This window comes from Dama dama, chromosome 8 (assembly GCF_033118175.1).
Source record: "Dama dama isolate Ldn47 chromosome 8, ASM3311817v1, whole genome shotgun sequence".
In the NCBI taxonomy this organism is placed as follows: Eukaryota; Metazoa; Chordata; class Mammalia; order Artiodactyla; family Cervidae; genus Dama; species Dama dama.
The window spans coordinates 8906163-8975822 of NC_083688.1; the positions used below are offsets into that span (position 1 = coordinate 8906163).

Consider the following 69660-nt stretch of genomic DNA (forward strand, 5'->3'; position numbering starts at 1 on the left):
TGACAAAGCTGGTTCAGAGGGGTACATGCTAATCCACTTCAGTAGTGTTAGACTCTTTGCAACCCCTATGGACTGTAGCCCCCCAGACACCTCTGTCTGAGGGATTCTTCAGTCAGACTACTGGAGTGGGTTGTCATGCCCTCCTGCAGGGGATCTTCCTGACCCAGAAATTGAACCCATGTCTTCTGTGTCTCCTGCATTGGTAGGCGGGTTCTTTACCACTAGCCCCTGGTTCGGAGGGCTCATTGATCAGCAAAGCACAGAGAAGGTTGAAATAAGATCGCTAGTCAGAGTCCCAACTGGCAAATACAGCAGAGGTCCCCAACCTCCAGGCCGAGGATGGCACCTCCTTGTCAGATCAGTGGCAGCATGGGATTGAACACACAGTGCACAATAGGTCTGGGTGGAAGGGGAGTTTGGAGAATGGATACATGTGTGTGTATGGCTGAGTCCCCTCGCTGTTCACCTGAAACTGCCACAACAGTTAATCAGCTATCCACAAATTGTTGTTGTTGTTAACCCAAGGACTGTAGCCCATGAGGCTCCTCTGTCCATGGGATTTCCCAGGCAAGAATACTGGAGTGGGTTGCTGTTTCCTTCTCCAGAGGATCTTCCGGACCCACAGATCAAACCCACGTCTCCTGCATTGGCAGGTGGACTCTTTACCACTGAGTGACCAGGGAAGCCCTTACCCCAACACAAAAGTTTAAAAATAAAGTGCACAATAAATGCAATGCACTTGAATCATCCCAAAACCATGCCCACCGTCCCTGGTCCATGGAAAAATTGTCTTCCATGAAATTGGTCCCTGCCAAAAAGGTTGGGGACTGCCACCCTACAGCACGTGACTGTAACCTTTGAGGTGATCTCTGCTGGTCAGAAATCATTTGTATCACTACTGGACAAAAGTCCTTTCTATCTTATCTGTTTTCTATAAGTTAGTATCTTAGTCTCAGGCTTATAAAACATCTGGACTCTAACACATAGGGAGCCATGTGACCCTCAGGGGCTGTTAGATGATGCCCCAGTGGACAGATGAAGGTCAAGCACTATCCCCATTGCCTCACTTCCAAGTTCGTATACTCTTCCTTAATAAAGTCAAGTGTTGACAGGTCGGGAAAGGGAAGGACTGACCCGCAACTTATATTAGGATTACTTCTGAGTGAGAATTCCAGATCCTGTTGCTCTGGAAAGCCTAGTCCTGCTACCATATTAGGTTGATGGGAAGAAATTGAAGGCCCAGGAAGAAAGGGTGTGACTTGTCCAAGGTCACAAGGCATGCCTGGGAGAGAAGCAAAGGGCAGACCTGCTTTTCCCAACTCCTCTCCCAGAGTCCCTTGGGCTGCTCCCCTGGCCCTCCCCCAGGTGTAAATTATCCGCTGTGGGCCTAGTGGGACAGACACATTTTAGCAGGAGCTGGATCAATACTGCAGGGCCCTATAGCTCTTCACCACGGTTTGGGGTTATCTGTGCTCCAGCAAGTGGAAGCTGAGACCCCAGAGCCTCCCAAAGCCTTCAGCCCCCGCTCCTGTTAATTCTACAGTGAGACACCCAGATGGTTCCAAGCAGGAGGGAAAAACACCAGCAGATAAGAAGCAGCAGATGGGTTTCCACGGTGATAGCTCCAAGTGTCTTTCTTCTGGAACGGAGATGGGCTTGCAGGAGCAAAAACACAGGGGCGGGAAGGAAAACCCAAATCCTGGCCCCAATCTACCCAGATGGACAGCTTGGAAACCTTTTGTGCAAATCATCTTCCTGCCCCAGGACCCAAGGGGGGACAGAGGACTTCATTTGTTGGGTGCCTGAGGGTCAGGCATGGTATTCTGAATGCCAAACATTCATGATCTCATCTAATTCTCTTCCCAGCAAGCCTTTGAGGAAGGAGCTATTAGCAGCATTTTACAGATGAAGAAGCAGAAGCACAGAGAGATGAAGCCACTTGCATAGAAACACAAGCTTGCTAAGTACTCTTGAGCACAGCACTCTACAGGGCACCAAGCCCCTTTCCCCTGGGAGACTAGATATAATCTTTCTGGAAATTTCAGCCCAACCCAGAGAAGGAAGGCCTGGAGGGAGGCAGACTCAGGGTGCAAAGAGGGAACACTTCAGATTAAATATAAAGATGTTAGTGCCCATTTTCTACCTGGGCACCTTGGCCAACATGACCCCTGGCACTTCAGATAAGAAGAAACCCCATGCTTAGGCAGCCCCCAGGCAGTGTGATGCCACTATGGACATGAAACAAACACAGTAGTGCTCAGAGCTCCCAGATGCCAGCGAGAGCACCTCCTTGTCCCCACATCCTAATAAAAGGCCTTTTGCAAACTTACCCTGCAGGAAACAAGACTTCTGCCTCCTCCCAGAAGCTTCCAGGCAGGAGCCAGACCCCAGGCCTTCTGTCTTCCTCTCCTCGCTTGTCTTCCTCCTCCTATTTACTGCTCTCCACTCCTTCCTGCTCTGTCCCACTCCCCTCTCCCCGAAGTGGTGATTTCTCTCCCACTGATCAGAGCCCAGGTATGGGACTGGAACTCCTGGAGGCTTCTATGAACACTGAAGAGCCTGATGGAGGCCCCGGAGCACTTGGCAGAGCCCAGAGGTATATTTTTAGGATAAGCCCAGGGCAGTCCTGCCTGGCAGGATGCCCTGCTTTCTCTTCCTCCATCCAAGCCCTAGAGCAACTGCGTGATTTGCTTCTGGCCAAGTCCAGGCCCCAGCTGGCCTGAGAGCCCCGCTGCAGAGATGGAAGTAGGAGAGGCCTTGTGTACGAATGCAAGTGTGGGTGTGGGCACGAGCCAGCCAGTGTGCCCAGGGCTGGGGCTAGGGGAGCTGGAGCCGTATCCCCACAAACCCCTCACCAGCTGGCCTTGGCCTCCTACCCTTCCAACATCGTCCATCATCCGTTCATTCACTCATTCAGCAAGCATGTGTTGGCCATTTATTATACTAATACTGGGAATGAGAAGGATGAATGGGATATGACTCTCAGCCTCAGAACCGAAATCCTGACCTTCTTCCCCTAACCGGCTCCCCACTCAGTTCATCTCAGTTGACAGCAGCTCCATCCTGCCTGCGGCTCATGCTCAGGCCAAACCTCACATCTGACCCATCAGTACATTCGTTATTTCACCCTGGCTCAAAATAGATCCAGGATCTAACTGCTTCTTACTCCTTTCACCCGTGTCACCCTGGTCCAAACCACCATCACAGCTCACCTGCCTGATTTACCTGTCCCCACGAGACTCCCTGCTTCTGTCTCTGCTGCCAAATCAGCCTCTTGCCTGGAGTCCCAGCGGTGCTGGGAAAACAAGGTCAGACCAAGCACACAGCAGACAGAGTCCCCACCAGAACCTGCGCCCTGGTGGGAATGACCTTCCCCTACAAATACTTTCTGCTTACTCCCTCACCTCAAAGGTCAGCTTTTCCTGCCTTTTTTTTTTTTTTTTTTTTTTAATGTTTATGTATTTATTTGGCTGCACCACGCCTCACTTGCAGCACATGGACTATTTTACTTGCAACATGGGAACACTTTAGTTGCCGCATGTGAAATCTAGTTCCCCGACCAGGGAACGAACCCAGGCCCCCTGCATGGGGAGCTCGTAGTCTTAGCCACTGAACCACCAGGGAAGGCCCCACGGAGGCCTGCCTTTAACATTGAACAGTGCAGGCCCTTCCCTTCTCCAGAACACTATTGCCAACTATCGCGTGGGGTATGTTACTTGTCTGTTTTGTTTATTGCTGATTTTCCCTCTCAGGAAAGCAAACTCCACCAGAGCAAGATTTTGTTTGCTTGGTTCACTCCCTGAGGGCCTGCCTGGCCCAGAGTAGGGGCTCATTAAGTAGCTGTGGAATGAGTGAGTGACTTGTGGGGTGACCCAGAAAAAAAAGTCCCTGCCTCCACTTCTGCTGTTTCCTGTCTGTCCCCACAAAGGCAACCACAGTGATGTCACTGCCTCAGACAGCTTTTCTGGCCCCCTGCATTAGGCAGCCCCTCTGGGCCCTCCCAGAGTCCCCTTCCCTCGTCCTGTAATTGCCTGGTAGCTGACCTCTCTTTCCCTAGAACAGTGAATTTCGGGGGAGGGAGTGCATAATGTTTGTCTCGCTCAGGAACTAGAATGGTCCAGAGGTGAAAGGAATGGACAGCCTGGGTCTAAGTCCAGGCTGAGGTGTGGAAATTGAGTCAAGTTACCTAAGCTGGGGCTTCCCTGGCAGTCCAGTGGTTAAGGTCCTTGCTTCCAACACAGGAGGTGCAGGTTCAGTCCCTGATCTGGGAACTCAGATCCCATATACCAAGGGGCGAGGCCCCCAAAAAAAGTTACCTGTGCTCCCTGGGTCCATTTCCTCACCTGGAAAATGGGGATAATAATAGTATCTCCCTCAAAGCCCCCTCAGGAGAGGATTAAATAAGCAAATGGGCTGACCCGTAGAGCCACAGATGGCCCTAAGTATACTATGAATGTTAGCTATTATTGTTCTTCAGAATTATATCTCTAGAGCCTGGCACAAAACCTAGCCTGTGTTTAGTACTTATTAAGTGTTTGCTGGATGAGGGACTTCCCTGGTAGTCCAGTGGTTAAAAATCCACCTTCCAATGCAGCGGACACAAATTCAATCCCTGATCAGGGAACTAAGATCCCAGATGCCAAGGGGCAACTACTGAGCCCATGATCCTTGGAGACCAAACACCACAAATCCTGTGTGCTGCAACTACGACCCGAAGTAGCCAAAATAAATAAATATAAATATATTTTTTAAAAGTATTTGCTGGATGAATGAATGAATGTGTACAGGCACAGAGAAGGAACGGCATGAGAACCTAAAGGAGGGCCGGAGGAGAGTCAGGGAAGCTTCCTGTAGGAAGGGAGCTTTGGGCTAATCCCTGTAGGAGGAGGAGGAGTTAGTGGAGGATGGTGAAAGGCAGGAGCAGTGAGCGCAAAGTCCCCTTTCTCTTGCTGCAGGAGAGAGCCTGATGCCTGTGGAAAGTCAGCACCTCACTTAGTGACTGACCCTGTAGTGTGAAGAGGCCAGAGTCCCCCTGTGTGGGCCATTTTGAGGACGTTCTTGAGTGTGTGAATGGTGCCCCACCCCAGGCTGGCTGCCCCCTGAGGCCCTAACATCCCCCTGAGGGAGCCTGTGGTGGCTCCCTCATCGCATCAGCAGCCCTCTGAGATCAGGGGAAGGCAAGAAGGCAGGAGACTAGGACTTCCCTGGTCGTCCAGGGGTTTAGAATCCACCTGCCAGTATGGGGGTCACATCAGCAACCCTCTGAGATCAGGAGAAGGCAAGAAGGCAGGAGGCTAGGACTTCCCTGGTCGTCCAGGGGTTTAGAATCCACCTTCCAACGTGAGGGATGCTGGGCCAGTCCCTTGTTGGGGAACTAGGATCCCAGTTGACTTGTGGCAACTAGACCCGCATAGCAACTACTTGGGCCTCATGCCACCCTGCACCACAACGGAGAACCCATGTGCCGCAACGAAGATCTGATGCAGCCAAATAAGTAAGTAAATACTTTTAAATTTAAAAAAAAAAAAAAGAAAGAAGCCAGGAGACTGCTACTTGTTGAGGGACGCCCCCCCAACAGGGTCGGCCTGGGTTTTAACTAGGCTATGGTCTTAAAGTGGATATTATTACTCCCTCCCTAGAGAAGCAGGGACAGAGGCCCAACATTGTCCAGCCAGTAAGAGAGAGAAGCAGAGGCCACTCCAGGTCAGACTGGGGCTCCTGGGAGCCAGTCTGTCTGTCTATCACTTCAGTGACTCCCCAGTGGGTGACATGACCCATTCCTGACTCCCCTCACAGAGCACAGACCCAAGAACTGAGAGGTGCGGGGTGGCTGGGGGGAACCCTCAGTGGGGTGTGGATTAATGGAGAGTCAGGAAATGGAGCCTTCAGGGAAAAGAAGGTGCTGGTCACTTAGTCATGTCAGACTGTTTGCGGCTCCTTTGTCCATGGAATTCTCCAGGCAAGAATCCTGGAGTGGGCTGCCATTTCCTTTCTCCATGGGATCTTCCCAACCCAGGGATCTAACCCAGGTCTCCTGCACTGCAGGCAGATTCTTTACCATCTGAGCCACCAGGGAAACCCTTCACCCTCAGGAAGGTCCCTCAGTCCACATATGGACTGGAACAAGGATCCAGTACTACAGACCCTTCTGACAGAGTTCCAGGTAAGGGCTAACCCATGGGCCTGAGTGTAAGGTGTCAGGAAAGGTGCTGAAAAAGCTGGAGCTAGAGTTGGATTGGCAGAGGGTAAGGGTGGGGGGCTGAAGGAAGAGAGACCAATCCTGGGAATAGTTGGAAGCACCTTATCCAATATCACACACCCACCCCTCAGCAACTTGATGCCTCACTTATCTCATCTGTTGATGGAAGGGGTTAAAACGTGGAGAGCCTGTATCCCAGCCAGAAGCAAGTCCCCCAGCTGCAGTGACCAGTGGGAAGCTCTAAGGACTCTAGTCATGAGCTCAAGGTTCAAATCCCACCCTACCACTCCTTAGCAGGGTCTCCTTAGAAGATACCAACCCCTCTCTGAGTTTCACTTTGCTCATCCATAGGAAATGGCAGTGATTAAACCTTGGCCTCGGAAGGCTGATGTGAGATAGATGTTGGAATAGCTCAAGGCCAACCATGAGTTGTGGGCCCTGCTGGTTATCATTATTAGCAATCCAGAAAATTGGTTTGGAAGGGGTTAAGTGGAAAGCTTGCCTCCCAGACAGGAGCCAATCAGAGCTGGCAGGGGAGGAGTCAGGCTGCCACTGGGAAAGAGATCTAGATTGACCAAACGCTGCCCTGAGAGGGGAGGCGAGACACAGCAGGGCTTGGGAGCCATGGGGCAGGGGCTTGGCAGGGGGTCCCTGGCCTCTGCACCTTGATAGCTCCAAGCCAGAGGGTGCAGGACCAGCTGCTAGAGGTGGAGGGAGGATGGACTGAGCTGCCTGGGCTGGGACAGCGGCAGGGTGGGAGAGGACCAGTACTCAGAGCCCTCCCAGCCCCCCAGGCAGGGGCCACCGGCTGCGCTCAGGCCTTGCCCTCAGCTGACCCTGAGAGCCCACATGGGATGTAGGGTCTAATTTTAGCTCCAGCCACAGGGCCCTCAGCCCAGGAGTGCTTGCCAGTGGACACAGGGTGGCCGGGCTGCTCAGGGGCTGCTCAGAAAGGGAGAGGATTGGGGAAACCAGCCCTGCTTCCATACAACCCTGCACCCTGGCCAAACCGCCTCGTGTGGGAGTCCTGACGGGTCCCCCATGGCCTGGCAGACCGCCCTCATCTCCCTCAAGGCCAAGGTCAGGGGGTGCAGCCAGGAGGGCAGAAGGACACTGGCTTGTAGTCTGGACAGGGGTTGCATCAGCCTGAGCAGCGCCCAGGGGCAGGGGGCCCTGCTGGGAAGGGCAAAAGTTGTCCAAAGGCGGAGGAAGCAGAGTCCGGAGCACAAGAAGGCAGGGCCAGAGAGCGGGGTCCTCCCTGGCCAGTGACTTGTGACTTGCTGTTGGATCTTGCTCTCCATAGGCCTCAGTCTTCCCATCTGTACAATGAGGGCGCTGACCTAGAAGGTGGATCCCCATCCCAGAGGCGCCCCCCCCTCTGAATCCCTGGCTTCCCCTGCTTCCTGCAGCCCTGGCTGTGGGTGGCCACATGCAGTCATGGAGAAGAAAGTCCCTCTGGCTGGCCCTGTCGGCTTCCTGGCTCCTCATCCTGCTAAGACTCTTCCCACTTCTCCGCCTGAAAGAGCCCGCCAGACGCCAGGCAGGGGCCCCCCAAGGCTGGCCCCGCTGGCTGGACACAGAGCTCCTGCAGAGTTTCTCCCAGCCTGGGGAGCTCCTAGAAGATGGCCTTCAACCTCCTCAGGCCCCCCGTGGCAGCAGCTGCACCCGGGGAGCTTGCTTTGATGCCTCGAGGTGCAGAGGTGGTGGCCTCAAGGTGTTCGTGTACCCGGCGGTCGGACCCAGCTCTGAGACTCCACGCAAGGTCCTGACTTCCATCGAGGGCTCCCGCTACCACACAGCCAGCGCTGCGGAGGCCTGCCTCCTCGTCCTCGTCCTCAGCCCCGACACCCCTGCGGGAGAGTGCCACCCGGTGCCCCCGCAGTGGGATGGAGGCAAGAACCATCTGGTCCTCAGTCTCCATCCCGCCCCTTGCCTCCGGATCTTCCAGCTGGGACAGGCGATGGTGGCCGAGGCCAGCCCTACGGTGGACACCTTCCGGCCCGGCTTTGACGTGGCCCTCCCGCTTCTCCCCGAAGCCCACCCTTTGCGAGGGGGGGCCCTTGGCCAGCTGCGGCAGCACAGCCCCCTCCCTGGGGTGGCCCTGATAGCCGTGGCAGAAGAGAGGGGCGGGTGGCGCACGGCGGGCACCAACTTCTCTGCCTGCCCCTGGGATGGGCGCTGTGAGCAGGACCATGGACCCAAGCAGTAAGTGGACCTCTCCCCTCGGGGGCTGGATGGGAGGGGTCTGTGGTGGGAATGAGCCCAGGAGCTGGGGTAGGATTGAGATGGGCAAATTTAGACCTCAGCTGCAGCAGGAGGGAATCGGGTTAGACAACAGAGAACATGACCACCAAGATGGTGATCTGCTGCAAGGGGTGTTCAAGGCAGATTTTGGAATTTTTTCTTGGGGATCTTTAAAAGCATAAAATGTGACTCACTCCTATTTACTCTTCTTTTATGCCAATCCTTCCTTCCCTAACATTTTATTTAACATACAAGTCTATAGTGCTTACTATGTGCTCGTGCTAGTCTCTCAATCGTGTCCAACTCTTTGAGATCCCACGGACTGTAGCCTGCCAGGCTGCTCCGTCCATGGAATTCTCCAGGCAGAAGTACTGGAGTGGGTAGCCATTCCCTTCTCCAGGGGAATCTTCCTGACCCAGGGATTGAACCCGGGTCTCTTGCCTTGCAGGCAGATTCTTTACCATCTGAGCCACTGGGGAAGTCCCACTATGTGCTGAGCACTTTTTATAAATGATTGTCATAAAATAATACTAATGTCTATCTTTTAAGTATTGGTGTACCAGACACTAGAGCCCAGAGAGGTTAGGTAACTTTCCTGAGGCCACTCAGCCAGAAAGAGCACAGCCAGTATTTTAATCTAGGATTGCCTGGCTCCAAAGCCTTCAGCGTTAGAGTTCTGGGTTTTAAGCAGGAGTTTATGATCAATTCTGTCACATGCCTCTGGGCCATGATCACACATGGAAGCTGCTCCTATGTCTCATTTTGGGGATTAACCTCTAGCCTTTGGCTATAGCAAATATGGATCAAGTCAGACCTGCAAAAGAATTCCGACCAGTGAGAGTGTCTGAATACATACAAGGGACATGGGGACCCATGGGGACATGGAGAACTCATTCAAAAATGTCTCTACTTGGGCTAGTTGGGGTGATACATCTCAGGTGGTAAAGCAGTAAACCCCTAAGCACCCTAACCCCTCCTGGCACCCCCAGGAAGCCAGCAATATCCACAGGCTGGCTGGACAGACTGGAGTTGGAACCTGTCACTCTAGAATCCTTCTCTTGTCCCCTGTGTCAGATATCTCCCTCTTCTTTGCTAGAACATGGCTTATTCTGAGCTCCACTTCCCTCCCAGGAATTCTTCACGTGGCCAAGCTCCATTTTTGCCTCTGCCTGGAGCTTCTGGGGCTTCTCTCAGCCACAGCGCTCTTGTGGGAATGGAATCTCTCTACCTCCCAAAGGCACGTGGTCTCCAGGGAGCCCCGCAGCCAGGTTAGGAATAGCAGACCTGCCCTTCAGTCCCCATGGCCCTTCTGCCAGGACCCATCCTTAGCAGGCATCTTCTGAACCTCACCTGAAATGCTGGGGATCCCCCCAGGCACCTCAAGACCCAAATTCAGACAGAGCTGACCTTTGGTGACAATGTTCTCCACTCACTTGCCCGGCCTTACTTCTGATTAGACACTTAGCCATTCTTAATTACAGGAAGTTCTTCTTTCAGCTGACTTTAGTGACTGCTAAATGCTGTCAATTACTGGTGAATCTGAAAGGTATTTTAGCCTGAACTTTGAGAAACTGAAACTTGGGGAGTGCACACTGTAGGTAGGAGCTCACTAAATGTTTACTGATTGAATCCAAACTGGCCAGAACCGGCCAAGGTTTTCTAATAGCTGTGGGTCACCGTCTGAGTTGCCTTTTTGATGAGTTTATTTCCAAGATGTCATGCCTGGCAGCCGCTAACTGTCCCCCAAACTTCAAGCAGTTCTGTCTTTGGCCTCCACCCACTTGCAGGCGTCAGGACTTGTAATCTCTGGAGTAGCTGGAGCCTCAGTTTCCCTGAAGTGCCAGGCAGCTGTCTGAACAGCCAGTCAAGTATACGGACAGAGAGAAGGAGGCCCACAGCCATGGGCCAGCCCCCAGAAGGTGCCCTGAATAAACAAGTGCTGGCCAGAGAAAGAGGCAATTCACGTCCCTGCCACTGGCCCACATTCACTCTGCTGGGGGTGGGGGGAAGGGAGGAAAGGAGCATCTGGGGAGAGCCCGCTCTTCAGGGCCAGGTGCTGGGCCAGCCATGGCTAATCCTCTCAAGCACCTTTCAAGGGAGGTATTACTATCCCCATTTCAGGGAACAGGAAACTGAGGCTCAGAGAGGTGGAGGGAGCCAGCTAAGGGCCTTTAGTGACAAGCTCCTTGGTTCACCAGGGCCTCCCTCACCAGGGCTGACCTGGCACTTATGAGCTGCAGAGCTTGAGATTAAACCGCACATTTCTGGCTCCAAAGCCCATATTTTTCCACCTTCGTTGAACAGTCTCCTGTTGCTTTGGAATAAGCCTCTAACAGTTTAAATTGCTATTTATTTACTTTTATGAATAGGGGATTCATTCACACAGTACAAAATTCCAAACGCACAAAAGGGCATACAGTAATAACTCCCTGCCATTCGTGTCTTGGGCCACCCAGTTTTCCTTCCTGGAGCCAAACACCGTTGGTAGTCTCTCTTGTGTCTTTTCTGAAGTACTCTGTGTGGATATAAATGTGCATAGGTTCTTTCCTGCTTTGGTGTTTTTTTTTTTAACATAAATTTAATGCATGTTTTAAGATCCCCTGGCCTGTCGCCACTGCGCCCAGAAGGTGCAGTGCCTAAGGCCCATGATATTGTAGGAGCCCATGAAACTGTTTTCATTTCTTTGAAAATCAGAAGGAAAAAAGAATTGAACTTTTGAATAGAAGAAAATGATTTAATATATAATATTAGTATGTTCATTTCTATACCAACACAGTTGTCGAATATAATTTTTATAATATTTTTATGGTCGAGGGACTGCAAAGGCCAGAGCCTAGGGCATTGCAAATTGCAATGCGGCCCTGCCTGGGGCGTGGGTGGAGTCACCTCGTCAGCAGCCTTGGGCACTGAGGCCCCAAGTCCATGGCAAACACTTTACAGAGTCACAGATGATCAGCAGTCACCATGACATCCCTTCTACAACACACATGCATGTGCGCACGCGCGCGCACACACACACACATGCAGCGCTCAACCAGCATCTGATAGGGAACTCAAGCCCTCCCACGGCCACCCACTGACTACTCTCAGCCAGCTCCATTCCTAGAATTTGTGCCCAAACTGACCTTTCAGACATCTGGTCCATTGGTCCTGAGTCTCTCCTCTGTCGCACACTGAGCTTTCGTTTGTCTAGCCCCACTGAGTGCCCATTCTCTGCCAGGCACTCTGCTTGGCCCTGGGGATACTGGCTGAGGGAGGCACAGCCCTGTCTCTCAAGCAGCTCGGTCTTTTTAGAGAGACAGACAAGTCCCTGGTTATGACAGACATTGTTAAGCAGAGAGAGGCTGGGCAAGCTGCCTGCCTGGCTCCTCTACTTCAGAGCTGCGGAACCTCTTTAGGCCTCAGTTTCCTCACCTGTAAAATGGAGCATACACATCCCTCTCATCTAATAGGGTTGCTGTGAGAATGAAGTGAGTCTAAGTACTTAAAGCACTTAGAACAAAGAACATGCTCAGTGAAGGTGAGCTTGGTTCATTTCTACTTCAGGGCACAGAGAGGCTAAGGGAGCAGAGGAAGGCACCATCTCTAGAGAGACCATGGAGGGCTTCCCAGAGGAGGTGATCTTTGAACTTTAGACATTAAGACGGAGTAGGGGGAGCTCTTCAGGCTGCAAGGCAGGGAAGGGTGCTTCAGGCTGAGGAAGAAGGATGAGCAAACACACAGAGGGGACAGTGGAGGTTGACGAGGACTGACTGGCACAGTTTATTCAGTAAGTCCTCTGGTTCTGGCTTCTCTGTAGCCTTACACTTAGGAGTTTTCAGTCCTTTAGGGGTTTACTGAGGGAGGAAGAGAGGACTGTGACCAGCTGGCGCTGTGGCTTTTAGTAAGATGGAAGGTGTCCTGTTTTTAACTTGTAGCTTCTTCCAGGAGAAGCCTGGTGGACACCTGAGCGTCAGACCAAGAAAGCAGGGTCCGCTGGGAGACCCCTGGGTAGTAGCTCCGGGGTGGTTCAGATAACCCAGGGTCAGGGGTCAGCATACTGTGGCTCTAGTTCCAGCTCAGCCCCCACGCTCTCTGAGACCCTGAGCCAGTCCTCGGGCTCTCTGAGACTCAGTCTCCCCATCTGTTCAAGGAAGGTTGGTCCAGAGGCTAAGTACTCCTAGGATTGCTTCCTGAAGGTTCAGACTCAGGACCAGACAGGCTGTAGCTGAGAAGGGTCCTGGGATTCTCTCGGCCCTACTCCTCAGTCCCACTCAGGGCAGGTCTATGGGCCCCAGAGTCCTGTGCACACCCATGCGTGCACCTACACACACACCACACCACACACACAGACACACACACACACACAACACCACACCACACACACATACACACCACACCACACACACACACACACACACGCAGCATGGAGTCCTGTGCACACCCATGCGTCCGTCCACACACACACATGCACACACACCCACACACACACATGCACACACACACACCCGTAGCCAGGTCATGGCACTCCTTCCCTGGCCAGGCAGTCCCAGGGTAGTGGCTCTGCGGAGGCTGTGACTCCTACCCCACCCCCCACAGACACACGCAGCCTGAGGGTGGCCCTGGGCCTGGGAGAAGGAGAGGGGGAGGAACAGAGGAGGCCTGTCCTCTGGGCGAGGGGGCCTCTCTGGGCAGCCGCTTCCTGTGTGGTTCCAGGCTGGGGGCCCGGCCCACCTTTGGACAGAAGAGCCTTTCATGGGCCTGGGCTCTGAGGATGGGGGGAGGGCAGGGCGTGGAGGCCACTCAGGTGAGGGGTGCCCAGAAGTCTGCATGTGGCAAGCAGTGGGAGGGCAAACACGTGCGTGCCCAAGTCAGTGGAAATAGCAGCTCGGCTGCCTCCCATTTTGCAAATGAGCGAACCGTGGTCCAGAGAAGAGAAGGGAGGTGCCTAATCCTGAGGGCAGCAGGGGAGCTTGAGCTCGGGGTTCCTGCCTGCTGCCTCTGCAGTGGGACAGGGACAGTGTGCAGCTGTGCATGTGCAAGAATGTTAACATATGAGAACATGATGGTGGGCTTGCACACTGTGAATTTGGGAGTGTTAGTGTGGAGGGCTGGTGGGGGGGGCCATCAAGGGAGCTGGGGTGTGGGGCAGCTGTCTTAGGCTTTCTATGTGCAGGACCCCTTCCTGTGCCTCCTTAGGACCCACCCAGGGACGACGCTACCCAACGCCACCTTCTGCCTCATCCCTGGTCGCAGTCCTGATGCCTTGCACTTCCTTCAAGCCCTGCAGGTACAACCCCAATGGGGGTGCCCCCCAGCCCTGTCCCCCCACACTCTTGAACTGGAAAGGTAGTCTGAGCCCAGACCAATGGGAAGGGGCAGTGAGCTGCCCACTCCTTTACTCTGAGACTCAGGTGTGTCTCCGGCCATATTCACTGCACCTTGTGTAGACCAACACCCCATCCCCACTTTTCTCTCCTCTTTACCCCTTGCCCCCAGTGCAGCAGAGAGGAGGGGTGAGTGTGTGCAGGGTGGAACTGGGCTCCCCAGTGACCCCCCTACCCCCCAGGCTGGCTGCATTCCTGTGCTTCTCAGCCCTCGCTGGGAGCTGCCCTTCTCAGAGGTCATCGATTGGACCAAGGCGGCTGTTGTAGCTGATGAGAGGCTCCCACTTCAGGTAGCTCAGGGCCCTGCCCGTGGGGTGGGGACTGGACTCAGGATGTGGGCGGACCCTGGGATCCCAGCCCTAATGCCTATCCTCCATCTATGTATACTGATGACTTTACCCCCAGCCCCAAGCCTCTGGGGTTCTGAGAGCAAGTCCTCAGCCTCTTTCAGCCTCAGTTTTCCCATCTGTACAGTGGGATAAATTAGACTAGATTAACTCCTTGGGCCTAATCCCACGGGTCCATGAACTGATTGAATACCTAGTTTAAGGAAACGTCACAAAAAATCAAAAAATCTGAGTGTCTCTACATGGAGCTTGGAGTGGGAAAGCAAAACACCCAGTGATTTTCCCATCTGATTAAACTAACTTTGCCTATCTCTGAAAAGTATAAACATAAGCCTTGAATCTCCTGAGAAGTAGAGAACAGGGTAAGAAGCTAACAGGAATAGTTTCCTTTCACTGAGCCTCTACAATGTGCTAAACACTTAATATATATCAACTAATTTAATCCTTGCAACCACCCTATGAGGCCAGTACTATCTGTCCACTTTACAGATGAGGAAACAGACTCAGAGAGGTTAAGCGCTTCGTCCACAGTCATACAGTTACTAAGTGGCGTTTAAACCCAGCTCTGTGTGACCCTTGAACACTTGATTGCTAAATTACCTGGGATTTTGCCAAGGATGACAGCTGCCAACCCATGTAGAGAACTGTGGGGAGCCGGCTTCTGGTTCCAGACCCCCACCCTATGCTGTCCCCACGCCAGGTAAGCCAGAGCCTGCCAGGGCCCCATGCCGCCTCCTTTTCTCCCTCTGGCCCCAGGTCCTGGCTGCCCTCCAGGAGATGCCCCTCACACGGGTCCTTGCCCTGCGTCAGCAGGCCCAGTTTCTGTGGGATGCGTACTTCTCCTCCATGGAGAAAGTCATCCACACCACTCTGGAGGTGAGGGGGACTCACCCAAGGGGGGCTTGGATGCTTGGCTCCACCCCATCCCCGTCCCCTCGCCATGCCCCTCTCTTCAAACACCTCCTCTACCCTGGTGCCTAGGCGTCCCCCTTGAAGATGCTTCTGGGAGGAATCAGACTTGGCTCCGAGCTCTTGAATGAGCTCCTTCTCTAGTCTTGGCCCAGTTTCCCCCTCTCTAGAGCGACATCTGTAGCAAACAGATTTCCATGCGTGGGCCAGCTCCAGCTGATGGGCGCTGGTTGCCTGGGGCTGGTGTTAGGAGGGATTCTGGGTCCGGAAAGAATATCATGGCCTGTTCGTGGTGTCTGCCATGAGTGCAGACAGCATCAGGCAGTGACCCCTACTCTGGACTCTGAACCCTGCTGTCCCCAGCCATCTGGTGATACAGATGCTGCCCTCCCCGGATTCCTGGAGGGGGTGGTGTGGGGCTGCACCAGGTCCTCGCTTCCTCAGGCCCCGCCCACCGCCACACTGGCCACGCCCTCTGCCCAGCCTTCTCTCCTTTCGCAGATTATTCAGGACCGGATCTCTGGAGCATCTGCTCACCCCTCGCTCCTGTGGAACAGCCCCCCAGGGGCACTCCTGGCCCTGTCCACTTTCTCCACAAGCCCCTCGGACTTTCCCTTCTACCACCTACAACAGGGTGAGTGCCCTAGGGGTGGGACAACTTGAAGTCCTCTCGTCAACTCACCCCGAGTCTGCCCCAGCCTCAACCCTAGAGTCCCACCACGCCCCTCTCCAAATCTCCCACCTCTCCCGGCTCCCCAGGTTCCCATTCTCCAGGGGGTTCTGTTCCTTCCTCCCCTAACAGCCTGTGTCTCATTCCTCCAGGCTCTCGTCCTCTGGGCACGTTCAGTGCCCTGATTTGGGTGGGGGCTCCAGACCAGCCCCCGCTGAAGCTCATCCAGGCGGTGGCAGGCGCCCAGCACTGTGCCCAGGTCTGCCCCCTTGCAGCTGGGGTGCTTGGATCCAGGGTGGGGGCAAGGAACAGGGCGGGGCCCTTGAAGACGTCTGGACACCAAGGATAACCACACATTGTGGGAGAGCCATGGGAAGGATTTTCAAGTACCATTGCTGCCTTCCTCTTTCAGTTCCAAGTTCCTCCCTAGGTCCTTTCCCTCACCTCTGTCCCCTCTTCCCTCACGGAAACTGATGAAGCCCTCTGAAAAACAGGCACCTCTGGGAGGTTGAAATAAACGTACATGCATTCATTTGCTCATCCGGCATTTTCTGAGCACCCTGGGCTTGATGCTGAGGATGCAGAGAAAAAGCAGGAAAGGATTCTGCCCCAGATTCATATTTAGTTAGCATCTCCCAGCACACAGACTGTCAAATGTCACTTCCAGAGAAACCAGATAGGCTCTTGAGAGTACTTGAAAAGCAAACAAGCAGTTTGTTCAGCCAGAGCACAGATGGAGCAACTTCAAAGATGGGACACTTGAGCTGGGCTGGGAATGATAAAAGAGCAAGAGGAAGAGAATGAAAATCTTTGAGAAAAGATGGGGGTGAGGGATGGGGTCAGGGTCCAGGCTAGGAACTGAGCTCTAACCTGTGTGTCGCTGGGATTCATGCCTTCCAGAAGCCCAGAGGCAAAAACAGGGCAGCCATGAAAGCACCTTGGCTCCAACTAAACTCCTTCCAAACTCACATACAACAGTGGCTCCCCTAAACTTCTTCCACCCTGAGAAAGAGTACTCCTGGGACACCCCCACCACCACCTTCTGCCCCAGACTTCAGGACACCCTCCCCCCTCTTTCCTTCTAGATCTTGGTTCTCTGGAGCAGTAAGAAGCCACCCCCACCCAGGTGGCCTGAGACAGCAGTGCCCTTGACAGTCCTTGATGGGCACAGGAAGGTGAGGATGGGGAGGGGCGCGGGAAGGGTAGAGGCCGGGATCTGGGGAACACACACGCGGCAGGATTGACTTGGGCCTGAGCCACAGCTGGACAAGTTGGGCCTGGAGAAATCAGACCGTGGGTTTCAGCTGCAGGCCTAATAGAAATGATTCTCTTCCATCCTTGTGAATTGTACTGCCAGAGAACCAGGGTTTCGTGCGATGAGGGAAGGCAAAGGGACTACCTTGCTGTCTCAGGTAAGGGAGAGAGGGGAAACTTGGACAGGTAGCAGCATTTAGCATGGGGGTGGGGATGGGGCAGGTGGCTTCTGAGAATCTGGGTTGGTATGACCCAACCGCTTGCTGTGCCATCCTGGGCAAGTCCATCTTTCCGAACCTGTCTCTTTGAAACAAAGGATGTTTAACAAGCCTTTCCAGGGCTGAGGTGAGCATCTGATGTGACACTAGAGGAATCCTGAAATGTCAAACCTGGAAGGGTCCTAGACACCAATGGCCCCATTTTACCAAAGGGGAAGCGAGGTCCTAGGGTCCGAGTCCCTTGCAGACTTGTTTTCATGGCTCTTCCTTTTATACCATGCCTGTGGGGGTGGGGTAGTGGTGGTGGTTCATGCTTAGCGGATATTCATATTCTCACCATGGGAGCCTGGGGAGGGGTCCCACAGCTGAGCTGCCCTCCACCCCCTCCCCCTGCAGGCCAGTGACCGCTTCATCCCATACAGCGCCATCAGCACCGATGCCATCCTGAGCCTGGACGCCCACAGCAGTATCTCCACAAGTGAGGTGAGGACCCCCAAGAGAAGCCCTGTGTGGGTCCTGGCAGCCCCTCAGATTCCAGGAGCTGGGATGATCAAGGATCAAGAGGTCCAGCCTCCTGCTTTAGACATCACCCGGGGGAGCCATCAGCCTCCTCCTTAGAAGTCTAATAGAAGCTTTCCACAGATTCTTTGGGCTTCCCTGGTGGCTCAGATGGTGAATCTGCCTGCAATGCAGGAGACCTCAGTTCAATCCCTGGGTCAAGAAGATCCCCTGGAGAAGGGAATGGCTACGCACTCCAGTATTTTTGCCTGGAGAATTCCATGGACAGAGGAGCCTGGCAGGCTACAGTCCATGGGGTTGCAAAGGATCGGACACAACTGAGCAACTTTCACTTCACAGACTCTTTGAAAACATTTTCAGTTCCCTAGCTGCAAAAGCACTGTTTCTGTTTCCCAGTTGGGAAGTTCTTAAGCAACCCCTGGACATTTTCAGGCTCCCATCTCCTCTCCTCTGAGTCCCCTCAGCCGGGCTGGCCTTGACTCCATGTCTCCGATGTTCCTGGCTGGGCAGAAAGTCCTTCTTCACACCTCACTTCAATATCTCCCCAGGTGGACTTCGCTTTCATGGTATGGCAGAGCTTCCCGGAGCGGATGGTCGGCTTTCTCACCTGGAGCCACTTCTGGGATGAGGCCCAGGGGGGCTGGGGCTACACTAGCGAGAGGGCCAATGAATTCTCCATGGTTCTCACCTCAGCTGCCTTCTACCACAGGTACTGATGGTAACCCCGGCGCTGGACTCAGAGGGTCACAGAGACCCCCCTCTTTGAACCAGGAGCAGGGTGGTATTGGAGTGAACACATACAGCTAGCATATAGCCCAGAGATCCAGGTTCAAGGCCACTTCCCAGTGCTGTGATGGGCAAGTCTCCCCACCTCTCCTGAGGTTCAGTTTCCTCATTTGTAAAGTGTATTCACCGCACAGGGCTGGAGTGATAAGCCATCAGATAAGAAAAGTACATGAAGTCCTTCACACACAGACAGTCAAGCAAAGGCAGCAAGTGGTATTTTAAGCAGAGCCATGCAGAGGGCATGGACACGGTTTGGATTTGGGGGAGGCGTGGTTAACCCACAGCCTCCCTGAAGCTACTCTTTGGGCTGCCATCTTTGAAGGCCTGGGAACCAGCTGATCCTTTCCTCCTTCTGACTCTGCCTGAATTCAGACTCAGAGCCCAGGGGAGGGGCCCCAAGGAGCCTGAGGGAGAGGAGAGTTCAGTTCAGCCGCTTTAATCCTGTCCAACTCTCTGGGACCCCATGGACTGCAGCACGCCAGGCTTCTCTGTCCATCACCATCTCCCAGAGCTTGCTCAAACTCATGTCCATTGAGTCAGTGATGCCATCCAACCATCTCATCCTCTGTCATCCCCTTCTGCTACTGCCTTCAATCTTTCCCAGCATCAGGGTCTTTTCCAATCAGGCAGTTCTTCACATCAGGTGGCCAAAGTATTGGAGTTTCAACTTCAGCATCAGTCCTTCCAATGAGCACCCAGGACTGATCTCCTTTAGGATGGACTGGTTGGATCTCCTTGCAGTCCAAGGGACTCTCAAGAGTCTTCTCCAACACCACAGCTCAAAAGCATCAGTTCTTTGGCGCTCCACCTTCTTTATAGTCCAACTCTCACATCCATACATGACCACTGGAAAAACCATAGCCTTGTCTAGACGGACCTTTGTTGACAAAGTAATGTCTCTGCTTTTTACTTATTTATTTATTTTGTGGGTTTTTTTTTTTTTTTTTTTTTTTGTCTCTGCTTTTTAATATGCTGTCTAGGTTGGTAATAACTTTCCTTCGAAGGAATACACGTCTTTTAATTTCATGGCTGCAGTCAACATCTGCAGTGATTTTGGAGCCCAGAAAAATAAAGTCAGCCACTGTTTCCACTGTTTCCCCATCTATTTGCCATGAAGTGATGGGACTGGATGCCATGATCTTAGTGTTCTGCATCCTGAGTTTTAAGCCAGCTTTTTCACTCTCCTCTTTCACTTTCATCAAGAGGCTCTTTAGTTCTTCTTTGCTTTCTGCCATAAGGGTGATGTCATCTGCATATCTGAGGTTATTGATATTTCTCCTGGCAATCTTGATTCCAGCTTGTGCTTCATCCAGCCCGGCATTTTGCATGAAGTACTCTGCATGTAAGTTATATAAGCAGGGTAACAATATACAGCCCTGACATACTCCTTTCCCAATTTGGAACCAATCCATTGTTCCATGTCCGGTTCTAACTGTTGCTTCTTGACCTGGAAACCTCCTGAGGTTTCTCAGGAGACAGATAAGGTGGTCTGGTATTCCCATCTCTTTAAGAATTTTACACAGTTTGTGGTGATCCACACAGCCAAAGGCTTTAGCATAGTCAATAAAGCAGAAGTAGATATTTTTCTGGAACTCTCTTGCTTTTTCTATGATCCAATGGATGTTGGCAATTTGATCTCTAGTTCCTCTGCCTTTTCTAAATCCAGCTTGAACATCTGGAAATTCTCGGTTCATATACTGTTGGAAGACTGGCTTGGAGAATTTTGAGCATTACTTTGCTAGTGTATGAGATGAGTGCAATTGTGTGGTAGTTTGAACATTCTTTGGCATTGCTTTTCTTTGGGATTGGAATAAAAACTGACTTTTTCCAGTCCTGTAGCCACTGCTGAGTTTTCCAAATTTGCTGACATATTGAGTGCAGCACTTTCACAGCATCATCTTTTAGGATTTGAAATAGCTCAACTGGAATTCCATCACCTCCACTAGCTTTGTTCATAGTGATGCTTCCTAAGGCCGTCTTCACTTTGGACCCCAGGATGTCTGGCTCTAGGTGAGTGATCACACCATCATGGTTATCTGGGTCGTTAAAATCTTTTTTGTATAGTTCTGCTGTGTATTCTTGTCACCTTTTCTTAATACCTTCTATTTCTGTTAGGTCCATACCATTTCTGTCCTTTATTGTGCCCATCTTTGCATGAAATGTTCCCTTGGTATCTCTAATTTTCTGGAAGAGATCTCTACCCTTTCCCATTCTATTGTTTTCCTCTATTTCTTTGCATTGATTGCTGAGGAAGGCTTTCTTATCTCTCCTTGCCATTCTTTGGAACTCTGCATTTAGATGGGTATATCTTTCCTTTGCTCCTTTGCCTTTAGCTTCTCTTCTTTTCTCAGTTATTTGGAAGGCCGCCTCAGACAACCATTTTGCCTTTTTGCATTTCTTTTTCTTTTGCATTTCATTTCTCTTGGCTGCAGAGAAGCCACAGGGTGCAGGTAGTAGAGAGCAGAGCATACTTGGGATGGGAGCTCTCCGAGGTGGCCAGGGCTCAGAAGGGGGTGCAGGACTTTCACAAGAAGCTTAGGAATTGAGGTCAATGGGAGAGTGAGGCCAGGAGGGCGAAGAATGGGGCCTTGGGGGAGAATCGGGCTGCAGACTTTCCTGCTCCTCTCCTCTCCCCCAGGTATTACCACACCCTCTTCACCCACTCCCTGCCCAAGGCTCTGAGGACCCTGGCAGATGAGTCACCCCGCTGTGTGGATGTCCTGATGAACTTTCTAGTAGCAGCTGTCACCAAGTTGCCGCCTATCAAGGTGCCCTATGGGCCGTGGCATCAGGAGGCCAGGCCTCCTCCACTGGTGAGGACCCAGGGGTGGCACTGGGGGCCCTGGCTAGGGAAGCCCTGCTCTAACCCAAATCCTTTGTGCTGCCCGGTACCGGCGGGGTGGGACTGCAGGGCGGGGTTCCAAGTAAGAGAATCCCCCTCAACACATTCCTCGGCCCCGCTCTTAGGTGCCTGGGAGTCCGTGGCTCAGAGTGGAGCCTCAGCCGGCCGCCCAGGACTGCATCAACCGGATGGCGGCAGGGTTCGGCCACATGCCCCTGGTGTCCTCCCGCCTCCGTCTAGACCCAGTGCTCTTCAAGGACCCGGTGTCCGTGCTGCGTAAGAAGTATCGCAGCCTGGAGAAGCCATAGAAGGAACCAACCAGCTGAGACCCTGGCCCCGCTCCCAGGGGGCGCTGTAACCTGCCCGGGGTTGGGGATGGGCATTGGAGCTGCAGCCCCATCCCCTGGGATATTTGGAGACCCAATCCAGGCTGCCAGTGAGCCCAACACGGCAGATCCCTATTGGCCAGCGACAGCATCGCCCCACTCTCCCGCCCAGGGGCAGTTCCCACGTGCTTGGCGCTACCTCTGTCGCCTGGCCTCTGCCTTCGCAGACCGTTTACCTGCAATGCCTTTCTCGGCTTTTCTGCCGAGCTAACAGCTGCTTCTCTTTCAGGTCCTCGCCTCCTCCACGAACCTGCCTGACCCCCACCCCCGCCCCGATCCTCAGCGCTTCCGCAGCTGGTGTGTCCCTAGTCCCCTTATTCGTGCTGCCTTGAAAAGGTACACTGTCAGGCTCCCAGGCCTGACCCGGGAGCCCCGGGAGGGCAGGGCCATGGCCTCTTCTCTCTGGCCTGGCAGGTACGCCACAAATATTTGACGATCAGATGGACATCAGCTACGTGCCTGGGCCCTGTGCCCAGTGGGCGGGGGCGTGGACAAGGTGTGTGGAGTGAACTCCACGCCTACAGCCTGGAAGGCATCTTTGCCGCAGGTTCCTGGCTTGCCGGGCGCAATCCTCGAGCCCCAGGGATGAAGCAAAGACGCGCCGGGGAGCCAGTTTCAGGGCTTCCTTCGCGACCGGGCGGAGCAAAATTGGGAGGGGAGGGGATGGGAACGCCGGTGGCCCCTCGGCTCAGGCACTGCTGTCGTCCCGCACTACCAGCCTCGTCCATTAGAGGTCAGCACCGAGCCGCACTCCCTCCTCTGGGACCGAGAATGAAAGTCGCTCAGTCGTGTCCGACTCTTTGCGACCGCATGGACTACAGTCCATGGAATTCTCCAGGCCAGAATACTGGAGTGGGTAGCCTTTCCCTTCTCCAGGGGAATCTTCCCAACCCAGGGATCGAACCCAGGTCTCCTGCATTGCAGGCGGATCCAAGACCGAGAAGGGAGTTCTAAACGCCCACAGGGTGGGATTAGCGGGCTCGGGGTCTTGGGGGTTGGTGGTGCCCAGTTTGACGTCTGAAAACTGGTTTGGCCCACACACTTGGAACTAAGAAGGGGGCCGTTTTTAGGTGGGCTGAGGGGGTAGCAGGGGCGGTCCCCAGGGCCCTGGTAGTAAGAGTAGAGCGGGGGAGGGGACGCTGGGTCCTCCTGGGCTCACCCACCTGGAACTGGAATTATCACTTCCGAAATAAAAGCGCGTGTCCTTGCCGCCTCACGCTCAGGCTATAAATACCACCACAGCAGCTGCGCGGGGGAGGGGGACTCAGGTCTCGCCTGGGATCTGGGGCCACTCCGACAGAGAGGGACGGGGATGGTGGGTCCAAACCAGGTCCAGGGTATCGGGTGTTTTTCTGCTTTGATGGCCTCGCAGCTCTGGAAACTCCCGTGACTAGTGACTAGCTCGCTGGCCAGAACATGCTGTCCCCAAGGCCACTCCAAGGCCTCCCACCTCCTTCCTCCAGTTTGACCTCTGGCCCCTGGATGACTGGAGTCATCCCTGGAGACGCTTACAGCGTGGGGTGCCGAGAAGGCTCTCTCTCTGGGGAGGCATGGGGCTGCTAGATTGTTGAGGTGGAGGGGGGACAGTCTGGCCCTGAGTCAAGGACAGTGGGTGAGGAAGCACACAGCTGCAGCCCAGGCAGCCTTCCCAGGGTGGGGAGGACTCCAAGTGCCAGGCCCAGATGGGGAAAGAGGCACCTTTTCCCTCCCAACTCCTAGCTGCTGCACCCAGAACACTGAACTGCCTTGGCCAGGCCTCGCCTGTGGGCTGCCAAGCCAAAAGGCTCATACTGTACCAACACGCAGCCCAGAGCAGGTCCCCAGCCCCTGCTGTAGGGGGAGGCCTAGGGGAACGAAGCAGAAATCCCAGACCTGCCTCACACCGGCTGTGTGACTTTGGGCACGTGACTCAACCTCTCTGAGCCTCGGTTTTCTCATCTGTAAAAAGGGAGGACAGCAATGGCTGTCTCTTGAGATGGGTGTACAGACTTGGCATACAGCACAGCCTAGGATCTGGGTTCTTGTGGCCTGTGATGGCTGGGGGGAGGAAGACTGGGGTGGAATGGAGCTCCATCAATCAGAAGTCTCTCTCACACACACACATCCAAGCCAACACAACTTCCCACTGGTTTTAAGGGGCTGAAGAACCTGCAGATAGACTGAGATCACAGGCAACCCCAGATGGGAGTGCCGAAAAGGCACAAAGAAGTCATTTCCCAGGTGGGAAGAGAGAGGCTCAGAGGGGCAGGCGAGAGTGACCAGCCCCTCCTGCTCCCACCGTAGGTCATGACAGGGTCAGGACAAACCCAGTGCTGCCCCAGGAGGCTGGAAGCCCAGCTGACTTCTCCGGCCATCCTTCCAGAATGATGAGAAAAGGAACCACTCTTCCACAACCACCATGTGCTCAGCCCACTTTGGCTCCAAGCCTCACAACAACCCTGTGAGGTGGGTGTCCACATTCTCAGTCCACAGATGAGACAGGCCCTGACCCTCCTGAGGGCACAGACCATTAGATCAGGGCCACCTGCCAACTGTGCGCGCTGCCTCCTCTGCGACACAGACTGGGGACAGGTCCCTTCACTTCATTGCAGAGGTGCAAGCCACCTCCTAGTTCAGGAAGCCAGGGGTTTCTATTTAGGTTGTACCCACTTTGTCGTCCTGGACAACACGCAGGCCAGGACACGCAGGCAATGGAGCCAGCCCAACCATATCTGATGTCAGGCTCCTTGACCCCAGGACACAGTCAGAGCAAAAGGAGTGGCCAGCGAGCTCTTGAGCTGCTGGGGGCAGAACCCAAGCTGAAATCTCCACCCACCTCCACCTCTCCTGCCAGGGCACCTTTGCATTGGCACAGCTTCCTGGGGGAGGGAGGGATAAGGAAAGAAGAATCCAGCAGGTCCTTACCTAGTCAGAAGCCCCCTCCCTCCAGGAAAAGGAAACGTGAAATAAAATCATAGTGAAATGATTCAGGCACAGATCAGCCTCAGGTGCCCCCCCGGATCCTGATTTCTGGGGCCCATGGCCTCCTTAAAGCGTATTGTCGGAGGCAGAGGAAGGGGACTGGGTTTGTAGAGCTGCTTCGCAGATGCATGAGGCAGAGGCCAGACAGACCGAAGATGGGGAATGAGGCAGGCAGGTGAGGAGACAACGAGGCCGGCCTCCCCCCTGCCACCCATCTCTGTGCCTCACTGCCTTTCCAGAGGCTGGTGGTGGGGCGGCATTAGCTGAGGACTAGGCCTGAACTCTGCCCCGCCAGGAGCCGGAGGAACATGGTCACACCAGCTCCATACCTGCCAGGTTCCCCTCCTGGGGCTGGGGGTAGTCAGATGAGGGAGGCGAGGGAAGAGCCCGTTCCCGGAGGTGGACAATGCCCCTTGACACTGAACATGGAGCGGCGGTTAGGAGAAGGACCTGGTTCTCCAGGGCAGGCAGAGACCTGGCTGAGCCTGGCAGTGGTGGTGGGGGGCGACACTCAGTCCAGCCATCGGCAGGCCTATCCCCGCCCCGTTGGTGCCTGGCCGGGTGGTCAGTCCGAGGGGCCCCGGCATGACTGACAGTCCTTCATGTCCTCAGAGTAGTCCTCGATCTGGATGGTCATGGTGTGGAACTGGAACGTCCCCTGCAGGCGGTTGCTGGCTGCCTTCAGCACAGCCTGGGCATCTGCGTTCTCAGCTGGGGGACAAGAAGACACGTGGGGGGGAGAGGGGAGGCACCAGAGAACCAATTACTCACTCTTGGGCCCTTAGGAGTGAGTAGGAGGCAAGTCTCAAATCCTATCCCCAGCAGAACAAGATAGGGGGCTGTGAACATCAAGAAACCCCCAGACTCATTCTTGTACCAGGCAACCCTCTGGTTCCCCCACCTGGCACATACAACCCTGAAAGAGTCGGAAAAGCTCTGGCTTTAAGGCTCGGAGTCTTTCCTCTGCCACTTACTAGCTGTAAAAGCCAGGGCGAGTGCCTTTACCACCTCCCACCCCGCCTCAGTTTCTTCATCTATAAATGGGACCTGATGATCAAATAAATAACAAGTGCCCAGTACTCAGCATGGGGTCAGATCCAAAGCACTGGCACTGTGAGTACCTGGCATCATCCAGACCCATTGGGCGGGGATGGCCCCGGGTCCCCGGCTGCCTCTCCCGCACCCACCCTGAGTGCTCCCGCCACTCACCGATGGCGATGTGGACAGACAGGATAGGCTGGGCCGTGGTCAGCGCCCAGATGTGCAGGCTGTGCAAGGCTTCCACGCCCTCTATGGACAGCAGCAGATTCCGCACGGCTGTGAAGTCCACCCCCTTGGGGGTCCCTGAGGACGACAGGGACAGGGGCTGAAGGACAGGGCTCCCTCCCACCCACGCTGCTTCCTGCTCCTCACACGGCGCCTCACGCAGACCTCCTTGGCCGGCAGAGCTGAGGTTGCCCCTGCCCCCGAAACGAGCCCCATAGTGTCACCCTGTTGTATTTTCCTCCTCACACTTGACACTGTCAGAAATGATCTTATTTGTTAGTTTCTTGCTATCTCCCTGTCTCAGATGGAAACTCTACATGCGAGCAGGACAACTGTTTGGTTTATCACCCTATTCTCAGTGCCTCTTCCCCTAGTATATGCTTGTTATAAAATTTTTTTAAGATAAAGAAGGCAACCCGGGGCTCCCTGCACCCCCATGTAGCATCCTTGTCATCACTTTTATCTGGGTCCATCACATTCTTGGAGAAAATGCTCTGACCTGCAGCTGAACACTCAGGCTGACCCCAAACCAGGACCCAGACTGATTCCAACCACAGAGACGTATGGCTCCAGACCCGGAGCTCCAGAAAGCCAGGTAAGTAGGTGTTGTAACTTGGGGTAGACCATTCGCTACCACTAAGCACCCCTCAAAGCCCTGCCATGTCTTCCCGAGGCGGGCGCACCTCAGGAAAGAAGGCCTGAGCTGGAGTGGATTCAGTAGTCTTTTTTGTCCAGTTCCAACTATCTTTTTCTCATCCTCAGTCTGGCCCCACAGCACTGTGCAATGAGAAGCATAATCCTCACCCCGAAAGGGAAGGCAAGTGGAGACTCAGGACGCATATGAGGAAGGGCAGGAGGGCCAGGTGCTAAAGACACACTTGGAAGCCCCCAGACTTGGCAGGGAGGACACATCCCAGAAGGAAGGAGGCACCCTTGGGGTAGGGGGACAGAAAGGACGATCCAGGGGACATTTCCGGAATAACCACACCTGAGGACCCTGCTCAATAAGATTAGTCTGGGCCCCAGGAGGTTCTCCAGACCTTGCCCCCCGCCCCCCACCATGTGCTGTGATGCACCCCCACACCCAACACACACACACACACACACACACACACACACACACACACACACTGCATGGTCAGTCATGTCCGACTCTTTGTGACCCCATTGACTGTAGCCCACCAGCCTCCTCTATCCGTGGGATTTCCCAGGCAAGAATACTGGAGTGGGTTGCCAGCTCCTCCTCCAGGGGAACCTTCACAACCCAGGGATCGAACTGGTGTCTGCTCAATTGGCAGGCAGATTCTTTGCCCCTGAGCCACCTGGGAAACTCACATATACACAGACTCGAGCTTATCTTAGCACTAGAAAGTAAAGAGCAAAAAGGGAGCCCCAAGCTCAGGTTACCTTCCATCAGCACCAGGATCACATCTCTCAGGACGGTCAAGGTTGTCCCCAGGACGAGGATGGAGAACAGGAAGGTGCAGATGGGGTCTATAAACTTGTACTCTGGCTACAAGGAAAGAGAGGCAGAGCTGGGGGTCACCAGCCAACACTTCAGCCTTCCTTCTCCCCTCCCACCCAGTAGTGAGTCAGAGAGAAGGGCTTTTTCTGCAGGGTGGGCACCAGCTTCACCCCGACCCTGCCGCCCAGTTCTCTACCTTTAATTCTGTGTCCAGAAGGACAGGCAGGACGTACCACAGTTCAGGATAAGACACCATGCCTCCCCACCCCTCCCTGCCCAAGGGGCTAAGCCATAGACAGAGCTAAATGGAATCTTAGGCACCATCTGGCCCAACATCCCAGCTTTATAGGTGGGGTAACAGAGGCTCAATTAGAGCAAGGGACTCCTCTACATCATGCAGCTAGCAAGGGATGATCTAAAGCTTCAAACCCAACGCTGGGCTCTTTCCATTACACCCCACTGCCTCTATGTAATGGGCAATGCCCAGGCTTCAGCAGCCTACAGTCCTGGATTTGAATCTGACTCTACAACTTACCAGCTAAGTGATGCTGTGCAAGTCATTGAGCCTTTCTGGGCGGCAGAAAACACCACCACCTCCCTTCAGGGTTCTCATCAAGATCAGAAGCGCTAATGCTTTGTGGGTATTGGGTAAATGTTTCTTCCCTCTCCCACCCTTCTGCCTGGAGCTGGGAGGGAGCTAGAACTGGAAAGGGTCCTGTGCAGAGAGAAGCCCCCAGGTGACCTACACTCCCTCCCCTACTTCCCCCTGTCCCCAGCTCTAACCTTGAAGTATAAAATAAAGGCTGCCACCAAAACGCCCAAGCTCTGCAGAAAGTCTCCAATGACGTGGATAAAGGCAGCTCGGACACTGGGGCTTCCCTGCTCCTGGCTGGCGTTGTGGCCGTGCTCGGGGTTGTGGCTGTGTCCATGGCCAGACTGGTGAAGAATCAACCCCATTCTATGGGAGTGGAGACAAGGCCCAGGGGCTTGCAGAGGGAGCAGATGGAAGCTTCAAATTCGGCTAGGCAGAGGCCCCCATCAGGACTAACTAGGCAGGTCAAAATCCCAGCCCCCACCCAAGACTGCATGATCCCTTTGGCCACAGAAGGAGCCCGACGAATGTGGCCTTGGTTCAGAGTTTTGCCAATGGGAGGAGGGGCTCAGCTCCATCCAATGCCAGGCTGAACCTGGGCACAAAGCTGCCCCAGTGCCAAACCTCAGAGCAGAAGGGTGCTACAGAGGAGATCGAGTTCCCCCCAGCATGTCACAGAAGGTGAAGCTGAGGCCCAGAGAGGGAAGTGGCTTGCCCAAGGCCACTGGGCAAGGGGGAGAGAACCCAAAATAGACACCCCCGCTCTACACAACTTACGTCTCAATGAGACCAACTTCAGGCACATCAGATGGAAAATGGCTTTGAGATTCCGTCCCTAGGGACCCCTGCTCCAGTAAGCACTAGACTCACCCCTCCCCACAACAGGTAGGAAGCCTGTCTCTGGTTATTCACTACACGTCTAGGGTGGGGACTTGATGTCGCCCCAGGTTTACAGTTCTTGATGGCCTGGCCCTAGGCCTCAGGCAGGACCCAGGTGTTCCAGGTGCCAGAGCTCAGAGCACAAGGGAGATTCTGATCCTGCAGCCATCCTGGTGTGAGGCATGGCCCCCTCCTAAAAAGAGCAGGCCTGTAGGTATGACTGTGAGGATGGGGAGGGTTCCCAGGGACCCCAGGCCACACTCACATGATGTTCATGACCACAGCACAGCCCGACGTGATCAGCATGGTCTGCTTCTCAATCTCATAGTCTCCAGAGATCAGCCGTTCCACCGCCAAGTACACCAGCACCCCCGTCATGACCCAGATGGACAGCATAGAGAGCAGGGCACCCAGGATCTCTGAGGAAGAACCCAGCCCCCAATACCAATCTTAGCATGGGGCCCTGAGGCTAAGGAGCCCCCTCTCCCTTCCCACAAAATCTGAGCCTGGGTCTGATTGGAGGTATGGCTCTGCCGGAGGTACTATGGCTGGCACCTCACCCCACCACTCATACATCTGAAAAGGTCAGAGCTAGAAGAAACTCAAGACATCATCTGGGGCAATTTTTTCTGTTGAAGCTGACTCATTAAATATATACCCATTGCTCATCTGGCAAACTGAGTCTCTGAGGAACAGAGGCTGGGCCATCTCCCACCAAGAAGAGAATGACAATGCAGCCCAGAGATGAACTTCAGAAAGCTTTCCTGACCTCTCCCTCCCCGCTAAAGCCAATCCATGGCGTTATGTGCAAAGTGAACACCACTGTCATTTATTCTTAAATAAATAAAACTTATCCTCTTAGGAAGGTGGACTTTCCTTCCCTGCAGGGTGGGAACTCCCAGAGGACAGGGGACCAGGGTTCCCCCATCAGACTGGAAGCTCTCAAAGGACAAAAGTCATGGTTGACATCCTCTTCCCCCACCCAAGTCACCCTCCTGGTTTTACGCAGGGACCCAATGCACTCACCTAAGAACTTTCATCTTAACCCACCCCCTCCTCCCCCAACTCCACCCCGCATCCCAACCAGGGCCCTCACCAGCTCGATGCCAACCAAAGTTCATGGTCTTGGTGGCTGGCCGGGAAGACATCCACAGGGAGAAGAGGCTGATAAGCATGGTGGCAAAGTCAGTGAGCATGTGGGCTGCATCTGTCATGATCGCCAAGCTATGTGCCAGGTACCCACCTGCAGGGCCAAGAGGAGGGAGGGTTCTTATCGGCTCCCCAAGGAGCCAGTTTCCCAGAGTGTGTGTGCAGCAGGGAAACCATGAGCTCTAGAGAAAGACAAAGGATTCCAGACCTCTCCACCATTAGCTGTGTAACCATGATCAAGTGACTTCCTTTCTCCGAGCCTCAACTAGCATCTGTGAAATGGGATTAGCAAAATCTACTTAGAGGATGAACATGAAAATTGAGTTCAAATTGGGCCTGGAGGGGAATACCGCTGCGGTCCAGTGGTTCGGACTCCCCACTTTCATGGCACCCTTGGCTCGGGTTCAATCCCTGGTCAGGGATCTAAGATTCCACAAGCCATGCAGCGTGGCCAAAACAACCAAAAACAAACAAACAAACAAAAAAAAAAATGGGCTTGGAAAGCATCGTAGGCACTCAATTAATGCTCTTTTCTTTTAGCATTCAGGTCTTTCCTGACCTACTAGTTGTACGCCATCTCAGGCAAGTCATTTAACCTTGTGATGCCTCAGTTGCATCATAAAAATGAGCCTATCAGGACCCATGAGGCTGTCGTGAGGATTGCGTGAGATAGTGTGCGTGTAAGAGATTCAGCATGGTGTGAGTGTGCGACAGCTGCTCAGTCATGTCTGACTCTTTGCAATCCCAAGGACTGTAGTCTGCCAGGCTCCTCTGTCCATGGGATTCTCAGGCAAGAATACTGGAGTGGGTTGCCATTTCCTTCTCCAGGGGATCTTCCCGACCCAGGGATGGAACCCTGGTCTCCCGCACTGCAGGCAGCCTCTTTACTGTCTGAGCCACCAAGGGAGGCCTACTATTAGCATGGCAAGCATACAGTAAATGGGGCTGTTGGTATTAATACTACAGGAACATTCAGGAGAAAAGCCTTATGGATCATCCAGACTACCCATGTGCCAATTTCATGCAATTAGCCCAGAGTCCTTACCAATGACTTCCCCAATCATGAACAACAGGCAGAAGGCAGAAGCCACACAGAGCTGCCGCCAGGCCCTCTTCTTGGGGTCGCAGTGACTGCCAGGACCCTTCTGGGAATGGCAGTAATGGCTGCTCTGCGGAGCCGGCTCAGTGGGCTGCAAGGCCAGGCCAGGTGAAGACGCCGGAGGGCTGCTGCTGGTCCCATCCTCCCACAGAGTTGTGTAAGTCCTGTCCAGAGAGAAAGGGTGAGGGATGAGATGGGAGCAAAGAGGGCTGACTCTAGTTTTACCTCTCTGTGGGGCCTGCGCGTTCCCCTGTGCCCGTTTGGAAAAAGAGTTAAGGATATACTCCAAGCTCGACAGACTCTAAGGTGTGACCAGAAGCCCCTCCTTGCAGGAGGGTGCTGGAGAATGACCAGTCCTGGAGTCTTGGCTCCGTGTGTTTTCTCCTCCTTCATTCCTCCCAGGGCTTGGAGGAGGTAAAGACCTTGGGAACAAGCCGGGGGGCTGGACTGGACCGGTTCAGTGGAGCGCGGATAAGGATCAGAGCTCATGCTCAGGGAAGACAGCAGCTCGCCCCTTCGCAAGGACTCGGAGACACCGGGCTTACCAGGGCGGGGCGGTCCCTGGGCTAAGAGCCAGCCCCGGGGGAGAGCTCCAGGCACGCCCTCCCCCGCGAACCCGCAGGGGTCAGGATCTGTGCTCTGCGGCGAGGAAGGACTGGTCCCTGTGCTCAGCCTCAATTTCCCCTTTCCTCCACCTCCCTCCCACCCCTCCTGTCGGGGCGGGGGCGGGGGTCCCAGGTTGAGCCGTCGCCAAAACCAACCACTACCAGGATGGCAGACGGGGAGGTGGGGCTGAGGTCACTGAAATTCCCGCCCCTCCCCAGGTTCTCCTTACCCGACTGCAAGCCTGGAGTCCAACAGATGCATCCTCTCGCCGGCTTTCATGCGGCCTCGCGCGCCCTGCTACGTGCTCCCTGGAGTCGCGCACTGGGCTTTCCCGCGGCGAGCGCTCACCTGCCACCAGCGCCTTGCGCGCAGCCCCCGCCTGGACCGCGCCGGGGCCGCTGAGGGGTTGTCCCGCTGTAGCTACCGCTGCTGCCCCCACGACGCCGGCGGCTGCGCGCCGCCCTGGCTGGCTTTATCAAGTCCCCGCTTCTCCGTGTGAAGCGGCGCGTCGTGCGCAAAAGCCCGCAGGGAAGGGGGAGGGTGTAGCTGGCTGCAAAGGGCCCCGGCGCTGACCCCAGCACCGGGTCCCCGGAGCCCGAGGAGCCCACCTGGCCTGCGTCGGAAAGCCTAACCGCCTCCGCCCAGCCCTGCTGCTGCTTGCTGTTTCTGCCTCCACTGCGCCCACTTGCCCCCCGCGCGGGGCTGGCTGCCTCCTGCCGGGAAGTTCTCGGGACACCGGCTTGTTGAAATCGGCTTTGAGTCGCCTAAGAGCAGGAATGTGGCTCCTAGACTCAGAATCAAGGGCTCCTGAGGCTGGGGTTGTTGTCTTCCTCCTCGGGAAACCCGTGATCGGTTTCCACCCTCCGGCTGCAGACGTCCGAGCCCTCCCAGGTTCTTCTGCGCAGGCTAGGGGGCTCCCGGGGGCGGGGTGTGCCTGCACTCAGTCTGGGACGGTAGCCTTCCTGACCGACCCGTCCTCGTCGCTCTAGCAGCACCAGTTCCTCCCCTTCTAGGGCTCTGATTAAAATCTGGGGTGACCGGCTGTATTTCCACCGCTACATGGAGCAGGGTCGCGCTTCAGCCCGGTCGCCATCTGGACTGAGCTGACACCGCCACCAGCACACCATCTATTCTCCACTGCCCCGCGGCAGCTCCCAGGAGCCAAGCGTGGTGTTCGGCCGAGAGAAGCCAGCTAGCTCTTCCTGCCGGGGTCCAGTGGGGTTGGATGTGCGTTTTGTGCGGGTCTCAGCTTATCGATGGAGTTGAAGTTTCAAACTGCCCCAGGCTCAGCTCAGATTAATCTTCTAATTTACTTGAGGGCAAAATGTGTATGCTTTAAAAAAAAAAAAAGTGTTTTATATTGTCCCTCTTGTTCCCTTAAATGGAAAGTACATGGTAAATATATGAAGATTTACAAATTGGATCCAGACACGTTTATTCATTTTACAAAAACTTTTATGCCAGAACTCCCTTAAATTAATACTTTCCTAGTACTCATTTTAATTGATTTGGAAGAGTTTAATTAGTTAAGACTGTGATATACTGAAAAGCAGCTCCATTTGTATTCTATACCTGTCTCCTTCAGAGATCCCCAAAGGTCCTATGCAAATGACCTAGCAGTTCAGACACCTCAGCAATTTTATTCTAAAAATGTAGATATCCCTACAAAGAAGGCTTCCCAGGTGGCGCTAGAGGTAAACCACCCGCCTGTCAATGAAGGAGAGAGAGGAGATTTAGGTTTGATCCCTGGGTGGGGAAGAGCCCCTGGAGGGGGTCATGGCAACCTACTCCAATATTCTTGCCTGGAGAATCTCATGGAGAGAGAAGTCTGGTGGGCTATAGTCCATGGGATTGCAAAGAGTAAAACACGACTAAAGCGACTTGGCACAGCACAGGTGGTTAAAATACACATGTAATGAAAATTTATTAATGGCCTCAGATTCTTGGGGTCTTGTTTTTTCCAGCAAAAAAATAGCTCATATATATTCTGGCTCCTCCCTCACCTCTTTGGAGCTGTTCCTTTGTAAGGTCACCAAATAAAACTTAACTCAAACCTTTTCTGTCATGCTTTTTTTTCCTGTCAACACCTATGTGTGTGTGTGTTAGTCACATAGTCATGTCCAACTCTTTGTGACCCCATGGACTGTAGTCCACCAGGCTCCTCTGTCCTCAGAATTCTCCAGGCAAGCATACTGGAATGAGTTGCCATTTCCTTCTCCAGGGGATCTTACCAACCCAGGGATCGAACCTGGGTTTCCTGCATTTCAGGAAAGCATCCTGCAGATGCTTTACCATCTAAGCCACCAGGGAAGCCCATCAACATTCCACAAGGAATCTGGTTCTGTAGGTCTGGGAAGGGGGTCTGGGAACCTATATATTTTTTAAACTCTTGTGTTCAATTCTATCATGAAATTATTGTTCTTTTTAATGGTATGTTCTTGTTGTTCAGTCGCCCAGTCATGTCTGACTCTCTGTGACCCCATGGACTGCAGCACACCAGGCCTCCTCGTCCCTCACCATCTCCCGAAGTTTGCCCAAGTTCATGTCCATTGCATCAGTGATGCCGTCCAGCCTTATCATCCTCTGATGCTCTCTTCTTCTTCAGCCCTCAATCTCTCCCAGCATAAGGGACTTTTCCAACGAGTCAGCTGTTCGCATAAGATGACCAGAACACTGGAGCTTCAGCTTCAGTTCTTCCAACGAATGTTCAGGGTTGATTTCCCTTAAGGTTGACTGATTTGATCTTCTTGCTGTCCAGGGGATTTTCAGGAGCCTTGGGGCTTCCCTGGTGGCTTAGAGGGTAAAGCTCCGCCTGCAACGCAGGAGACCCGGGTTCAATCCCTGAGTCGGAAAGATTCCCCTGGAGAAAGAAATGGCAACCCACTCTAGTACTCTTGCCTGGAAAATCCCATGGACGGAGGAGCCTGGGAGGCTGCAGTCCATGGGGTTCCAAAGAGTCGGAGACGACAGAACGACTTCACTTTCTCCAACACCACAGTTCAAAGGCATCAATTCTTTGGCACTCTGCCTTCTTTACAGTCCAGCGCTCACAACTATACATGACCACTGGGAAGACCATAGCCTTGATTATACAGACCTTTGTCGGCAGAGTAATGTCTCTGCTTTTCAGCACAGTCTAAGTTTGTCATAGCTTTCCTGCCAACAAGCAATCATCTAATTTCATGGCTACAGTCACGATCCTCAGTGATCTTAGAGACCAAGAACAGGAAATTTGTCACTACTTCCACCTTTTCCTCTTCTCTTTGCCATGAAGTAATGTGGCCAGATACCATGATCTTAGTTTTTTTTTTTTTAATATTTAATTTTAAGCCCGTTCTTTCACTCTCCTTCACCCTCATCAAGAGGCTCTTTAGTTCCTCTGCGCTTTCTGCCATTAGAGTGGTATTGTGCACATATCTGAGGTTGTTGATGTTTCTCTCACTTATCTTGACTCCAGCTTGTAACTCATCCATCCTGGCATTTCTCATGATGTGCTCAGTGTACAGATTAAACAAACAGGGTGACAGCAGACAGCCCTGTCATACTCCTTTCTCATTCTTGAACCAATCAGTTGTTCCATACAGGATTCTAACTGTTGCTTCTTGACCCGCATACAGGTTTCTTGAGAAACAGGTGAGATGGTCTGGTAGTCTCATTACTCGAACAGCTTTCCCCAGTTTATTATGATATGCACAGTCAAAGGCTTTAGTGTAACTGATGAAACAGAGGTAGATGTTTTCCTGGAATTCCCTAGCTTTCTCTGTGATCCAGTGAATGTTGGCAATTTGACCTCTGGTTCCTCTTCCTTTTCTAAAACCAGCTTGGACATCTGGAAGTTGTTGGTTCACATAATGCTGAAGCCTAGCATGCAAGATTTTAAGTGTGACCTTACTTATGGCAGAAAGTGAAGAGGAACTAAAAAGCCTCTTGATGAAAGTGAAAGAGGAGAGTGAAAAAGTTGGCTTAAAGCTTAACATTCAGAAAACTAAGATCATGGCATCTGGTCCCATCACCTCATGGGAAATAGATGGGGAGACAGTGGAAACAGTGTCAGACTCTATTTTTTTGGGCTCTAAAATCACTACAGACGGTGACTGCAGCCATGGAATTAAAAGATGCTTACTCCAAAAAAAAAAAAAAAAAAAGATGCTTACTCCTTGGAAGGAAAGTTATGACCAACCTAGATAGCATATTAAAAAGCAGAGACATTACTTTGCCAACAAAGGTCCGCCTAGTCAAGGCTATGGTTTTTCCAGTGGTCATGTGTGGATGTGAGAGTTGGACTGTGAAGAAAGCTGAGTGCCGAAAAATTGATGCTTTTGAACTGTGGTGTTGGAGAAGACTCTTGAGAGTCCCTTGAACTGCAAGCAGATCCAGCCAGTCCATCCTGAAGGAGATCAGTCCTGGGTGTTCATTAGAAGGACTGATGCTGAAGCTGAGACTCTAATACTTTGGCCACCTCATGCAAAGAGTTGACTCATTGGAAAAGACCCTGATGCTGGGAAGGATTGGGGGCAGGAGGAGAAGGGGACGACAGAGGAGGAGATGGCTGGATGGCATCACCGACTCAATGGGCATGGGTTTGAGTAAACTCCGGGAGTTTGTGATGGACAGGGAGGCCTGGCATGCTGCGATTCATGGGGTTGCAAAGAGTCGGACACGACTGAGTGACTGAACTGAACTGAACTGAACTGAACTGAACTACTAGCATGGGAGATGAGTATGATTGTCTGATGGCTAGCACATTCTTTTGTACTGCCCTTCTTGGGAATTGGGGTGAGGTTTGACCTTTTCCAGTCCTGTGGCCACTGCTGGGTCTTCCAGATGTGCAGACATATTGGATGTAACACCTTGATGACCTTATCCTTTAGGCTTTTGAATAGTTCTCCTGGAATTCTGTTGCATCACTAGCTTTATTAACAGCAGTGTTTCCTAAGGCCCACTTGACTTTGCTATCCAGAATGTCTGGCTCTGGATGACTGACCACACCATCATAGAAATCCGGTTCATTAAGATCTATTTTGCACAGTTCTTCTGCATATTCTTTCCATCTCTTCTTGATCTCGTTAGCGTCTACTAGGTCTCTATCGTTTCTGTTCTTTATTGTGTCCATCTTGAGCGAAATATTCCTTGATATCTCCAATTTTCCTGAAGAGATCTCTAGTCTTTCCCCTTCTGTTGTTTTCTTCTAGTTTTATACACTCTTCATCAAAGAAGGCCTTCTTGTCTGTCCGTGCTGTTCTTTGGAACTCTGTGTTTAGTTGACTATACCTTTCCCTTTCTCCCTTGCTTCTTGCTTCACTTCTTTCTTTAGCTATTTGTATGGTATATTTTTAATGGTATAATGGTTATGATTTTGAAAAGAACCTTTATCTAACAGGTTACATGATACCTGGAATTTGCCTTAAAATAATCACAGTGAGGAGGAGTAATGATAGAGAAGAAACAAGTGTGTCAGTAACTACTGAAATGGAGCAGTGAGTAAGGAGGGTATGTTATACTGTTCACTGTACTTTTCTGTACATTTGAAATTTCCCGGAATTAAAGGTTTAGGGGGAAATAAACCTCTGGTGATTCTAATGCAGCCGCCAAAACTGTATTCAAGATTTATGGAGTAACCCCTCTGAAGCCAATTTCTTTGCAGCATGATCTTAAAAGAAACTTATTGATCAGGAAGACTTCATACCACCTTTGAGTGTTCCGGTTTGCAAGTGCCCTTTGTGTGGCAACTACAGATTCCCTTATTTGCAGTATCAGATATCTCCCTGGAATTCACATTTCTGATTACAGAGCCTTGACTGCCCTCCCCACTCCCTCTGATAAGTGACAAGGTAGTGGATAGATATACTTATCTCACACATGATCTGTGTGAGAACTCTGGGGAACTCTGGAGGTAGAATGTGGACTGGTTGTAACACTGATTTTTGTGATTTCAAGGAGGTGAAAACTTCTCTCCTTTTGGCCTCAAATTCCTTCAGGCTTCTATAAGAGGATATTTTAGGACTATTAAAAAAAAGCGTGGGGTTGTCAAAAAAGGGTAGTAGCTACATCCACACAGGAGGAGGCAGACACATGAAGAGTCCCTAGGGGTTCATAATGTGGTTTTTTTTCTTTTATTCTATTTTTCTTTCTTTAATTGAAGTGCAGTTGATTTACAGTGTTTCAGACATATAGCCAAGTGATTCAATTAAACATATAATACTCTTTTTCCGGATCGGCTAAGTAGCAACATCAGATTTCAGTATATAGTATATAACTCTAAAATTAGTTCTGTGCACTTGTATGTGGTTTTTGTTGTTGTTAAGTATTTTATTTATTTATTTGACAGCACTGGGTCTTAGCTGTGGAACACGGGATCTTCAGTAGAGTGTGGGATATAGTTCCCCGACCACGGATTGAACCGTGGTCCCTTGCATTGGGAACGTAGAGTCTTAGCCACTGGACCACCAGGGAATCCCTTTTGTATGTAATATGTTACACTTTTTTTTTTTTTTAACTCTTGCTTCAAAACTTGAAAAAGGACTGGAAATGAAAGCAAAATTTGATTCCCTGAAATTCACAGGTATCAAGTTAGCCTTGGAAAAAGTCCCAGAAGTGAAAATGGGCGGAGGTGTGAGGGTTGAAAGCATTTTCATAAGGTTGAATTACACAGACGGGCTAGTTCTGGAGGATGTCACATGAATGAGTAAGTTGGGAAATGCTGGGTTCAATGTTCAATCCACCAAAAAACATTCAGATCAGTTCAGTTCAGTTCAGTTCAGTCATTCAGTCGTGTCTGACTCTTTGCGACCCTATGGACTGCAGCATGCCAGACCTCCCTGTTCATCACCAACTCCCGGAGTTTACTCAAACTAATGTCCATCGAGTTGGTGATGCCATCCAACCATCTCCTCCTCTGTCGTCCCCTTCTCCTCCTGCCCTCAATCTTTCCCAGCATCAGGGTCTTTTCAAATGAGTCAGTTCTTCAAATTAGGTGGCCAAAGTATTGGAGCTTCAGCTTCAACATCAGTCCTTACAATGAATATTCAGGACTGATTTCTTTTAGGATGGAATATCCTAAAACATAAGAGCTTTAAAGATCAGGTGGTATTCCAAACACCATGAACTTTATGGCAGGACTGCACAGAGCCCTTAAGTTGCTACTGAGTTCTGAATGTCAAAAAGGGTGGGACGGACTCTGCAGCATTCCTCAAATTCCTAAATCTTAAGGGTCTCAGACCCAGTTGATGCACCTCCATCAGACTGACTCAGCCTCACCTCTCTCCCAGCCCCTTGTTCCTGGAGAGCCTGATGTTTCAGCCATGGTCATCATCTCATGACCTAGCACAGGTGGCTGGCTTGGCCTTCCCTGGAGTAAATCTGGGCCCCAGCAGAGCCTCTATGGTGACCACCATGGTGGGGGCAGCAGCAGCTCTAGCCCTCTAACCATAAGCCTTGACAGATTTTGTTTTATTTGCTTTTTTGTAAAGCAAGTACCTGACTTAAGCTCTGATTATCATTCATTTTAAAAGAGGCAACCACTTTAAGGGGCGTATGTCTAGCAAACACCTTGGGTGCCTCTACCCACTGAGATTCCTCTGTTTTCGCAATCTTAGTTGATTTGGCTAACTGACAATTTGGGTCACTCGATTTTTTTTTTTCTCTTCTCACACTTTAAAATCCCACGCTTATGCTTTAAATTCATCAATAAAGAGTGAGCCTTTAAAACTGTAGGCCCCCACCCTCAACCCCAATAGAAACAGAAGACAGGCCCATGCTTTATTCCTCCCTCTCTCCACCTGTGAATTCACTGCGTGGTATGCTGTGTAACGTCCAGATCTTGTAAGTAATAAACCTTTATTTTTTAAACTTTCCTGTTGCTTAGCACTTAAAAACATCTTGAAATTAACAAGAATTACGAGTGCCGGTCTAACCACATTAGTCATTACTAAGCTGAGACCAGCACAAAACCTACGCCCAACCCCACAAGACCTGGAGGCTCCTCTCACCACCTGCAGAGTCAGCTGACAGCCCTTGAGCGTCCCCCACAGCTGCCCAAAGGGTCAAGTGACATAAGGGACGCTCAGGGCGTTGACACTCTGGGAGGCAAACTCCAATCCTAAGAGATGGGAGGTGAAAGAAGCCAGTAGACAAGTCTCCCCCTTCTTCCTACTGATGAACTGTTCAAGGCACACTGTTCTTTTTGCCCTGCTAGAAGCATCTCCCATGCTTGAGCAAGCAGCCAGCTCTCTTGGTGAAGCTGTGGCCAGCTCGGTAACGTGATACTTAATATATTTGCTTTCCTCGCTGGTGGCTCAGCGGGTAAAGAATCTGCCTGCAGTGTGGGAGACCTGGGTTCAGTCCCTGGGTTGGGAAGATCCCCTGGAGAAGGGAAAAGCTATCCACTCCAGTATTCTGGCCTGGAGAATTCCATGGACTGTATAGTCCATGGGGTCACAAAGAGTCGGACACGTCTGAGCGACTTTCTCTTCACTTCACTTTCCTACCTGGCTTCCACTTCCCTTCACTCTGGCTGTCCTAGGAATGTAGCTGAACTATTCACTCTTTGCCTCAGGTTGTGTTTTCTAGAGAACCAGAAAACAAGGCACTGAATGAAACCTTTTCTGAAGGGTCCTGTCAAGGCCAGTTTTCCAAGGAGCTCTCATTGGGAAATGCAAGGTTGAAGGATAACTTGTTTGGTGGGATAGAAACCTGGGTTTTTGCCATTACTGTCTATTTCCTGCCCTACACTTCCTAGCAGGCCTTCTGTCTGTCTGCCCTGAACTCTCCTCACTGGAAAAAAAAAGGCTGAATGAACCCTCAGCTCTTTTGGTAATAATTGGAAGAAAGCGCTGTGCGTTTATTAAAACAACATATAACACAAACTCGGTCACCGTCCCTTATGTGGGGTATAGACGCTGAAATACAGTACATTATCCTTTCCTGGACCTGTGAGTACTACGAAGTCCTCCCACCGAGGAGAGGAAGTGGGCAGCTGTATCAACCTGGCTTCCTTCCCTTCTTTATAACAATCGCCAGTCACACAATGACCAGGCATTATCATACAAAAGTTCCTTTACAAAAAGCACCAAATTGGCATACATATACAAGTATACAAAAATCACATTTAAAAAATGTACAAAATATTCCATTTTGCACCAACGTAGAAAAGAATCCAGTGTGGTTGTTTCAAGCACATTTCCAATTCTGGTTCGCAACGCTGGACACAGCGGTGGGGTCCTACTCCTAGTTCCTGCTCTCTGAGCAGAGAGAAGACACACCTCCCCGTTGCCCCTCCAGGGACCCTGACCCCTCCCACCCCGGGGCCTGTCACTAAGGCAGATGGGCCCATCCCCACCCTCCCCGTCTCTCTGCATCTAGAGGGTCTCTCCCTCATCATCTCCTTACTGGTGTCCTGAAAGAAAAAGACAAAGAAAAACAAGGTGAGATGGGAACTCAGAAGGATCCAGGACTTGCCAAGCTGTGGGGAAAAAATTATCAAACCCCAATTCCTGCCTGACCTCTTCCTTTTAAAATCAAAATAGAATTTAACTGTGTGAATGCTATGGATTGCAGATCCAATGCAAAAAAACTACAGACGGCTGAAAAATTAAAGTGTTAGTTGCTCAGTTATGTCCAACTCTTTTGTGACCTCATGGACTATAGCCCACCAGGCTGTGCTGTCCATGGGATTATCCAGGCAAGAATACTGGAGTGGGTTGCCATATCCTTCTCCAGGGGCTCTTCCTGACCCGGGGATCGAACCCATGTCTCCTGCATTGCAGGCGGATTCTTTACCGCTGAGCCACCAGGGAAGCCCCAGCGTAGTTCGCTCTTTCCAAATTTTCACAAGATGAAAATCCAAATTCTTTAATTGAAACCTTCTTTTAAAAAACAAAAGCTCCTTTTTAAAAAAAATTCTACTAATTTAAAAAATGCTGACAACTAGTTTTAAAAATTTTGAATATTGACCCAAGCCTGCTTCATGAGTGCTCTATATGACTTCTGTTATACTGTGTCACTTTCTGTTTAGGAAGGTCATTTAGAGGTAAAGTGAGAAGTCTTTATTATGAATAGTTGGGGGGACTTCTCTAAGAGAAAAGGGAACGGGTTTTACCTTAAAATCTCTTTTTAATTTTACCTTAAAAACTCTTAAAAAGGGTTTAAAACCCATACTGGGGACTGGAAACACCATCCCAGTGTCACTCAGTAGGGATCTCAAGTTGTCACTGAATGAATGAATAAGTGGAGGTAGATGGATATCTCACCTTCTTCCTTCCCCTCTGTGGACTCTTCCTCTTCATGATCTTCTTCTTCTTCAATGAACTCCTCCTCTTCCTCATCTGTGTGTGACAAAGAACAATTGCCTTAGGTTGGGGCTGGTGTCTCAGAGGAGAGGTTCAAGAGAGATCCAGGCTGGAGACACCCAGTTCAGTTCAGTCGCTCAGTCGCATCCAACTCTTTGCAACCTCATGGACTGCAGCACACCAGGCTTCCCTGTCCGTCACCAACTCCCGGAATTTACTCAAACTCATGCCTATCAAGTCTGTGATGCCATCCAACCATCTCCCCCTCTGTCGGCCCCTTCTCCTCCTGCCTTCAATCTTTCCCAGCATCAGGGTCTTTTCCAATGAGTCAGTTCTTCGTATCAGGTGGCCAGAGTATTGGAGTTTCAGCTTCAGCATCAGTCCTTTCAATGAATATTCAGGGTGGATTTCCCTTAGGATTGACTGGTTGGATCTCCTTGCAGTCCAAGGGACTCTCAAGAGTTTTCTTCAACACCACAGTTCAAAAGCATCAATTCTTTGGTGCTTAGCTTTCTTTAGAGTCCAACTCTCACATCCATACATGACTACTGGAAAAACCATAGCTTTGACTAGATGGACCTGTGTCGGCAAAGTAATATCTCTGCTTTTTAATATGCTGTTGGTCATAGCTTTTCTTCCAAGGAACAAGCATCTTTTAATTTCATGGCTGCAATCACCATCTGCAGTGATTTTGGAGTCCCCCAAAATAAAGTATCTCACTGTCCAGTCAGGATCAAAGGGCCATGTGGTGACCTCAGGGGCCCAGGAGGTGATGGGTTTGTTCCTCCTTCCCCGCCCTCCTCCCTCCCCTGACACGCTCCAAGGCAGGGAAGCTCAAGACCTCCTTTGTTCCAATAGCAGCAGCATCTCTTCCTTGATCTGCCTGTGACCAGAGGGGACCCTGGGAATGCATACCCAGACTGTGTACCTCTGCACACTGAGCATCATTACCTGGGAAAATATGGGGAAATGCCTTGGTCCTCAGGAATCAGAGTCCTTATCCTGAAGGAATTTGCTCAGTCTTTGAAATCTGCTTGCCTCACACTCCTTGTCCAGTTTTCCCGCATTCCTTAGCCTACAGGGCCATGGATACAGGGTGGGGAGCCCTTCAGGGGCCATCTACTCCTTAGTTGTCTGAAACTGAGCCCCAGATGGTGACTATGGTGCAAGTTGTGTGCTCACTTTCCCATCCTGGGGTCTTGCCTTCAAGCTCTACTCACAGGGAACAGGCCCCTTCCCTGCCCCCTCTCTCAAGCCCCTTCTTTAAGCCTTTGGGTGCCCTGAAGGGGTCAGTACAGACACAGAGTATTTGTCAAGGGTATCTGGGGAAAGGCTTGAAAAAGTTAATTCCTCCAAACTGACAACTGGGATCTGTGCATAACCCAAGGAAATTTTTTGTGTGTGGTAATTTAAACCATTATTACAATTAACTACTTAATAGCAGCATTTGCTGAGAACTTACTATGTGCCAAGGGCTAACTTGTGCTAAGGACTGTACATGCATCGCCTCATACAACCCCCAGACAACCCTTGGTGGAACCTATACTTACTGCCCATGTGGACTCTGCATGCTCCTCACCTTTCCTTGGTTTTATTTTTTTAACTTTTATTTGATGTTGGAATTCAGCCAGTTAACAGTGCTGTGCTAGTTTCAGGGAGGCAGCAAAGGGACTCAGTCGTACGTGGTCATGGACCCATTCTCCCACCTGTCCTTGGTTTTATTGCCTTGACTACAAAACAGAGATGACAAAAGAGCTACCTCTTAAAGTTGGTGTATTAAACAACAGACTTCACGTCCAGGGCTCAGTGGCCAGGACACAGAAAGTTCTCAATGAATGGTAGCCATGGGTACTCTCCCCATTTACCTGTGGGGACATGGAGAGGCTCAGGGAAATTACTGAAGGCAGTGCAGGGGTTCACAGTGTTAGACCGCTCACAAGTGTGATCCACTCTTTTTTTTTTTTCTGTTTCCCTTAAAGTTATTTTTTTTCATTTTTTATTTATTTATTTTTCCCAATTATTTTTATTAGTTGGAGGCCTAATTACTTTACAATATGTAGTGGTTTTTGCCATACATTGACATGAATCAGCCATGGATTTACAGTGTTCCCCATCCTGAAGCCCCCTCCCACCACCCTCCCCATGATCCACTCTTGAATACCTTAGTTTAGGGAGGGTGACTCCAGGGGATCTTCCCAACCCAGGGATCGAACCGGCATCTCTTACATCTCCTATATTAGCAGCCGAGTTCTTTACCACTAACACCACCTGGGAAGCCCAGATGATCTACGGCCATGCATTTACCCAAGTCCATTGACATCTCCCTGGTGACTGGCAACTTCCCTGGTGGCTGAGACAGTAGAGAATCTGTCTGCAATGCCAGAGACCCAGGTTCGATCCCTGAGTCGGGAAGATCCCCTGGAGAAGGAAATGGCAACTCATTCCAGTATTCTTGCGGGATAATCCCATGGACAGCAGAGCCTGGTGGGCTACAGTTCATGGGGTCACAAAGAGTCGGACATAACTGAGCAACTAACCCTTTCATTGACACCTCAGCTTTGGGACGTATGTCATCCTTACCCAAGAACAGAGTATATTTGGGCTTCTGAGAATGGATTTAACACTCCAGATTCTGAAAGCTTGCAGGCAAGCAGACGCAGGAGGTGTCAAGAAGCTTTTCTTTCTCTTGCAAGCCCATTCACAGCTCTTCCCTGCCCCTACACAACCCCTACCTCTCTTTCTTACTCTCAGCAGACCACTGGAGCATCACGTCTCACACAAAGGCACATTCAACAGAACTGGAACTGCCCTCCTTCTCTTTGTTGCTAACTAGCTACCTTTCAACTGTGAAACCTTGAGCGAACTATTAACATCTTTGTTCTCCATCTGGTTCCTCATGCTTTCTTATTATTCTTCCTTTATTATTGTTATGGCTATATTGTTACAATTATTATAGGTATTCTGTGGAAAAGTAATCACAAACAGAAACAAGGACAGAAAATAGATAAATTAAGGTGCCTGAGTATCCAAGGTTATAGCAGTAGGGAGCTGAAGTTAAGACTAGATTTAGGCAATAACTAGTATATGTCTAGTACCTTACAGAGGCCTCTGAATCAATGTCTTATTTGTTGCACAGCATCTTTAGGTGGTCATTATCAGTAGGCCCGTTTGTAACCTAAGTTTAAAGTAAGGAAATGAAGCTCAGAGAGGTGGAGGGAACCATCAAAATGCCACACAAGATAAGAAGTGGCAGAACTGAGTGGTTAAGAATCTCCCTGCCAATGCATGGAACACTGCTTCCATTCCTGGTCTGGAAAGAGTCCACCTGCGGGAGGATAACTAAGCCTGTGCACCTCAACTGCTGAAGCCAGCATGCCCTAGAGCCTGTGCTCCAAAACAAGAAAAGTCCATGCACTATAACTAGAGAAAACCCACCACAGCAACGAAGGTCCCGTGCAGTCAAAAATAAATTTAAAAAAACAATGTAAGTAGCAGAACCAGATTTGATCTTAGGTCTGCCTGATTTTACGAAGTTAAAAGACTCTTGCTCCTTGGAAGAAAAGCTATGACAAACCTAGACAGCATATTAAAAAGCAGAGACATTACTTTACCAACAAAGGTCTGTCTAATCAAAGCTATGGTTTTTCTAGTAGTCATGTATGGATGTGAGAGTTGGACTCTAAAGAAGGTTGAATGCCGAAGAATTGATGCTTTTGAACTGTGGTGTTGGAGAAAACTCTTGAGAGTCCCTTGGACTGCAAGAAGATCCAACCAGTCAATCCTAAAGGAAATTCACCCTGAATATTCATTGGAAGGACTGATGCTGAAGCTGAAACTCCAATACTTTGGCCACCTGTCGCGAAGAACTGACTCACTGGAAAAGACCCTGATGCTGGGAAAGACTGAAGATAGGAGGAGAAGGGGCTGACAAAAGATGAGATGGTTGGATGGTATCACCAACTTGATGGATGTGAGTTTGAGCAAGCTCCGGGATTTGGTGATGGTCAGGGAAGACTGGCGGCTGCAGTCCATGGGGTTGCAAAGAGTCGGACACGACTGAGTGACTGAACTGAACTGAACTGCCTGATTCCAAGTTGCCTTGCTATTTCTATCACCCCAAGTTCCTCCCTATAGCAGATCCATATATAATTTATTGAGCTGGGCTCATCCAGAAGTTAACTGTACAAGTTTGACTGATATCTGGGCATGTTTGGCAGTGTATCTGCCTCCACGTGGGGCTCAGTGGGAGGGAGGCTGACTTCCAGGGGAAATAACCCCTTACCTGTCCCAAAGTCGATGGTCCTCAGGGTGTCAGCTATGTGCTCTAAGTCCAAAGTAAAGTAGTCCATGTTTTCAAAGCCCTGCTCTATCTTCCCCAGCTGGCAACCCTTGGAAGCTTCCACAATGCTGTGGGGCAGAGAGAAGCAAGGAGGGGCACAGTGAGATCTCTGGTCCCAGAGAAGGAAGAAGGCATTTTAGCTCCAACTTACACCAGGGCACATGCTTGTGTCCACACCCAGACCTTGTACCCAGAGGCTTCCCTGGAGCATGGAGTGTTTTCCCTCGGGTCACAAGCAGAATAGATATCTAAGACAGCAGGGATGCAAAGGCTAGGAACGCTAGCCCAGGGGAAGACCCTCCCAGCAGAACTAATGCAAAGAAAGGAGGAGGTCTTCTAACCACGTCAGAGGCCCTGAGGGGAACTGGAGCCTTGACTCATAGCCCTGGGGAGACACTGACCTTCTGATGAGCTGCTTGGCACTCTGTGTGGGGAGAGAAAGAGCAAAGGGTTAGAACTGCAGAAAGGGGAGCCCCAGGAAATCAGCAAAACCGGGGACCCGGCACTGCGGATGCGCACTTGGTGCCATCGCCTTGCCCAGCTTTGACCTGGTCATCAGGTTCAGCCAAACAGAACTTGGATTTTCCCTCTGTCCATGGTCTGTGCCAGCCTTGGTCATTATCCTAGGACCCTCCCATTGTGGCAGGAAGCTTGGATTCTAGGAGTACTCATCTAAGCACTCAAACATGGAAATCCCCAAGATGAGAATCATATTCTAAGCACAAAGCCCGGCCCACAGTATGTGCTTAGGAAATTTTTATTGAACTTAACTCTTCCTTACAAAATCTTACAGCTGATCCCTTCATGTTTCCCCCGACAAGCTCTTCTAGGGTAGGGCTGTCTCTTTCACCTGTCTCTCCATCTCAGTGACTGGCCTACAGCAGGGGCTCAGTTAATAGTCTCCACACGGGCACTGTATTTTGCAACTTGCAAAGCCATTTCACAAGCATCCTTTTATTTGATCCCCATAAAATCAGTTGAGAGGAAAGGAGGGAGGAATTGTTACATGCTCACTACGCAGATAGGGTCTTCCTGGGTAGCTCAGCTGGTAAAGAATCTGCCTGCAACGCAGGAGACTCTAGCTCAATTCCTGAGTCGGGAAGTTCCCCTGGAGAAAGGATAGGCTACCCACTCCAATATTCTTGGGTCTCCCTGGTGGCTCAGAAAGTGAAAAAGAAAGAAAGTGAAGTCGCTCAGTCGTGTCTGACTCTTTGCGATCCCATGGACTATAAGCCTACTAAGCTTCTCCATCCATGGGATTTTACTGGCAAGAATACCAGAGTGGGTTGCCATTTCCTTCTCCAGGGGATCTTCCTGACCCAGGAATGGAACCTGGGTCTCCTGCATTGCAGGCAGACACTTTACCCTCTGAGCCACCAGGGAACTCAGATGGTAAAGAATCCACCTGCAAAGCAGGAGGCCTGGATTCAATCCTTGGGTTGTGAAAATCCCCTGGAGGAGGGCATGGCAATCCACTCCAGTATTCTCGCCTGGAGAACCCCCATGGACAGAAGAGCCTGGCGGGCTGCAGTCCATGGGGTCGCAAAGAGTTGGACACGACTGAGAAACTAACCACAGCACAGCACATAGAGATGAGGAGATTGAGTCATTAAATACGAAGGAGCTTGACATAACTTCCCCAAAGGCATAGCCTTTGGTGATCAGTGATGGAGCCCAACTTGCGCCTTGGAGCTGCTAAGTTGAAGTGCCCACACCCTCCCAGGACTGCTCACCAAGAGGAAGATGGCGCCACCAGGCTCGTCCAGAGACTGGATGGCTGTCTCCACCAGCTTGGTGGACTTGTCCAGTTGCTCCCGGTACTGCTGGATGAGGGCCTCGAGGAAGCCGAGCTTCTCCTCCTGCTCCCGCGTGATCCGCTGCAGCAGCTCGCTCTTCTTCTCGTCCAGGATGGCGTACAGCGCATCAAACTTCTGGCTCAGTTCTTCTTTCACCTGGTGACTGTTCTCCTGGGCACAGAGATCTCCGAGTCACGTCCTGCGGGTCCTCCTTCCTATCCCCACCCTTCCTTCCTGGGATGGGTGTGCTAGGAATGAAGAGTCTAGAGCTGGGAGAGATTTACCGCACTCCCATTTTGCAGAACATCAAACAAAGCCTTAGCCAAAAGAAAGCATTTGCTAGGGTTTTGCTTCAATGTTTGGAGGCTGGTGTCATAGAGAAAGCTATACCTTTAAGGTCCTCAAAAGTGGAGACTGTAGGGTCAGGCAGGATGACATATGTGGGCCTCCTGTGTGCCCCCCAGTCACACCCTTTCTCCACTTTAGAACCAAGACCAGATTTGAGAAATTCTGCATCATTTGATCCTCAGAGACATGGAGAAGCAGCTCCCCCACTAGTGGTCTCCACATTGATGCTCCCCGCTGTCCAACACTGACGCTACATTTTAGTTTCCTTACCTGTAAACTGAGTATAATAGTAGCATATCACTAGACTGGAGGCCCCTCATGGATAATAACAACAACATCCTTCTTCCTTCTCTGAACCTATACTCACACAACTCTATCCATCAGAAATACAGTGATCACTCCCACCCCCCACCATGTCATTCCCAGGTCCCCACCTCAAGGGGAGATGAAAAATCATGGATGCTTTTGCAGGAATAGAAAAGAGTCCTCTGCCTCTCCAGTCTTGCTCCTCAGAGGGTGGCCCATGGAAAAGCAACTTGGGCAATCCCGGGAGCTTGTTAGAAAAGCACAATCTCATACCTCCTTCTAGACCTACTGAATCAGAACTTGAATTCTAACAAAACCTCAGGGTGATTTAAAGTTTCCCATTAAAGTCTGAGAAGATTTAGTCTACAGCACACTGGAGAACAATGCTCTTAGAACTACTAGTTCCCTGAATAAATGCTGGGAATGGTTGAGGGGGACACTGCCTGAAGTCAGGGACCTGGTCTGGCTTCCTCGCCACCCCATCCTCAGCATCTTTGGCAGAACTAGGTACCCAGCTGTCCTCAAGAAGCATTTGTGAGTGAATGGCTAAATGGATTAGTCATCCACTCCCCAGCCATCCCTGTGTGAACACTCTAGGCTCCAGGCTCCACGGGGAAGCCACCCCAGAGACCAGGTTTCCCTGGGAGGCTTTGAACCCCTAGGCCCAGCTATGCTTCTCCTCACCTTGGTCACTCGACAGGAATCCTCCAACTGAGTGATGATGGTCTGCACACGGTCGTTCCCTGCCACCAGCATGGAGATACAGTTACTCAGCTCAGTCTAGATGGGAGGGAGGGTGGGGGAGCAGGAGAGGAGAGACAAAAATAATCTCAGGGCCTACCCCCTTGGGAGTGGCAGCAACACGGCACCCTCACTTCCCTCTCTGCTAGAAAGAGCCTCTTTCTGGGGTGCAGCTCAGGTTCAGAGCAGAGAACACCAGAGAGACACTGCACCACCTCATATCAGTGGAGGCGCAGAGAGAAGTGAGCTGCCCCAAATACACAGCAATGTGCTGGCCAAGGAGAGGCTTGTTTCTAATGAAGGGATCCAGAAAAAAAAAAAAATAGGTTGGAGAATTCTAGAAGAGAAAGATCAAGAGAAGAGAGGAACGAGGGGAGGAAGTCACTAAGTCATGTCCGACTCTTCTGCGATCCTAAGGACTGTAACCCAAAAGGCTCCTCTGTCCATGGTATTTCCCAAGCAAGAATCCTGGAGTGGGTTGCTATTCCCTTCTCCAGGGGATCTTCCCAGCCCAGAGATTGAATCTGTGTCTCCTGCACTGGTAGGTGAATTCTTTACCACTGAGTCACCTGGGAAGCCCTTTAGGATGGGAAGCCACAGCTTATTGCACAGACAGGGTGGTGGGGCTCTCACAGGCCCAGGGACCCAGGGAGAAGCCTGCCTCTTGCTGCAGGGGGATCTGGGGAGGGGTGACCAACACAGGAAGAGGCAGCAGGGGCCCAAACTACACTGGGTTATAGAAGTCATGGCCTGAGAGGACCCGGGTGACCTGGCCCTGGGATCTGGTCTCTCCCTTGGGGCCGCACCCAGGTGCCCTCAAGTGGCTCTAAGTATAACTCATGAGCTCAGCCATCTCCCCAAGGAAGGCAAGAGCGGTTCTCCCTGCGGCCCGGGACGTCCCTCCAGGGGGACTATTCCTGAAAGGCCGGCTCAGCAGATCTACGGGGATCAAATCCACATCCTGAATCATCTGTCCAGCGGGCTCGGGCTGGGAGTGGGAGTCGCTCAGGCCAGTACCTTCTGTCCCTGGAAGACACTCTGCAGCGGGGCCACCTCGCAGGCCTTGTGGGCTCCGAACACCTTGCACATGGAGCACGTGGGCACCTCGCACGTGAGGCAGTAGATGTTGATTTTCTCATCTTCATGCTCCTTGCACATGGGGTGGCTGCCCTTCTGCAGCGGCCGACTGAAGTGGAGAAGAATCATCAGTCACATTGTGGGGTCTCAAGTCCCTGTCTTCCCCTGCAGCCCCAGGAGCCCCCCACCCCACCCCGTATCTATGACCCGAGCTCTCAGAGGTTGGCTGTCCTGAATCCTTTTCTTTTCATTCTCTGAGGACACAGAACCAGGGAAGCCAATGACACCAAGACTAGGATTCAAACTCCAGTGATGGAGTCGGCCCAGGCCTGGCCAGTGCAGGACCTAGAAAAAGTTGTAGGATCCCAGAGTCATTTTGAGACGTTCTGGAAGACAGGAAACTGGGTCCCAGAAAGGTGAATGGACTTGCCCAAGGTCGCCCAGCAAGTCAGGGCAGGGGAGGTTAGGTTCATTTGTTCTAATTATAGTCCCCAGGCTCTTGGTTACAGCAGGTTGGGCTTCCAACAAAGCAATTTATATTCATGGCCTCACTGAATTCTATATTTAATCCACCAGACTGTAATCTCTGTCGAAGCAGGGAAACTTGCCTATTGTCTTCAGCCCTAAATCTGCAGTGTACAGTGCCTGACATGGAGAAGGTGGTAATTAAATACAGGTGGAAAGAATACATCAGTAAGCATGCCATGAAGGTGGACCAAGGCTCTGAGAAGGAGGTGGTATGTGTGCCCCAAGTCACTCAGCTAAAGCAGAGGCAGCCCAGGGCCATCCAATGGTCCAGCACAAGCCTTAATTTCCAACCTGAGAGTCTTTCCAGGATCCAGAGTTGCTTCTTTCTCTTTTTTCCCAAACACACACTCTGAGGATGACTTTCTCCCTTTGTCTCTCTCCTATTAGGGGCTCTGGCATTTATCTATGGTTCCCTCAGGGTCACTTCCTCCCCGAGATTCAATTTTTTGAGTCTAGGTTTTACCGCCCCAGCTAACTCGACACTCATCTAGAGTCAACAGTGTGTCTACACCACGTCTGACTTGCCAGCCCCTAACACAGCAGTGCGTGTGTGCTTAGTCACTTAGTCATCTCCGACTCTTGGCAACCCCATGGACTGTAGCCCACCAGGCTCCGCTGTCCGTGGATTTCTCCAGTCAAGGATACTCAAGTGGGTTGCCATTTCCTTCTCCAGGGGACCCTCCCAACACAGGGATTGAACCCATATCCCCTGTGTCTTCAACATTGACAAGCGAACTCTTTACTACTGAGCCATGGTGGGCAGGTCATAAATGGTGACCATCCGCTGTCATGTCACTGTCTCACCTCCAAACGGCCCCGCGTGACTGAGCACACCCTGGGCATTACTGTCCCCTCCAGATCTTAAATAAGCTCCTTTTCAGACTTGTCTTTTTGCATGATTTAGCCCAGGGTCGCCCATGCTGGCAGGGCTCTCCCTTTGCCACCTGTCTCTGCCCCCTGGGAAGGGAGCTCTGGGGTGACAGCAGGTGCAGAGGTGAGGCAAGATCCTGCGGGCTGGTGCCTGTGTTCCTCATCATCCCAGATGCCCATCCTCCCAACCCCAGGCGCCCGCATCAGGGTTCAAGTCCCCACTGTTCTGCCGCTTACTCATGGTGACCTTGGACAAGTGATTTCACCTCTCTGAGCCCTGGTTTCACCCCTGAGCTACTGGGATCATGGCAGGAGTTCTCTGTGATGAATGAACAGTGCCTGGCATGGAGAAGACCCTCAATAACTATCATCATCGTTCAGTTCTGGGGAAAGGCCTGGAAGGGTTCAAACACAACTTCCTCTTCCTAGGTCGACTCTGGGTGGGCTATTATTTTGGTGCAATATTGATTTTATTATGATCATAATCATGATCAACAACATAATTGCATTTTTGTAGTGTTGAACTCCAGCAACATGAGAGGCAATAGCAGTTAAGAATGTTCACCATGGAGTCAGTCAGACAGGCCCCCCCTCAGCTTCACCACTTCCTAGCTTAGTGGCCTCGGACAAACCTCTGAGTCTCCATTTTCTCATCAGAAAATGAGGGTAAAAATGGCTTATAGGATTACTGTGAGAATTAAAATGGGGATAATGCATGGAAAATACTTAGTGCAGCACTGCACACAGTGGATGCTCAATAAATACTTGCCATCTTTAACACTTCCCATCAACATCCTATTTGATAGTCACAATAACAAATCTTACTGTCCGTTTCTGGAGACAGAGGACATAGAGGCCCAGAGACTCACCCAAGACCCTACAGTGCTTGAGTAACAGAGTCAGAGTAGCAGACACAGTTCTCTGGTTAGAGCTTTCTCAAACAAGGACTAGTCTATCGACTTTTTGGGGCACAGGACACTGCCTGCAAGCATGCATTCAGTGAGGGTTTGGGACTGCAAGGGCCATGAGGTCAGCAGCCTCTTGTCAGGACATGCAGATCAGTAAAGATCTCCTTTGTAGCTGTATCTCTCCCCAACACGGCACAACCTCCACCAGGCACAAATTCTGCCCAGGAATGAGTGGCTATTTCACAAACAAGGAGACTTAGAGCTAGATGGGCTGGGCTCAGTTCAGTTCAGTTCAGGCGCTGGGCTGGGTCCCAGCAATTCTCCTTCTCAGCTGTGAAACTCTGGGTAAGTGATTTTACCTCTTTGAGCCTCAACTTCCTCCTCCATGAAACAGGGATGATGAAAGCCATGCTAATCCATAGAACCGCTGTGAAGCAACAGCAGGAAGCATTCCTGGTGTTTAGCACTGTTGTTATCATTATAGAGAAACTGGCCTTGTTCTCACTGGGTGCTTTCTCTGCTCATCAGGGCCACTTAACTGGCCCCAGTGGCTCCCTCTCCCTCACGCTCCCTCTCACATCTCATCTGTTCTCTGATTTTGGTCTCAGTATCTTTCAGGAGGACAGCCTGATGTCTGGGTCCTCTGCCATTCACTGGATGATGCCGAGAGCCAGGGCTGGGGGATAAGATGAGCCTCTGTTCATGCCTAAAGGAGATAGCTCTCTGGACTAACTGGCATAGCTCTTCCAGCTAGGGGACTGGATCCAGAGCAGGTGAAGGAGGATGGGGCCCTGAAGCGCTGGACTCCGAGGATGGGCCGAGGCAGGGGGATGGCCTCCCCGTGGAGGGAGCACTGACCTGGAGCACTCCTGTTTGTAGATGTCAATGATGTTCTCCACTAGCAGATTCCGCTGCAGGCCGTACACTCCGTGGCGGTCCATGATCACCTCGTGGCGGCAGGAGGGGCAGCGGAAACGGCCTCCAGACATGGCCGCGGAGCCAACCCGGCCGGTCCAGTAGGGATTGGCAGCCTGCTGGCGACAGGGGCGGAGGTGAGGCCTGGGCTCCCTCCTCGGCTCCTTCCCTTTCTGACCTCTGACTGTCTTCCCCCTTGATCACCACCACCATTCTCATCAAACCACATGACTTAAAGCTTCCCCTTGGCTCAGACGGTAAAGAGTCCGCCTGCAGTGTGGAAGACACAGGTTCGACCCCCGGGTCGGGAAGATTCCCCTGGAGAAGGAAATGGCAACCCACTCCAGTATTCTTGCCTGGAAAATCCCATTGATGGAGGAGCCTGGCAGGCTACCGTCCACGGCATTGCAAAGAGTTGGACACAACTGAGCGACTTCACTTTCTTTCCTAATATGAGAGAGCCAGCCCACTTATACAGGGAGAACCTGAGAAGAAACTAAGGAATCATCAGGTTTGGAGGTCAGCAGACCAAGGCTCAAGTCACAGTAATTCTCGGAATGACTTTGGGTGAGCAACCTTTTCTCACCAAGCCTCGGTTTGTCCATTCATGAAATGGGCATGTAATTAGAGCCAGCTCCTAGAGTTGCTACTTTAAAGAAAAAATAGAGAACATTCTGTAAAGTGCTTCTGGGGAACATTGAGGCCTGTCTCCCAGCCAGAATGGACACCCACTCCCATTCTTTTCTTAAGGAGATGAAGCCCCTCCTGCCCCCCATGATAGGAAACAGTTTCAAGGGGAAGATGCCTGTACTGTCCAGTGCCTCTCAGGCACCCTCCTCCTAAAGATCTGGGCCCCCTGCCACTGCGGAGCTGGCTCCAGCCCCTGGGGTCTGGTTTCTCTCTCCTTTCTGCCTGCCTCTCCCACTTATCACTTGAGGCATTTGACTCCTGATTGGAGAGTCAACTGCGGTGCTTAGGACAGGGGTGGGGTAGCTGCAGGCAGGGTGGGGAGGGGACAAGTGCGTCATGGAGAAGGAATGGGTCAGCCAGAGCCACCTCCCCAGCCCCATCGACCCCTTCCAGAGACTTCGGCAAGGGTTCATTTCAAAGGGGGAAAAAAACAAGCCCAGTTTGGAAGGGTTCCGGACTAAGAGAGGAGTTTTCTTTTAGCTTTCATCACAGGAAGACTGAGTAGCTGCCCGGGGCCCCAGTTCTATGCCAGGCCCAGCACTGACCTGGAAGATGTCGTTGGCACACTTCCGGCAGAGGTTGTGCTGGCACGGCAAGATGACCACCGGCTTGGTAAACATCTCCAGGCAGATGGGGCAGATCAGCTGCTTCTCCAGGTTCTCCATGGGGTTTCCATCCTGGATCAGGCTCGACTTATAATCCATATTGTCCTAGGGACAGACGTGGGGACCCACCTGGCTGCCTCCTTCACCTGCCTTGCTCTAAGCAGACCTGGGGGTCTTGTCTTTGTCACAGAATACCCGCCCGGAGTCTCTTTGCCTTCCTCTCCTGGCGCCCAAATTCTGCCTTGGTCTGAGGCCCCTCTGATATTTATAGCTGGGCCCTGGTCACATGAGCCTCAAGAGGAGACCAGCTGAGCATTCCGGTGCCAAGTGGCTGGCGAAGTTTGAGTTTCCTCCAGGCCTGAAAGACCAACCCTCTCAGATCACATGTAAGGATGAGCCGTCACTGTTCCCTTGGGACGGGGGTCGTAAACAAGAACAGCTTGTTCGTGGGCAGGCTTGGGGCAGGACTGGTACCCAGAGTTTCCTCCAAAAATTAGTCTCCTCCCACAGCAGGCTGGTAAGGAGTGAGGGGGCCACTGGGATTTGTGGGGTTAACAGTCAGTGCCCTCTCACTGACCTAAATAAGTCCATCCCTTCCTCTGGAGTCCTGGGAAACTCCCCAGATAAGTCCTACCCTGAGCACAGCATGTTGCTAAAGACCCTGAGATGTCCCCAACCAGGGCTAGACCATCCCTCCATCCCTTGGTCACTAATTCCATTTTTTTTTTCTTTGTTTTCTTTCTGGATTGCATGTAGGATCTTAGTTCCTCAACCTAGGATCGAACCCATACTCCTTGCAGTGGAAGCGTTGAGTCTTAACCACTGGACCTCCAGGGAAGTCCCTAATTCCATTTTAATACAAGGGTTCCTTCCCTTGATACAGAGTCTGTTTCCTCATTTTATAGATTTTGACACTGAGGTTTGAGAAGGAAAGGACCTTATTCAAAGTGATTTGGGAAGTAAGTGGCAAAGCCATGAATATTATTCATTCATCAGACACTGAGAGACTAAACAACAGTGACAATCTATACATCAGGCAACAAGGTGAGAGATAAATGAGTAATCCTTTTTCCTGCCCTGGGAAACTCACAGGCTAGGAAGGGAGACAGACACAAATAAGTGTCATGTAGTACCCCGAAGCACTATGTACCCACTTAGACATTATCCAGATGTTCCCCTCTGCTTTCTGCACGAATTTAAATTTTTCTCCACATCCTTCTGGGCCGTCTTCCATGTTGGCTGGTAGAAGTCACTGTCGTTGTTCAGTGGCAAAGTCAAGTCTGACTCTTTGCGATTCCATGCACTGCAGCCCATCAGGCGTCCCGGTCCTTCACTATCTCCCAGAGTTTGCTCAAACTCATGTCCATTGAGTCAGTGATACCATCCAACCATCTCATCCTCTGTCTCTTCTTCTCCTCCCTCAATCTTTCCCAGCATCAGGGGCTTTTCCAATGAGTCAGTTCTTCGCATCAGGTGGCCAAAGTATTGGAGCTTTGGTATCAGTCCTTCCAATGAATATCCAGGACTGATTTCCTTTAGGATGGACTGGTTTGATCTCCTTGCAGTCCAAGGGACTCTCAAGAGTCTTCTCCAGCACAACAGTTTGAAGTCATTAGGGCAGGTCTAATGTGTTTAAGGTAGAATGTCATGCAAAGGGACATGGCTATAAGGTGCTGATATGAGAGTGAGAACACTAACACTGGGCCCCAGGATGAGCCTAAAATTCTGTAGAACCTACAGGAGGAGTGTCCAGGATCTCACAAAGAAGGGGCAGCGGGAGAGTAAGTTTGATGACCTCAGCCTAGAGAGGAGTGGATGGTTGAAGCCCTGAGGTAAGGCTTAGTGAGTAGTAAGGACAGAGGAGCCAACTTTGTGATGGGAAGGGAATGGGAAGGAGAAGAAGAGGGGCAATCTTTCACAGAAAGAGGAGGAGTCCTAGAGGACAAGGAGTGGGAAATTTTTTTAAAGTATATCCTTTTTAAATATTTATTTATTTGGCTGTGCCAAGTCATAGTTGCAGCATGTGGGATCTTTAGTCATCACACATGGAATCTAGCTCCCTCATCAGGGATCAAACCTGGGCCCTCTGCATTTGGAGCATGGAATCCCAGCCACCAGACCACTGGGCAAACTCAAGGGGTGGGCAATTTCAAGGAGAAGGTGGTCCCCCCGGAAAGTCAATGGCTAGTTTTTTTTTTTTGAGCACCTACTATGTGCTGGGCACTGGTCTAAGCAGTTCATGATCATTATTTCATTTTGTCATCTCAACAGCCAACAAGTACAACAATGTAAGAGTCCTCAGATTCCTCGATGTAAGAAGTCCCCATTCCTCAGATGAGGACACTCAGGCAGAGAGAAGTCAAATAACTTATATGAAGTCACACAGCCTGGCCCTAGGACAAAACCCAGATATATTTAACTCAAGTGCCCAAGCTCCTCATGTCTCTATTTGAACTGCAGGTCAACCCTGCCAGGCCAGCCAGGAAGAGGATGAGGGTTGAAATGAATCTGTCCTTTCCTCCTTACTTGGTTTTGTTCAGACTTAAGGTAGCACGGTTCTCTGGGAAGGAGGGCCTTTCCACAGCCACAGGAGACAAAGGCTTCAGCCTGTCATGGCATCCCATTCTCCTTTGTCTAAGTGACTTGGTTATGGCCAGGGAGACCCGAAAGCTAGTGGAGGTAGGTTAAAGATAAAGGATTCCCTCCCTGATAAAAAGTGCAAGAAGAAAGCTTCGTGCTTGCCTTTGAATGAGGTTATAGGGGACAAGTCTGAGAAGGAAATCAATCCCCTGAGTATGGCAGAGAGGAACTGCAGAAAGCACTGGGGTCATTGATGCCATCATTGTGCTGCCAGTTTACCTGTCCCTGGAACTGCCCTCTAAGATGTGAGAGAACAAACGTCATGACAGTGTAATTAATCTGTTACTTATAGCACAGAGCGTTCTGCATCCATTAAGGATTCCAATTCCCATATGTCAATGATTCTCAAATCTCTAATTCAAGTTCCGGTCCTTCTCTTCCTTAAGCTGAAGATTTGTTGGAAATCTTTACGGGGATGTCTCAATAGCCCCTCCAACTCACCATACCCCGAACAGAACACACAATCTCTGCACCCCACCCCACCCCCACCAAACTCCTGCTTCTATATTCCTTTGTCTCATATCTCAGTAAATAGCACTCCCATCCAGGCATTTGCTCAGACCAAAAAGCTGAGGGCCATGCTAGGGCTCCTCCTTCCTCCTCATTGCACACCCAGTCAATCTCTGTATTAAACACATGTGCACCTTCACATCTCACTTGTCATCTTGCCATCTGGTTCTCCCTCTGGACTTGAAAGACTCTGAGGGCAAAGACTGTTTCTATTAGTCCTGTACCTCCAGCACCTGACACATAGTAAGCACAAAGGAAATGTTGCTTAAGTGAGTGGATGAGTGAATGAATTAAACAGAGGCAGCAGGGTTACTGTCAGACTTTGGGGAGACTGGGATGCTTGAGCACATTTTTCTTGGCTGAGATGGGGCAGATCGTGGAAATGGGGGATGGAGTTGATGGAGTAAATTCTAAAGCCTTTGAAAGGCACTTCCCTGGTGGCCCAGGGGTTAAAAATCCACCTGCCAATTCAGGGGGACACTGGTTCAATCCCTGGTCAGAGAAGATCCCACGTGCCACAGAGTAACTAAGCCCCTGAGCCACAACTACTGAGCCCATGCTCTAGAACCCATGAGCCGCAACTACTGAAGTCCGCATGCTCTAGAGAGCCCGTGCTCTGCGACAGGATAAGCCACCTCAATGAGAAGCCTGCTCGCCACAACTAGAGAAAGCCCATGCGCAGCAACGAAGACCCAGTGCAGCCAAAACTTTTTATATAATTAAGAAAATAAAGTCTTGGGAAGGAGAGGGACATGCCAACCTTTGAGTTGGGAGGATAGGAGAGAGGAAAAGTTGGAGGTTAAAATCAGAGATGTTGGGAGATAGAAGGAAATATGCTCGTATTGATGACCTCCGTCAGTTGAAAGAGTCGAGGTCACCTTCTGAGGCTGAGGCAGGGGGATGAGTAGCATGAGTGAGTGGTGGAAAAAGTTTGGACCAGCCATTGTGAAACACAGGAGGAAGTGCCCTAGAGAGGGGTGGAAGGACTCTGGGAGCAGAAGAGCCTCACTGATGTTTCCCAATACAGATTTGCCATTTGAGAGGAGCCATTGACATGGCCCCGTTGACTTTCACCAGTCACACTTGGCAGTCCAGGTGCAAAAGCCACGCAAATGGACAGTGGGATCGACTCCAGCCTGGGAGCTGGCAAGACCAGTACTGCTGAAAGTCAAGGGGTGAGAAAAGGAAATTCCCACATGGGCCATGCTGGGCCGCAACACATGTCTTGTCATTTAATCCTCACAACAGCTCTGCAAGGGAGATATTTTGATCTTTGTTTTTCCCAGGAAGAAATGAGACTCAGAGAAGTAACTGGCTTGGCCAAAGTCACACAGCCCTGAGGAGGAGAGCTGAGCTGGGGTTCACATCCGAGGGAGCCTGACTCCCAGATCTGTGCTCCTCATATTGAAACGTTAATCTAGTGCTTATTGCATACCAAATACTGTGCTATGCCCTTTTTCATCCAACCCTCCCCCTTGTTCAGTCTTCAAAATAACTCAGTGAGGCAATCCCCTGATGGTCCAGTGGTTAGGACACTGAGCTTTGGCTCCCAGGGCCCAGGTTCGATCCCTGATAGGGGAACTAAGATCCCACACATCGTGCTGTGCAGCCAAATAAAAAATAAAGCCTTTTAAAAAATAACTCAGTGAGCCAGGGATCAGGATTTTCCCTGTTTTGCAGCTGAGTTACAGAGGGGGACTAAGTCATCTGACCAAAGTCTCCCAGCTAATGAGTGGCAGAGCCAGCATCCGAAGAAGGAATTCATAAACCAGTATCATTACCCGTTATTAGAACATGCTTGAAGCTGCAGACTGACAGGCAAAGACAAACATGTAGAATCAGTGGTGCATCTGACCCTGGAGCTGGTAACTGCTACACTATACTGCTTCTCTTTGCAAGTCCCTGCACATCTTCATTTTTATACTGTTTCTTAATTAAAATTCCAACCATACAAAAGTAGAGAGAACTTAGTGTAAAGAATTCATGTGACCAAACCCAGATTCAGTTCTTTCCAACTGTTCCCCACTCTTACTTCATCTCTACCCTGACACATTTCTTTTTTCTAGAATATTTTGAAAACAATCTTAGTCATCAAGTCATTTCATCCTTAAATACTTTGGCAAGCATTTCTAACAAGGATTCTTTTTTTTTTTTTTTTAACATAATCACAAGCAAAATAATAAAACTTTAGCAAAATAACAAAAATTTCTTAATATTATTAAATCCCAGGCCATTTTTAGAGGCTACTGATTGTCTCAAATGTCTTTTTAGTTAATTTGTCTAATCAAATCCAAAAAAATTAAAAGATCCAAATAAGGTCTTACATGCGGAATTTTGTTGTTTTTGTCCCATTGACCTCTTTTCATCTATAACAATCACCTTCACTACCATTATTTGTGCCACTGATTTGTGTTTTTGATTTTTCTTTTTGATATATCAGGAACTGAAGTTCAGAGAGGTTAAGTGACTTACGGAAGGTCACCCAGCTAAGAGCTAGACTTCTTTTTTGGGACTGCCTCCAAAGTCTGTGTTACTAGTAGGAGGAGCTTTAGTGCCAGAGGGGGTCCCAGTTTTAGTGCCAGAGGAGTCAGGCAAAGCAGCAGAGAGAATGGTCTGGGCCTGACAAAGAGAAGGTAGATAGAGATGAAAGTGATAACAGTAACAACACTATTTTTATTTTTTGACTGATTCAGTGCTTGCAAGGGGCTGGACATCTACTCAGAGCTCCATGGTACTATTTCATTCAGTCCTAACTACAACCACAGGTAGGTCATACTTAATCCCATTTCACAGATGAGGAAACTGAGGCACAGCTTGGCATACGGGGTTACCCTAAGTCCCACAGCTAGGGGAATAGGGCAATTTAACCTCAAAGTCTGTGCTCTTTTTGATTGTCACTAGAGAGGGGACTTTTCAGAAAACTGAGATTTTGAGGCCTCTTGGTTGGGGGAGAGAACACTGGCCCAGGAGCCAGACACCTGGGCTCAGGCTCCAGATCTGCCAGAGACAAGCAATGTGACACCCAGGAAGCCACACCCACCACCAGTGTCTTCATCTGCCAAAGGGAGTGACCCTAAGAGATGATCCCTGAAGGTGCTTGCCCCTCCCCAGGGGCAGGGTTCTCAGAGGAACTCTTCCCGGGATGGATGACGCAGGCCTGGGGGCAGTGATGCTGGAAAGGAAACCACCCTCCATCTCTCCTTTCATTTCCACATGGCTCGGGCTTGCTTAGATGTTTTCTTGGTGCATCACAGTGCAGATCTTTTCCACGTGTGCAGAGTGTGCCGTTCTCCCTACAGTCCCCGTGACCTTCCCTGGAGGGTAGGGTCTGCCTGCCTCCCCCTCTGGAATTCCCCTCAAGCCTCTGTGGCACCTGGAGTACCCTCAGAAAGGATGTGGCGAGGGTGACTGTTTTTCTTACGGTTTGAGATGGCTCTCACATGCTTCGATGTCATCCTCGTTGAAGAATCATTCTGAATCACAGGATCAGACAAATAAGTCATTGGCTCAGAGGCTAAAGCCAGAGTAGTTGCCAGAGGCAAGTCCAAGGGGTCTAGGGTGTGATGCAGTGCTCCAGGTGCCAAAGCCCACTGGGCCTGGCCCACATGCCATGGAAAGGCATCCAGGATCTTACCACTCAGGTCTGGAAGCCCTCTAGACAGTTTCCTTCTGTCCCCAGATCCAGATGACCATGTGGGCAGCTACAAGGACTCTCAGGAGTAGGTGGTGTTTAGAGAAAGGGCTGCCCCAGGGAACACGGGGGACCAATAAGGTCTGAATGGACCTCTACATAAATGATCCTGAACTCAAGTATCAAAAGTGCTTTATAAACAATGAGATGCAATAAACCCTTACTATAAGGTCCTGAGATTGCAGAGCAACAAGGAAGAGACTACCAGGCACTAATGGATTTGAGTTCAAGTTTAAATGGCAACCCACTCCAGTACTCTTGCCTGGAAAATCCCATGGACAGAGGAGCCTGGTAGGCTACAGTTCACAGGGTCGCAAAGAGTCAGACACGACTGAGCAACTTCACTTCACTTCACATATCAGTCCTGTGATTTTGAGCAGGTTATTTAACCTCTGTGTCTCAGTTATCTCAACTGTAAAATGAGAGTCAGGTAGTGATATCTCTGGGTCTTTTCAGCCTGGAAAGTCTAGGGTTCTAGGTGATAGCTTCCAACACTCTACCCCTTGCTGAAATTTCATGGTGCAGAGAAGGGACTCCATTTGCCCAGGCATATGGCACATACCTGGCAAGTGACAGACATTCAGCAAATGTTGTTGTTAATATTTTCTGACAGGGGACTAATACTGGCTGTCATTTACTGACAGTCACTATGGATGACCCCCATGGTCTATGTGTTATCTATTGCTGCACAACTTATTTTCACAAAACTTAGCAACTTAAAAACAATAATAAACGTTTATTGTTTCACACAGTTTATGTGGGTCAGGAATTCAAGATCAGCTTTTTATTAACTTATGAGGTCAAAACTATTATCGCAGTGGTTCCAGTTCAGTGTCTCTAAGGAAGTTCTAGTGAAGATTTTGGTGCTGGGAGTATAGTTCAGTTTATCTTAAGGCTTGGCTGGAGCTGGAAGAGCCACTTCCAAGATGGCTCATTCACATGGTTGACAAGTTAGTGGATGGCCTTAGTTCCCCAGCAAGTGTACGTCTGCACAGGGCTGCTTGAGCATCCTCATAGCATGGTGGTTGACTTCCCCCAGGGAGAGTGATCTGAAAGAGCAAGACAGAAGTTGCCACTGGCAAAGTCCATTGACAATTCCCAGAAAGTACAAATAGAATCTGGGTAATAAAAAAAATCAAATCTTTTTATCCCCTTTGTGTTTACCCTGGTTGCACTTTCTTCTAGGGTACCACATACAGAGGCCTTGGCACCTGGCACTTCAGACCAGAGTTCCCACTGAGAAACAGCTGCACCCGGCACTTCAGCCTGGTGGGCCACGTGCAGAAGTCCTGCACACGACACTGCAATTCAAGATGGCGATGGCAGTGGCGGGCCGTGTGCAGAGATGCTGCTCCCAGCAGTGCAGTCTAAAGCCAAGAAAGGCACAGCTACGTCTGACCCGCAAGAGCTCTGCCCCTACTCTCTAATGATGGGAACCCTATAAAGGGGCCCTGCTAATGGCCTTTTGAGGAGAGCGTGTACTCTAGAGTGAAAACGAGCACCTCTCTAGTCTTTGATTAAAGAATATAGCTTTCATTTGCTTCTGAACCAAGCTCAGGCTTAGAACTCAATCTTGTACTAATAGCTCAGACAACACTGGGTCTGAAAGATCCTTGTCAGGGACCAACTTGAGAGGACCGTTAACAACATTCTGGCACCCTGAATGGGACGCAGTGTGCCTTTTTAACCTGTACCTATCCACAAGGCTCCAAGCTCGCCCCAGCTCCAGCAAGACAATGGTGGAGGCTTTGGGAGGTTAGCCTGAGAAGGTCTGACTCTGATCTTTGGGTCCTCTCTGATGGGGTAGGACGGCAGCAGCCCTCAAAGTCAGTGCAACTTTGCCCAGAAATCTGATACCAGGTGTGGTGCACACACAGCGTAGCCCTGTGTGTGCAAGGCTCTGCCCCTTGAGAGGATCACACTGTGATATCGCTGGGGGTCGGAGGCTGAAATTCATGCATGTCTGCCTGCTGCCTCAGACTGGCCTTTTCTTGGTACCAGACACCCAGGAATGATGGGGGCCTGTGGACAAAAGGGAGCGACCGCAGTTTTGCCCTCTGTCTTGCCAGGAGTGCTGCCTTCTTGACCCCTTCACAAGGCAGTGTGGTTGCACCAGGAACTTTTGTTCTCCTCACCAACCTCCAGGGATCAATGGTAGCATTCTTCATAGTCACTTTCAGTTTGGTAAAGGAAAGTGACCAGCCCCATGAGCTAAGAGGTGAGACTAAGGGAAGACCCAGGGAATGAGGATGCCTGACAAAAATGGAATGAGGGCATTTGATCCAAGTTCAGAAAAAGGCTCCCAAAGGAGGTAACAACCTGTGACTTGACTTCTTCTGGTCAGTGCTAATTTCTCTGAAATGGGGTGGGGAGCCCTGAGAACCACTCCCCCAAAATAGCAGAGATATAGAGGAGGAAAGGTCAGAGGATAAAAAGGCCCAGACGCAAGCCCACATACTATTGGCTATTTACTCTCCAAAGTCAACTGGTTGGTACAAGAATTTGGACTAAGAGCCCCCAGAGACACTCACTCCGATAAGTACCCCTGGCTCCCACCGAGGGATAGCAAGCTAGGAAACTAGGACCTCATCAGTGCTCCATACATAAACAAGAGGGTCACCGAAAATAAAAATGCCTTTGTTGCCCCTGAAAAGGGGCAGATTCTGACCACTACCCTCAAAGGTAGATGGTCCAAACAGATGAAGAAAGACAGGCCAGGGGGCTCCTAAGCTACCTTTCCAATTGACCCCTGCGGAGGCCCAGCTGAAATTGTACCTAGGAAGGAAACCTACTGAATTCTTAGTGGATAGCAGTGCCACTTTCTCAGTTCTGAACACCAGATCAGGCAAACCCAGTCACAAGAGATGACACTTCAGGGAAGGCATTCATAAAGCCACTAGAATGTAAATTGGGTGAACATATGCTAATTCCTTCCTGAAAGTGAAAGTTGCTCAGTCGTGTCCGACTCTTTGAAGACCCCATGGACTAGAGTCCATGGAATTCTCCAGGCCAGAATACTGGAGTGGGTAACCTTTCCCTTCTCCAGGGGATCTTCCCAACCCAGGGATCAAATCCAGGTCTCCCACATTGCGGGCAGATTCTTTACAAATTGAGCCACAAGGGAAGCCCAAGAATACTGGAGTGGGTAGCCTATTCCTTCTCCAGTGGATCTTCCCAACCCAGGAATCGAACAGGGGTCTCCTGCATTGCAGGCGGTATTCTTACCAACTGAGCTATCAGGGAAGCCCCATTCCTTCCTATATGTCCCCAAAGGCCTTGTACCCTTGCTTGGAAGAGATACCTTACATGAATTAGGTGGGTTACTACCCACCTAATGGGAGACAAACTGGGGACTGGCATTCCCTTAGACAAAGGACACAAGATGACAGTGTTCATGGCTGAGAACAAACCTCCACGGATACAGCAAGTCGACCTCCCCAGAGTGAATCCCAAGGTCTGAGTACAGTGACTTGTGGGATGAGCCGTGGAAGCCAATCCCATGACAGTCCATCTAGAATCTGGGCATACCCGGCCCCTAGGAAACAGCACCCTCTCCATCAGGAGACCTTGTTGAGCACTGCCCCGGTCAGACAGGGCCTAACTGACCAGAGCATCATTAGACCTTGCCAATCACCTTGTAATACTCTCATTCTCCCTGAAAAGTTCAACGGGGCAAATCAGGTGGTACGGGACCTCAGGGCAGTCAGAGAAGCCACACAGGCTATACACCAGTAGTCCCTACTCCTTACACATTGCTGGCCACTCGATGGTCCACCAGGCCCTGGTATTCTGTATTAGACTTAAAAGATGCCTTCTCCTGATTCCATTGGCCCAGAGTCACGAGAAATTTTGCTTTTGAGTGGCAGGACCCAAATACGCAACAAAAACAACACTGCTGGACATTCCTGCCACAGGGTTCAAAAATCCACCTATCATCTCTGGGGAAATGTTAGCTAAAGACCTAGAAGATCTATGTCTAGAGGAGTGAATCCTTCTCCAGTAGGTAGGCGGCATTCTGACCACCAACCCTACAAAGGAGACATCTGACAAAAATACCATAACCGCCCTGAACCACTCAGCCAATAAAGGATATGAGGTATCTAAGTGTGTGCTCAGTCGCTCAGTCGTGTCTGACTCTTTCAGACCCCATAAGCTGTAGCCTGCCAGGCTCCTCTGTCCATGGGATTTCCCAGGCAAGAATACTGGAGTGGATTGCCATTCTCTTCTCTAGGGTATTTTCCCAACCTAGGAATGGAACCTGCATCTCCTACAACTCCTGCATTGGCAGGTAGATTCTTTACCACTGAGCCACCTGGGAAGCCCCATGAGGTGTCCAAGAAAGAAGGCTCAAAATCACAAACTAGGATGACCTACCTAGGCCTCATTCTCACAGGAGGTCAGAGAAGCCTAACCTGGACAAGCTATTTGTAGCCTTGACCCTTCTAAAACTAGAAAACAGTTTTGGCACTTCCTGGGGATGGCCTGATTTTGCAGTATCTGGATCCTTGAAAGTAAAAGTGAAGTCACTCAGTTGTGTCCAACTCTTTCAGACCCCATGTAGTATAGCCTACGAGGCTCCTCCATTCATGGAATTTTCCAGGCAAGAGTAATGGAGTGGGTTGCCATTTCCTTCTCCAGGGGATCTTCCCAGCCCAGGGATCAAACCCAGGTCTCCCACATTGCAGGCAGACACTTACTATCTGAGTCACCAGGGAAGCTCCTATCTGGATCCTTAACTATGGTCTAATAACTAAGTCTCTATATGAAAAATTGAAAGGAAAGGTTGATAATTCTTTGGAATTTAGAATGCGGAGGGGTCTTCGAAGAATTTAAAAAAGCAACTACTTCAGGCCCCTGCTCTGGCCCTCCCGGACTTAGCTAAACACTTCCACTTTTATATTCATGAGAGATGGGGAATAACCCTTGGGGTATTAGCTCAAAAACTGGGACCTCCTTACCTGGGTGGTTGTTTATTTCTCTAAACAATTAGATAAACCCCTAAGGGATGGCCTCCTTGCCTATAGGCTGTAGCAGCTACCACAACTCGCTAAAAAAAAAGGTTGAAAAGTTAACATTCAGTCAGCCAGTCACAAGATAGACACCACACGAGGTTTAGGCTTTAGTAAGTTTTCAGGGAACAGAGTTTACTCTAGTTATGACAAACCTAGACAGTGTATTAAAAAAGCAGAAACATCACTTTGCTGACAAAGGTCTGCATAGTCAAAGCTATGGTTTTTCTGGTAGTCATGTACGGATGTGAGAGTTAGACCATAAAGAAAGCTGAGCGCCGAAGAATTGATGCTTTTGAACTGTGGTGTTGGAGAAGACTCTTGAGAGTCCCTTCGACAACAAGGAGATCAAACCAGTCAATCCTAAAGGAAATCAACCCTGTATATTCCCTGGAAGGACTGATGCTGAAGCTGAAGCTTTAATACTTTGGCTACCTAATGTGAAGAGCCGACTCATTGGAAAAGACCCCGATGTGGGGAAAGATTGAGGGCAGGAGCAGAAGGGAACAACAGAGGATGAGACAGTTGAATGGCATCACCAACTCGATGGACATGAGTTTGAGAAAACTCTGGGAGATGATGAAGGACAGGGAAGCCTGGCATGCTGCAGTCCATGAGGTTGCAAAGAATCGGATACGACTTAGCAACTGAACAACAACAACAAGGGAACAGAATGACTGTCTCCCAGAAGGTTAATTCAAGTTCAGGCTATTCTTTTAGACAACACAGTGGCTACCGTAAAAACCTGTCACATGCTAAATCCTGCCACCCTGCTACCCACAGAAATAGGGCCCCTGACACATGATTATACAATACCATAGACACGATCTGTCACAGTTGCCCCAACCTAGGAAGTAAGTCTCTCCCAAATGCTGAAGAGGAATGGTTCACAGAGAGGAATAGCTTTATGAGAGACTGAAGAAGCCCAGCAAGCTACACAGTAACCTTCTAGACCCAGTCGTAGAGACATGAAGCCTACCCCTAGGGACTTCTGCCCAAAAGGCCCTCACCTAGGCCTTAGAGCTTGAGACAGTGAAGATCTTAAAGGCTGATACAGATTCCAGGTATTGCGTATGCCATCCTCGACACACACAGAGCTATTTGGAAGAGGAGAAGTATGCTTACTGTGGAGAATAAATAGGTGACACATGGTTTAAGCATATTGAAACTCTTAGAAGTAGTACAGCTTCCATAAAAGGTGGCAGTGATTCACTGTAGTGGTCACTAAGGAAGGATATCAATAAAGAGAAACAGGATTTCCCCAGTGGTCTTGTGGATAGAACTCTCTTGCTCTCAATGCAGGGGGCCTGGGTTCAATCTCTGGTCAGGGAGCTATATCCCTCATGCCACAGTTAAGAGTTCCATCCTGTAACTAAGACTCAGCACTGCCAAATATATATATATATATACACACACACACACACACACACATATTTATACATATATGTTATATATGTGTTATATATATGTTGTGTGTATATGTATGTTTTATATATATATGTTATGTATGTGTATATATATATATATATATATGACAGGGAAACCTGGCATGCTGCAATCCATGGGCTCACGAAGAATTGGACACAACTTAGCAACTGAACACACACAAATATATATTAATATATAAAGAGAAACAACAAGACAGACACAAATGCCAAGAACCAGTAACTTGGGAATTACCCCTCATACCTTCAGATCCACCCAATTATTTCCCAACATGCACAAAGGAAGAATTTGACCAAGTTTCAAAACAAGGCTTCAATAGAGATCTAGGAGGCCATGAGTGGCTAGTTAGTGAATGTACAGCTTGTCAGGCCACCAGAGGGGCTCATCAAGGAACTCACTGCGGGAGAGAAGCCCTTTACTGAGCTGAAGTCATGGTACCCCGTGGCACAAAAAGTAAAATCAGTCAGCTAGTTGAGACATGCCCCATTTGCCCGATAAACTTCAACAGCAGATCCTGCAGAGGCCCCCAGATAAGACCCGTTCAGACCAGAAGGACATATCCTGGGGAAGACTGGCAGATTACTTTCACTGTCATGCCGAGAGGACTAGGCAACTTCAGCTATCTCTCTGGTGCTAGGACACATATATTCTGGGTAGATAGAAGCAGGCTCTGATAGAACCGAAATGGCAGCTGAAGTGGCTAACACATTACTAGAAGAAATAATCCCTAGGTTCAGGTTCCCAGGATCCCTATAAAATGATAATAGTCCAGCATTTTGTGTTTCAAGTGATGAAGAGAATAACCAGTTTGTGTCCTGGGCATAAAATAGACTTCACAATCAGCCTGAAGACCCCAATGACCAGGGAAAGGAGAGATATCCAAGCAAATCTTGAAATGGGCCTTAGCCAAGTTTTGTCAGGAAACTCAAGAAAGCTGGAACAAGTTGCTTCCAATTGTCTTGCTCTGCATGTGATTAGCCCCAAGAGTTAAGTGCATTTGAACTCATGTATGATAGATCCATTCCCCTAGCCCAAGAGAAAGGATGCCTCAGCCTCCTTGAAATGGAACAACTCAAGTATGTCCTCCAGGTAGGAGAAACCATGAAAGCTGTCAATGAATATGGTAACCAGGTATTGCCCACACCCACTGACCTGACCCTACACACCTTTCCACCAGGAGACTATGTGTACCTAAAAA

The 69660-nt window shown here is 50.6% G+C and overlaps 3 protein-coding genes across 3 annotated transcripts; 1 reads left to right on the forward strand and 2 right to left on the reverse strand.

Moving 5' to 3' along the window:
- The first annotated feature begins 7423 nt into the window (after positions 1-7423).
- EXTL1 (exostosin like glycosyltransferase 1) lies at positions 7424-22829 on the forward strand. Its single transcript, XM_061147839.1, has 11 exons — positions 7424-8404; positions 13622-13712; positions 13992-14099; positions 14913-15032; positions 15567-15699; positions 15888-15994; positions 16821-16910; positions 17604-17690; positions 18275-18435; positions 21151-21325; positions 21480-22829. Exons 1-11 carry the CDS (start codon positions 7629-7631, stop codon positions 21660-21662), a joined length of 2031 nt encoding a protein of 676 aa, XP_061003822.1. The 5' UTR covers positions 7424-7628; the 3' UTR covers positions 21663-22829.
- Positions 22830-24213: 1384 nt separating this feature from the next.
- Positions 24214-32556, reverse strand: SLC30A2 (solute carrier family 30 member 2). Its single transcript, XM_061147840.1, has 8 exons — positions 31987-32556; positions 31098-31315; positions 30000-30146; positions 29169-29322; positions 28216-28390; positions 27375-27480; positions 25911-26045; positions 24214-25412 (listed from the first exon to the last, which is right to left on the reverse strand). The coding sequence occupies exons 1-8, from the start codon at positions 32034-32036 to the stop codon at positions 25267-25269; spliced, it is 1131 nt and encodes a 376-aa protein (XP_061003823.1). The 5' UTR covers positions 32037-32556; the 3' UTR covers positions 24214-25266.
- Positions 32557-41105: 8549 nt separating this feature from the next.
- On the reverse strand, positions 41106-55381 carry TRIM63 (tripartite motif containing 63). Its single transcript, XM_061147841.1, has 9 exons — positions 55107-55381; positions 53815-53987; positions 50591-50759; positions 49517-49612; positions 48116-48349; positions 46784-46806; positions 46326-46450; positions 42005-42079; positions 41106-41151 (listed from the first exon to the last, which is right to left on the reverse strand). Exons 1-9 carry the CDS (start codon positions 55263-55265, stop codon positions 41141-41143), a joined length of 1065 nt encoding a protein of 354 aa, XP_061003824.1. The 5' UTR covers positions 55266-55381; the 3' UTR covers positions 41106-41140.
- Between the last annotated feature and the right edge of the window lie 14279 nt (positions 55382-69660).

What these genes read in the sequence shown, in the direction of transcription:
- EXTL1 (XM_061147839.1), top strand. Translation starts at nt 7,629, where the DNA reads ATGCAGTCATGGAGAAGAAAGTCCCTCTGGCTGGCCCTGTCGGCTTCC. An exon ending in CAGGACCATGGACCCAAGCA is followed by an intron (nt 8,405 to 13,621) that starts GTAAGTGGACCT and finishes GTGCCTCCTTAG; the next exon opens with GACCCACCCAGGGACGACGC. An exon ending in ATGAGAGGCTCCCACTTCAG is followed by an intron (nt 14,100 to 14,912) that starts GTAGCTCAGGGC and finishes CTCTGGCCCCAG; the next exon opens with GTCCTGGCTGCCCTCCAGGA.
- SLC30A2 (XM_061147840.1), bottom strand. Translation starts at nt 32,036, where the DNA reads ATGAAAGCCGGCGAGAGGATGCATCTGTTGGACTCCAGGCTTGCAGTC. An exon ending in GCTGTGGTCATGAACATCAT is followed by an intron (nt 28,391 to 29,168) that starts GTGAGTGTGGCC and finishes CCACTCCCATAG; the next exon opens with AATGGGGTTGATTCTTCACC. An exon ending in CCTTTATTTTATACTTCAAG is followed by an intron (nt 27,481 to 28,215) that starts GTTAGAGCTGGG and finishes CTTTCCTTGTAG; the next exon opens with CCAGAGTACAAGTTTATAGA.
- TRIM63 (XM_061147841.1), bottom strand. Translation starts at nt 55,265, where the DNA reads ATGGATTATAAGTCGAGCCTGATCCAGGATGGAAACCCCATGGAGAAC. An exon ending in GTGTCTTCCAGGGACAGAAG is followed by an intron (nt 49,613 to 50,590) that starts GTACTGGCCTGA and finishes CCTCCCATCTAG; the next exon opens with ACTGAGCTGAGTAACTGTAT. An exon ending in GTGGCGCCATCTTCCTCTTG is followed by an intron (nt 46,807 to 48,115) that starts GTGAGCAGTCCT and finishes CTCCCCACACAG; the next exon opens with AGTGCCAAGCAGCTCATCAG.